Here is a 72,089-nt window from a genome sequence, read left to right on the forward strand (position 1 = left end):
ATTTTTGGTAATCTTGGTCACCTGCTCGGATTTACCCACCATATCACCCACAGGTCGAGGGCGTCCACGGGTGCCGTGGAGTCCAATTTGACACCACTCCGGAATACGGTATGGGTGCCACAGGCACAAAAGTGAATACTGGGTGAAAAGGTCCAAGTTTGGAGGGATGCAACCGCCATGCCCTTGGACTAAGGCTGTTTCATGTCTACCTTCCTTTGTACTTTGTCCGACTCTCTACCTGTGAGGCAAGTTTGGACCAAATCGGTCTCTTTCGGATTTTAGGCAAAATTCGTATAAATTCTCCTTTGAGATATTTTGGATTTTGTGTCATATTGGTCACCTTCTGAGATTTACCCGCCATTACACGCACAGGTCGAGGGTGTCCACGACTCCCGTGGACTTCAATTTGACACCACTCAGGGATACGGTATAGGTGCCACAGGCCCATAAGTGAATACTGGGTGAAGAGGCCGAAGTTTGGAGGGGTGCCAACGCCACGCCCTTGGGGTAAGGCTGTTCATGTCTACCTTGCTTTGTACTTTGTCCGACTCTCTACCTGTGAGGCCAGGTTGGACCAAATCGGTCACCTTCGGATTTTGGGCAAAATTCGTAAGGTTTCTCCTTTGATATTTTTTTGGATTTTGGGTCATATTGGTCACCTGCTCAGATTTACCAGCTATATCACCCAAAGATCGAGGGCGTCCACGGTTGCCGTGAAATCCAATTTGACACCACTCAGGTATACGGTATGGGTGCCATAGGCCCATAAGTGAATACTGGGTGAAAAGGCCCAAGTTTGGAGGGTTGCCACTGCCACGCCCTTGGGCTAAGGCTGTTAATGTTTACCTTCCTTTGTACTTTGTCTGACTCTCTACCTGTGAGGCAAGTTTGGACCAAATCGGTCACCTTCGGATTTTGGGCAAAATTCGTATGGTTTCTCCTTTGAGATTTTTTGGATTTTAGGTCATTTTGGTCACCTCCTCAGATTTACCCGCCATATCAGTCACAGGTCGTGGGCGTCCACGGCTGCCGTGGTGTCCAATTTGACACCACTCAGGGATACGGTATGGGTGCCACAGGTCCAAAAGTGAATACTGGTTCAAAAGGCCCAAGTTTGGAGGGGTGCCACCGCCACGCCCATGGGCTAAGGCTGTTAATGTCTACCTTGCTTTGTACTTTGTCCGACTCTCTACCTGTGAGGCAAGTTTGGACCAAATCTGTCATCTTCGGATTTTGGGGGAAATTCGTATGGTTTCTCCTTTGAGATTTTTATGGATTTTTGGTCATATTGGTCCCCTGCTCAGATTTACCCGCCATATCACCCACAGGTCGAGGGCGTCCACGGCTGCCGTGGAGTTCAATTTGACACCACTCATGGATATGGTATGGGTGCCACAGGCCCAAAAGTGAATAATGGGTGAAAAGGCCCAAGTTTGGAGGGGTGCGACCGCCACGCCCTTGGGCTAAGTCTGTTCATGTCTACCTTCCTTTGTAATTTGTCCGACTCTCTATCTGTGAGGCAAGTTTAGACCAAATCAGTCGCCTTCGGATTTTGGAGAAAATTCGTATAAATTCTCCTTTGAAATTTTTTGGATTTTGGGTCATATTGGTCACCTGTTTAGATTTATCCGCCATATCACCCATTGGTCGAGGGCGTCCACGGCTGCCGTGGAGTCCAATTTGACACCACTCAAGGATAAAGTATGTGTGCCACAGGCCCATAAGTGAATGCTGGGTGAAAAGGCCCAAGTTTGGAGGGGTGCCACCGCCACGCCCTTGGGGTAAGGCTGTTCATGTCTACCTTGCTTTGTACTTTGACCTTTGGAATTTGGGGGAAAATCCGAAGGTCAGCGATTTGGTCCAAACTTGCGCCACAAGTAGAGAGTGGGATAGGGTGCACATCAGCGTAGACAGCAGAATCCTGAGACCAAGGATGTGGCCGTGAGAGCCCTCCAAATTCGGCCTTTTGACGTTTATGCCTGTGGCAGGGATACCGTGTGTCTGACTGGTGTGCCATTGCACTGCAGGGCATCCCAGGCCGCCCCGGACCTGTGGGTGTCATAGCGGGTAAATCGGTGGTGACCAAAATGACCCAAAATCCAGAAAATCTCAAAGGGGGTACCCCATGGAATTTGGGGGGAAATCCGAAGGTCAGCAATTTGGTCCAAACTTGCGCCACAAGTAGAGAGTGGGATAGGGTGCACATCAGCGTAGACAGCAGAATCCTGAGACCAAGGATGTGGCGGTGAGAGCCCTCCAAATGTTCGGCCTTTTGACGTTTATGCCTGTGGCAGGGATACCGTGTGCCTGACTGGTGTGCCATTGCACTGCAGGGCATCCCAGGCCGCCCCGGACCTGTGGGTGTCATAGCGGGTAAATCGGTGGAGGTGACCAAAATGACCCAAAATCCAGAAAATCTCAAAGGGGGTACCCCATGGAATTTGGGGGGAAATCCGAAGGTCAGCGATTTGGTCCAAACTTAATAATGTTTGCATACTTATCATATTGCCAAGATACTGAGAGAAAAAAATACACATTATTAACCGAAGAAAGAAATTCCATATGTATAATAACAACCTATTATCCACTGCGGAAATGCATCTCCTTAGCTCAATCAACAAATATTCCTACACAAGTTTGTTTGTCTACTTATATTTTATCATTTGGCCAAGGCATTGAACCAGCTGGGGAGCTGAAATAATCTTTCAGTGTTTCTCTCGCGCCAAAAGCCTCCTTTGTAGCATTTCCCCCTCTTCCTCTCATTGGACGTACTGTGATTGATGGAGGCATGACAACAGTATCTGGTAATGCAACAGCATTTGGGTGTATCAGATTGTGAAGTATGCATGTTGTTGTAATGATTGCATTATCGTTAGAAGGCATAGCTTTAAGTTTCCTTAAATATATTCTGAAGGTTTGCACTAGAATACCAAATGTGCACTCAACTATCCTCCTGGCTCTAGATAATCTATGATTAAAAATCCTCTTCTCTACCGTATGTTCAGTCTGTGAACCTGGGTAGGGCCTCATCAAATTTCTCTTCAGCGGGAAAGCCTCATCTCCCACTATAACATATGGTGCAAGCACATCAGTGCCAGGAAGTGCAGCATCTTCTTGTACATTTCAAGCATCCTCAATTTTGGATAGTATTTTCTCAAATGTTCCTTTGTTCATTCTGAAATAGCTGTGGAATTTACTCTCATCATCAATAAGACAAGGATACAGAGTATGAAATTCTCCTTCAGTCTTCCTATCTTGCAACATAGGATGAACCCACAATCTCTTTCTTTTTCTATTTTGTTTTCCTTCTTCTTCATCAAGTGCAATAGCGATTATTGCCAACTCGGCGTCAGAAAAGTCACACATCCTTCGTAACTGATGGTAAGACTTCTGGTGTCGAGGGAGGGGGGATGACGGGAACGAGAGGGGATCGATAGTGTGAATACCTCAGAACCGAGAGCGGAGCGCGACCGGACCGATAGTGTGAATCAACCCTGAATACCTCAGAACCGAGAGCGGAGCGAGAGCGGAGCGAGAGTGGAGCGCGACCGGACCGATAGTGTGAATCAACCCTTAGTGTCTGTTGGCATAGAGTACCATTATAAGGTTTAGTATTTGTGCAAATTTCCAGATGCTTACTTAAATGCCCAGATAGAATGAAGATTCACATATAGAAGGCACATAATGGAAATAAGCATTGAGGAAAACAATGGAAATAAGCTTACATGCTTTTGTGTTATCCTCGGCAATTGTACATACTTTTGTGTGTTATCCTCGGCAATTGTAATTGTTATTTCGAACTATGTGTTCTTTCCATTATCCGCACTTCATGTATATTGATTCAGTGCCAAAATAAAAGATTATTATTATTATATTATCACCTGAGTGGGTACTCACATGGCAATTCAAATCTCCAAATCGAAAAAATGAAGATACACAAGTGTATTTGTGAGGCTTTTCACTAGTGTGACTTTTTCATATGAAGATTCAGATCACCATCTTGAGAAAATGAAGTCACATGAGATGCATTTATGAGACTTATAACCAATATGATCTCTTGTATGCATCTTCATATTCTTAGGGAAAACCAATGAAGATCATTTGTGCAAGTTCTCTTCAAAGTTGGGGGCCAAGTACTATAACTGGAGACTCAAGAACATAATAAAAACTTACCACCCATGTGAATTCTTGTATGACAATTCAATTCTTCAGATTGAAAAAATAAGATTCACATAAAGTACACTTATGAAACATATCATCAAAATGGTAGTGAAAGACAAAGAGAAGGCAACACAACCAGCAACCAAACTGGTCCTCAGTCTGGTAGATAAGCCATGAGGAATGACTTAAAGTACTGGGCCTACCAACTTTGAAAGATCAAAGAGAAAGAGATGACATGATTATAGTGTTCAGGTCATTAAAGGGGATAGATTGCACTGATATAAGAGATCTGATTAAAGATGAGAGGGCTTTAAGAGGTCATGGAAGTAAATTGATAAAGGATGTGAAGAGAGATGTATATATATGTGGAATAGCTTAGAAGGTGATATAGCCCAAGCTCAAACAGTACATGAATTCAAAGCTAAATATAATTGGAAATCAAAGATATAGATTAAGTTGGAACTGTACATGAATTTGAGTCTAGGGATGTTAGAAAATTAGAAAATAGGAGATGGGACTCAATGAGCGTTGCTCCTTTCCTGTATACTGCAATTAAATAAATACAAGACTCTCCCTTATGTTTCCCCCCCACACCTCCACAGAGGCTGGGGTAGACTCCAAAGAACAGACATGTTTGGGTTATGGGAAGAGGAGTGTCCAGATAAATGGTTTGCAATCTTAATGAATATCAACATCACTGGAATCACATGAAACATTATAGGACCAGGGATACCCCCAGGAAAACACATTAGACTTAAAAGCATTCACTGTGTGCCTATAGTTCTGCATTATGTCCTCACAGTGTAGCCCTGCACCCCAACCCCAAGAGTTGGGGGCCAAACAGCAGCAACTACCCCTGGCCATCAGCTCTACGCAGATGGCACCGATCCCCGAGGAGGAGCTACGCCTACCTGGGGGAGTACCACAATCCTTTTTTTCCAACACACAATGTTACGTTTTTTCTGCACTGAGGGGTCATTTTCCGGCGATCACCCCTCTTCTTCTACTTTTAGCCGGAGATGTAGAGAGCAATCCTGGGCCCACCACAAAATACACATGCCCAACATGCTCTAAACCCATTACTTCGAGCAGACAGACAAAGGGCTCAGTTCAGTGCAATATGTGCAAAAACTGGGCCCACCTCACTTGTACAACACTTGCTGACACAAACCAATACACAAACACTTGGACATGTTCTACCTGCCCTCCAGTAACCCCAATCCCACCTCCCCAACCACAGCCAACACCCTTACCCACTCCCAATTTCCCTTTGCCCTTACCCCCGATTAGTACTCCCCTTCCTTTGTCCCCGATCTCTCCTTTCCCCCCCTCTGACCCAGATCCTACACCTTCCCCACTACCACCCCAACCTCAACCCCAAACGGCAACATACAACACATACAAAACACACAACATCAACATATTACAACACAACATTGACGGAATTAACACTAAAAAACATGAACTTGAACACTTTCTCAAACAACACAACATACACATTGCAATTCTACAAGAAACAAAATTAAGACACTCACACAAAACACCATCATTTCATAATTACACCACCATCAGACAAGACCGGACTGACGGCAATGGCGGTGGACTCATCACCCTGATCCACCATTCCATCTGTTTTGTGGACACAAGTGCCACAACCAAAATTCTCCTCCCTACCACAGATAACACAACTGAAACCCAATCCATTCGTATCCGCACAGGCAACAATTCAACACTAACAATAGTTAACATGTACATTCCCCCCCAATCATCCCCCACAGTTCCAAACACCTTCAGACCTCAACTCAGCCAACTAACCTCAATCCCCAACCTGATCATGGGTGGTGACTTCAACGCCAAGTCGTCTGCCTGGTTTGTCGACAACCCTGACACAGACAGAGGGCTTGATATACAGACTCAATTCGACTCATTGACTATCATGAACAACACGCATAATCATACACATATCCCATACCAAGCCCTCTACACTCCCTCCTCTCCTGATATCACCTTTTGCTCCCCCTGCCTAACCCCAACAACATCATGGAGAGTGGTCGGAGCCCTTGGTTCTGACCACCTTCCAATCATCATCACCACCAAAACAAGATGCACCCCAGCTGGCCACAGACACACTTACACCAATTACAAGAGAGCTAACTGGGAAGCCTTTAATGAAGAGACAGAACAACATTTTGAAACACTTAACAGTACACCAATCACAAACATAAACAATGCTGTACACGCTTTTAATACAATCATACAAAACGCAGACAAGAGATACATCCCTAGAGGCAACAGAAAATCACACAACCCCAACTTCACACCAGAAATCCAAGGCCTCATCAGACAACGTGACACACTTAAACACGATACCCCCACACCTATCCCTCAAAACATAGCAGACCAAATACAAACACTAAACACTGTGATTGCCAATAAAATACATGAACAAAAAACACAAAATTGGCAAAACTTTATCAATACACTTGATCACAAAACAAACACCAGCAAATTGTACAAAACACTCAACAGCATCACACTATCCAACACTAACACTACACGCTCTCACGCAGCAATAATCACAACAACAGATAATCTACCCTCAAACAGACAACAAGCAAACGCACTCATACGTCATTTCGCACAGACGAGCCATCTTACATCTCACCCTGACGACCGACGCACCATTCGACGTAAGAAAGACTTTCCCACAGACTCAGACTATACACCCTTCATAGACAGTCAGACAAAACTCATAATGCATAGTCTCAAGCACTCATCTGCCTGTGGCCCTGATAACATAAGCAACATCCACCTAAAACACATTGGACCACAAGGTATACACGCACTCACAAACATTGCAAACTACAGCTATTCACACAACACTATACCCGACATCTGGAAGCATGGTAAAATAATCACCATTCCAAAACCGAACAAAGACCCAACAATCCCAACATCGCACCGCCCAATCACACTTCTCTGCACCCCCTCTAAAGTCATTGAACGCCTAATACTTAAACTTGTCACACCATATATTCCCCTTGCTGACTCACAACACGGTTTTAGGCCACTACACTCCACAAACACTCTTCTGACAAACCTCACACAAAGAATTTTAGATGGCATCAATTCAGATAGGCCCCACCACAGAACACTTCTTATAACATTGGACATTAGTAAAGCTTTTGATGCTATCCCACGCCACAACCTAACAAATAAAATATATAACACAGACATGCACAATAACACCAAAAGATGGCTGGCCAATTATCTGGCAGGCAGGAATGCTCATGTGTCATATAATGGCCAATCATCGCACATCAGAAACATTAAGAACGGAGTACCACAGGGCTCAGTTCTATCCCCCACATTATTTAATCTATACATGCATGACTTACCCATGCCAGACACCTCAGAAATACAAATCTCTTCCTACGCAGACGACATAACAATCACATGCACACATCGTAACACAGACAAAGCTGCAGAAATAATCCAGCCTTACCTTGACACACTCAACACATGGTTCATCACAAACAGACTCAAAATAGCTCCAACCAAATCTACAGCAACACTTCTCACCAACTGGACAAAAGAACACAAATACATACCTCATCTCTACATCAACAACACTCTAATACCACACACAAACACACCGAAAATTCTCGGTGTAACATACGATACATCCATGTCTTTCAAACAACACCTCACAAACATAAAAAACAAATGCACACCTAGACTTAACGCACTCAAGTCAATCACTGGAACAACATTTGGACAAAACAAAGAAACTAATATAACAATATACAAACAATGCATACGCTCAGTGATGAATTATGCGAGTCCTGCATGGGCTCCTAATCTCAGTGAGACACACCACAACACCCTTCAAATCATACAAAACAAAGCCCTAAAAACAATTACAGGCTGCACAAATACATCACCTACAGACCATTTACACCATGAAACAAAAGTCCTCAAAGTCAAGGACCACCTCGACATGAGAGGCACACAAACACTTGCTGCAGCCACCACAAACACATCACACCCGCTACACTACATAGCAGAACACCCACACACACCAAGAAACATTAAAACTACACCCATAGACCTTTATTACACACAGATACTCTCTTCTCTTCCTCCACAACCACCAAATACCAGCCTCCGGAAACATATTCATAATCATATCACTCACCGCTCCATTAACACACTGAAAGACAACACACTGCTACATGCCAGACCCCCTGATATCCACCCTTCTGAATCCTCTCTCCCACGTAAGGACAGAGTCCACTTGGCCAGACTGCGATGCGGTCACCACCCAGCACTTCTAAGCTACCAGAAGAGGCTGGACGACCGTGTTGTGAACAGCTGCCCAGGATGTAACACTTCACCCCATACCATACAACACATAATGGAAGACTGCATTATACACAATCATGCACGCAAACAACACAACATACACTCTATAAAGGATTTGTGGGAAAACCCAGTTTCGGCTGTGGCCTTCCTTGGGGAGACGGGACTGCTCGGACAGACAGTCTAGGGAACGACAACAACAACAACAACAACAACCCCCAGGGTTGGCAGGAAGAATGAATGAAATATCACCAGAATTGCATGAATGAAATCAAAATACTGATTCCTTTCATTTTTGGGTAAGAAATAAATTACCTTACTCAAACCCAACCTAACATATACCCAGGCTTTTTCCCCCTTACAAAGGAGGTAGCCAAAAAGGAAAAGGCATAAAATCATTCTCACCCATACCATCCCTGAATACACTCCACACCCCTCCACCCTCCCTCTCATCTTAGCACCTCCCGGATGACGGGTCATCCCTGCACCTTGTCCACTGCCCTGGGTCAGAAGCAGTGTCACAAGACACAGCACATCCACAGCAAGGCCGCTTCATTAAATCGGTGACCCCCCTCTCTGTCCCCCCATGCATAAAAGGAGAAGACGGGGAGAAATCCCTTCGGGCTGCATCAAATTTTGCTCACACATACTGCCTCACTGCTCACACATACTACCTCACCCCCCATCCCCCCGCCCATTCCACCTCATGCATCACAACATCATCCATATACAACCATTCTCCATTCACCCCTGTCTTCTGTCCTCTCCCGTCCTTCCTCAACAGACATTCCCCTCTTCCCCCCATCCATCCACCTTATCCTAGGACGTCCCCTAATGTTCACTCCCTCCACATCTGCCTTCCATACCTCTTTTACTAGTCTTTCTTCACTCATTCTTTCCATGTGTCCAAACCATCCTAATACTCTTTCATGAACCCTATCTCCCAACTCCCTTTCCACCCCTGTTCTCCTCCTCACCTCCTCATTTCTCATAATCTAGGTAAAAGATGAAAAATTTGCATGCATGTATTTTCACTTTTTAATTTTTGTTTTTTAAAGATATTTTTCAAATAAACTATTTCTTTTTGTTCAAAAGATATTGCCACATATAAATAATAAGAGCACTATTTCATAACAAAATTAATACACCACACTTACTTCAGCTACTCATCTTTCCACCATCATTAAGTGAAAAAAGGGAGCATACACACATTATGCAACAAAAAACATTTTGTCACAAAAACCATACATTTTTGGAAGATCTTCAATCAACTAAAGTTTGTGTAATTGATGAGGTAAATTCAATTAGAATAGAAAAAATGACAGAGCATATGGTAGACCTCTGCAGAAATATTATGGCATTTAGGACAATTTCTAATATTAGAACAGTACTAACACAGAATAGGCCTGGCCAGAAAATAAAACTGCCCTATGTGTAACCACCACACAAAAGACACAGAGCACTTCATCCCACATTGCCCCACTATGTAAAAAAGTTGCCCTGCTGGGGATGTGCTGAAATATTCCAGAAACACGTAAATGCAGCTATTTAACCTAACCTATTTTTAGAATAAAATGGCATCATTATTATATACAATTGGTAATATTATATTGAAAAGAAATCCCATAGAAAAAAAATAATCTTTCAAAAAAATAAATAAGACACTAATGAAAAAAACTTAGTGTGCTACTAGAATAGCACCAGTATCTTATTACAGTTTAATCAGTTATCAATTTGATCTTATTACTTCACTACACTTCTCATTTGGAAAATCAACCACAAGGTTGCCAATCTGTGAAATCCTTGTGTCAATAATGGGAATGTCTTTCAATACCTCTGTATTGTGATTCTCATCAGTACTCTTACTAGAAAGCTCAGTCAATTTAATATGGGGGCAAATTCAACTATTCATTGCCTCCTGCAGATCATCTACCATCTTAGATAGGTTACTTAACTTGCACAGAGTACAGATTCATAACATTTGCTGAATGCTGTATTTTCACAAATCAACCATCCTAATACATATTTCAAGTCCAAACTTGTAACCAAACCATTTATCAAATTCTCCACTAGTTAAATCTTAGAGCAAGTATCTTTCCTTCCTTCTGTCTTCTCCTTAGAACCTACCATTCCAATCTTCCCCATTACACTTACACTTAGATACACTTAGAAGATTTCTGTCGGTGATCGACGCAGCTAGACTGGAGTCCCACTGTGACCAGGTAGCTCCCTCACATCAATTGTCCAATCGGTCAGACGATTGGCGTTGGGGCTGATGTATCCTGGTGTTGGTGGTTGGTCTGGTATTTTGGCCAACCATATATCCAGATGTTTTTTGAAGGTGTCTGGAGACACCCCTGACATGTTTCTCAGTTGGGGCGGGATGCAGTTGAATAATCTTGGTCCACTGAACAAGAAGCTGTTATGAAGTCTGGATTTGATGTTTAGTGTTGAACCGGGAGTGGTCCTCACATAACATAGCCTCCCTCTTCTTTGGTGGACTGATACTTGTATGCCGGTGTTGGGCACCTTCTTTTCTAATACCTTCCAGACGTATCATTAGTAATTGTACTTTAAATTATTGCATCAAACACTAATTACTTAAAACCAATGTAGCTAAAATGCAACCTTGCTTGGTTTCCCATCTTAGGGTCATCCTTTTTGTTCATCTACCACTTGGACAAAATTTACATAAAGTTATAAACTTTCACTTTGTCTTGTTCTAAAAAAAACACTCAAACATAAAAATATTATAAAGATATCTCTATAACTAAACCTCCAACTCCTTTCCTAACTTTGTTGGTTGAGGTGACCTCTTCAGTACGGACCAAAATTTCACGGGCAGCATTACCTACTAGACCAAGATCAAAGAATATAATTTAGACCTTGTACTAGACGAGTAGACGTACGATGTGTCGTAATAATACTCGCATCATAAAATATAGTCACCGCTTATATCGATCATTCTCTCTTTCACCCGTGAATATTGATAACCATAGAAAATGTGATGAAGACAGTTTAGACTGAGAGTATGTCATTACGCAGGTGCAACTACAATAAATATAATCAAGACGCCGATATGCGGCACCGTATGGAAGGGGTTAAATTCTGCGACATTTTTTCAATATACACCGCGAGTGTGTACGCAGTAATCAATCGATCTAAGGCGCTATTATCTAGATGCGATGTTTGGCTACCATGACGCTGAGCGTGTATTGGGGACCTTCAGAAATCTCCTAGAATACGCTCTTATATACATGTATTTTAACCAAAATATGACTAATACGATGGAGGAATCGACTGGGACATTTTACAAAACCTTTTCTAAAAGGGAGTGGGTGGTTTAGAAAGATTATAATTATTTCGTCAATTGCATTCTAATCTTTTAAGTTTCATAAGAGCATAAGAATGAAGGAGACTGCAAGAGACCATAAGGCCTACACTTGGCAGCTACATGTCCACTACCACCTGTCATCCCCATCCATAAAGTTGTATATTCTTTTCTTAAAACAACCAATAGTTTCAGTGCTCACATGGTTACTAACACTATTCCATTTGTTGACCTTCACAAGGCAACACATAACCAGATGTACACATCCCACGGCAACCACATACTCTGTCATCTAACCCTTAAAGAGAAAGACAAACAAAAATACCACCAAGTATTCCCACTTCGATCGTAAGAGGCGAGAAAAACGGACGAGGATTGGGACTGGGCATCCTTCTCCCTGTAGCCCCACAGGGGACATTCCTTAAAAAAGTAAAGGCATAAGAGGGTCTAGGAGTTTTCCAACCAGCACCCTAAAGTTTGGGTCCTTTAATGTACGTGGATGTGGTACAGGTGAGAGTAAAAGGGAAGAGATAGGTAGTATGTTTGTGAGAAGAAAGATGGATGTGTTGGCTTTGAGTGAAACTAAGTTGAGAGGGAAGGCGAGTGTGAGTTTGAGAGTATAATTGACAGTAAGAGGAAGATAGGCAGAGTATTTTAGGGAGTTGCTAAATGTGAAAGAGGATAGGGAGGGAAAGGTAGTTGCAGTGGGAAGTGCTAAGAAAATGACCGTGATGAGTGAGGAAAATGGAGAAGAAATAAGGAAGGATGAAGTGAAGGCAGTTGTTAAGATGATGAGAGCAGGTAAGGCACCTGGTCTGGATGGATGCCATGCAGAATGTCTGAAAAAAGGAGGTACAGTGATGGTGGACTGGCTGGTGAGGTTATTTAATGTTTGTTTGAGAGAGGGTAGAGTGCTGGAGGACTGGAGGAGTGCCTGTATAGTTCCACTTTACAAGGGAAAAGGGGACAAGTGTGAATGTAGTAGTTTCAGAGGGATTAGCTTGTTAAGTGTAGTTGGGAAGGCTTATGGGAGGATCTTGATTGAGAGAATTAGGAGAGGAACAGGAGTAATTGGTGAGGAACAGTGTGAATTTAGGACAGGTAGAGATTGCGTAGATCAGATTTTTGTGGTAAGACAGATATATGAGAAAGCTATAGGAAAGGGGAAGGATGTTTTTTGGGCCTTTATGGACCTGGAAATGGCTTATGATAGAGTAGACGGGAAGGCCCTATGGGAGGTTCTGCAGATATACAGGATAAGAGAAAAGCTTCTAGGAGCTCGCAAGATTTTTTACGAGAGTAGTAGAGCATGTGTCAGGATTAGAAATGGAGAGAGTGAGTGGTTCGAGGTAAAGGTGGGGCTTCGTCAGGGATGTGTTATGTCGCCCTGGCTGTTCAATCTTTACATGGATGGGGTAGTGCGAGAGGTAAATGCGAGGGTAGTGGGTCAAGGATTGGAGATGGTTAAAGAAAATTGAGAAAAGTGGGAGGTGAGCCAGCTGTTGCTTGCGGACGACACTGCGCTTGTGGCAGGATCAGAGGAGGGATTGAGAAAATTAGTGACAGATTTTGGGAAAGTGGGTAAAAGAAGGAAGCTGAAGATAAATGTGGGTAAAAGTAAGGTGATGAGATGTACAAGGGGTGAAAGTGGCAGTAGACTGGAAGTGAGCATTAAGGGAGAGTGACTGGAGGAAGTGGATAGTTTTAGATACTTGGGTGGCGGGAAAGGGAGTGGAGATGGAGGTAGAATGTAGATTGAGAGAAGCGAGTAAATGCCTAGGTGGATTAAAAAGTGTAATGAGAAATACACATCTGGGAATGGATGCTAAGAGGAGATTGTATGAAGGAGTGATTGTGCCAACAGCACTGTATGGAACAGAAACATGGAACATAAGCAGAGGCGGCGCCAGGAATTTTTAGTTGGGAAGGCTAAGGGGGCTGAGCAAATTTTTTGGGGGGGCTAATAGTAATATGATAATACACATATATTATCCTCATTTCAGAAGGGGAGGGGGTTAATGGTTGGGCTAGCACTGATGGTTGACAAATCTTTAGCCCTGGCAATTAAAAATTCCACTTAATAAAATTATTTCAATGAGTGTTTTAAATTTTCAATTTGCTCATTTCAGTTGGGGGGGGCTAATGGGGGGCTGGCCACTTTTTGGGGGGCTAAAGCCCCCCCCCCTGGCGCCGCCACTGAACATAAGAGAGGAAGAGAGAAGGAGTTTGAATGTGTTTGAGATGAGGTGTCTGAGAAGTATTATAGGGGTTACTAGGCTAGATAGAGTGAGAAATGAGGAGGTAAGAAGGAGAACAGGGGTGGAAAGGGAGTTGGGAGATAGGGTTCATGAAAGAGTATTAGAATGGTTTGGACACATGGAAAGAATGAGTGAAGAAAGACTATTAAAAGAGGTATGGAAGGCAGATGTGAAGTAAGTGAACATGAGGGGGCGACCTAGGATGAGATGAATGGATGAGATAAAAGGGGCTTTGGGGAAGAGGGGTCGATTGTCTATTGAGGAAGGACGGGAGAGGACAGAAGACAGGGGTGAATGGAGATTGGTTGTATATGGATATGATACATGAGGTGGAATGGGTGGGGGATGAGGGTGAGGAAGTACGTGTGAGAAAAATTTGGCGCAGCCCGAAGGGATTTCTCCCCGTCTTCTCCTATTCAGTATAGGGGGACGGAGAGGTGGGGTCGCTGATTTAATGAAGCGGTCTTGCTGCGGATGTGCTGTGTCTTGCGACACTGCTTCTGACCCAGGGCAGTGGACAAGATGCAGGGATGACCCGCCATCCAGGAGGTGCCAAGATAAGAGGGAGGGAAAAGGGTGGAGGGGAGTGTAGTGTAAAAGGGATGGAATGGGTGGGAATGGTTTTAATGCCTTTGTTATTTGCCTACCTCTCTTGTAAGGAGGAAAAGCCCTTGGTATATGTATGTATACAGGCGTACTTTTCTATGGAATCATCTGCCTAATGAGATTGTTAAAATTACTACACTCGAAAAATAAACTCTTTATCCATACCGTACTACGATAATCTATTTTAGATTACCAATTGGATCATATTATTCATATCCTACTTATGGCACAATTTCAGACCAATCATTAATTCATCTATTATATAACAAATTGTTTTAGTTTGGTCCGTGTGTTTCGGCTGCGTGTGTAAACCGGAGGTTGGACCGTTGGAGATCCGAACTGGTGAGCACGGCAGTTCACCTTTTGTAATTTGTATTTTAGGTGTTCGGCTGTTGAAGTAGCATGAGTTATTCATATTATCACTCCCCGCCTACATCAGTTTACGTATGTATCTTGTAATCTACCATTAGAAATAGGTATAGAATCCCAATCACCTTTTTCAACCAGTTTCCAAATCTGCCTATTCTGTTGAAGCTGGTTGGAATTAAATTCATTTTCATCCAAATTTGTTTAAGATATCAGCAAATATAAATTTGTGACTTCACTAAAACAATTATATATTTGAATTAAGCTTATCTATGCCCTAATGCTGTAGTCATTGTAATTAGTGTTTGCTATTTCATAATCCACGAAACGTAATTTTCGTACAAATCTCTACGCATGACAGTCTCCGAATGGAACGAAATACGTTCAATTGGAAATGCGAAGAAAGATTGCAACCAGAAAAAACAAGTTATCGGATTGACAGAAGGTATGTTTTAATTAATTCTGCATTTCATCGGATTCAAGATTATAGGACTTTCAAGAATATAAAAGGGGTTTCATCATGTTTACACAGTAAGTCTGGATTTAGAATTTAGGCAGTGCTGAATCCTGGAAGTCCAAATAGTCTTTATCAGTTATAGATTTCGGTAAAATTGTTTGCCACCATGTTTCCCCGTCCGTAGGATTGAGAAGTTGTATTTGATATTGATTCCTAAGTGTGGTTAGGCACAAATGAAACTTCCCGGATTACATTAAGACTGTAGAAGTCCAAATTGAACCGTTGTCACGATTTTTTTTTTATGGTGAAACAAAGTCCCAGCAGCTATCGTGTGGAAGGCACATATAGAATGTTATGATCTTCTTCAAGGACTGCAGCAACTTAAAACTGGTACAGCAAGAATTACGTGGGTGTTAATTTGGTTTCTTTGATTGGTATATGTGAATTGGAGTAAAGGAGGCCACATTGAAGGGGTGACTAGTATAATTGCCATGCAGTAGCCAAAAATGCTTAAGAACATAAGAATGAAAGACTGCAAGAGACCATAAGGCCTACACTAGGCAGTTCCATGTCCATGTCCATTACCACCTGTCATCCCTATCCATAAAGTTGTCTAACCATTTCTTAAAACAATTGATAGTTCATAGTGTCAGTGCTCACTACATGGTTGCTAAGTCTGTTCCATTTGTTAACCACCCTAAACCAGTTCTTTCCTATTTCCTTCTCAAATCTAAATTTGTCCATAACTGTGAGTCATGCCCAGTTGTCTTAATGTGATGACCTTGTTTGTGTTACCCTTGTTAAAACCTTTGATCCACTTGAACACCTCTATTAGATCACCCCCACACTCTGCATCTTTCCAGAGTGTGTAAGTTAAAGTGCCTAAGCCTCATTTCGTAAGGTAAATTTCTGAGCCCATGTAAAATTTTGGTAATTTCTCCTCTGTACTGATTCTACTAAGTATTTCAGCGGCTTTGACCCATCGTTTTTCACTCATATTTCCGAAATAATCATTTACATCAGCATGGTATATTAGCACAGCCTAATTCACACCCTGCCCTAATTTTTGACGTTATAGTGCATTCACAAGTGTATTTAATTACGGCGTTTACTCTTGATATTAAGTGTGTCGTAGCCGACACCTGTGAAGTAAATCAAACAAGTGAAGTTGGGATACATGAGGTAGTTTGTGATGACGTCACAACTTCACCTGTTTGATTTACTTCACGGGTGTCGGCTACGACACACTTAATATCAAGAGTAAACGCCGTAATTAAATACACTTGTGAATGCGCTATAATGTCAAAAATTAGGGCAGGGTGTGAATTAGGCTGTGCTAATATATCATACTGATGTGAATTGTTATTTCGGAAATAAAAGTGAAAAACGATGGGTCAAAGCCGCTGAAATACTTAGTAGTGAATTGATACACATTCAATAACAGAGACCAAAACTGTACTGCATAGTCAAGGATAGATCTAACATATGCTAGAGTTAGATAATTACCTCTGCACTTCTATTTGTTACTGCCCTAGCAGTGAAACCTAATGCTCTGTTAGCTTTATTCCTGGTGGTAATGCATTGTCTCCTGGATATATGGTCAGGACTCACTAGAACTACCAAGTCTCTTGCACTTAGTTTTCTCTAAAAATGTGTTATCTAAGCTGTATCTATTTTTGGGGTTGTGTAGCCCTTCTCTTAACACACTGCAAATGGAAATGTTTAAGTCCATTTGCCATTTCACCAACCATGTGTACAAGATCATCCTGCAGAGTCTCGGCGTCGTCTCCTAACCTAATTAGGCATCCTGTTTAAGTGTTGTCCACAAACTAATATCACTATTAATCCCATTGTCCAAGTCGTTTATGTACATAATGAACAATAAGGGCCCGAAAACTGAGCCCTGGGAAACTCCACTAGAAACACTCCCCCATTTGGATTTTACACCATTTATGGTGACCCACTGCTTTATGTCACAGATCCAAGCTCTAATTCATTCTAACACTTTTCCTTCTATGCCATGGGCTTTGATTTTATTTAGTAGTCTCTGCTGGACCTTGTCAAACGCTATGCTAAAGTCAAGGTAAATAACATTGTAACTATCATTAGTGTAAAAAAGGTAGAAGATTAGTCACACATGGATAACCCTTGGAGAAACCAGGCTGTGAGTCATGAATCAAATTTATGCCCCACAATGTGATCTAGTCTATTAGCTATTATTGATTAAAGCATTTTTCTTATGACTGATGTCAGACCGATTGGTCTAGTTGCATGTAGATGATTTATCTCCCTTTTTGTAAACAGGAACAATATTTGCCTGCCCCTACACAATAGGCACAAAATCAATGTCTGCTGACTTATTAAACATTTCTGTTTACAGGTCACAGATTTCAAATTCACACTATTTAAGCACTTGGAAAAATTTCATCTGGACCCAGGGATTTTGTAGCTTTAAGTCTGTCAATCTGTGTGACGACTTCTACCTTACTAATGCTGATATTTGATAGTCTACTTTCTTCATCCCCATTGAAAATCAGATCACAGTCAGGTACTTTATCAAACCTCTTCTTGCAAACACAGAGAGAAAATACTTGTTAAATTCCTCACTCATTTTTTCCTCCAATTCCATTATGACATTTTTGTTGTTTTTAATTGGGCCTATCCTTTCCTTATTTTTTGTTCTATAGAGATGAAAGAAGCCCCTTGGTGTTGGATCTTGCTTGTGTGGCAACCTTAATATCATAGTTATGTTTTGCTGTGCATGTATTATTTTTTAACCAGTCTTGCCATATTTGGATCTAAGGTGTGTTTCCCCATTTTTTATTCTTACATAAAGTCCTCTTTTCATTTCATATTTCAGCCTGTCCATCATCCATTTGGTAGTGTTACTATTCTTCCGTACTGACATGAGAGAAATAAATTTATTTTGTGCATTTAGAATTAAAGCTGTTAGTTTACTCTACATTTTGTCCAAATCACTGACCAGTCTGATGACCTTGCGCTTGTAAGTAATCAAATCTCTTATATACTCTCTCATCTCGTCAAATTTGGAACTTCTGAAGTCCAGTACTAGAACATTATTCGTACTATTTAATTCTTCCCAATTAATATTTATCTTATTTCTTGATGATCACTAGAGCCAAGACTATCTCCTACTTTTATGTTACTTGTTAGGTGCTCATTATTGTTGGAAGTAAGTCCAGAGTTTTCTCACCCCTCTCAGGATTGGTAATCATTGTTTTAGGAAATTATCCTGCACAGCATCAAAAATTTCCCAGTCATTGTTTCTATAATTAAAATCTCTCATGATCACAACTTTTTTGTACTGGGACGCCCTGCAAATTTCATATATTAGGGGTCAGTATGCTCAATGCTGAGATTAGGTCTATGTAGGACACCAGTAATAAGTTTCTTATTCTTGCCTATAATCTCCGCCCAAGTAGATTCTGTACTGTCCTCTTCCTTAATCGAGTTGTTGGTGATACAGTATATTATATTTCTAATGAAAAGTGCTGATCTTCCCCCATTCCTGCCAACCCTGTCCTTGTGAAAAAACTTTCTTGATTTCCAGAAGGAAATGTCTATCAGCCATATTGAACCAGGGTTCAGTAATAGCTATAGAATTAAATTTCTTTACACATGCTTTACCTCACAGCAAATCAATTTTATTTATTACACTTCTGCTGTTTGTATAATAGACTTTTAGTTTACCCTCCCTCCACTTGATTAGGTGATTTTTTTTTCACAGTACCTCTCTGAGCTGTTTCTATTGCCCAAGCTATATTCCGATACTTCCCCCATGACTGCCACATAATCTAACCCCCCAAAAAAACCCTGCAGGATGCCTACTTCTCACTCAAGGGATTCAGAGTAACCCTATCGATACTAGTATACCCTTTTCCTTTTATTTATGCTGCTGCCAGGCTGTGTTATTCATTATGGAACCCCATTGGAAGGAAAGAGAGTTTATTTTGACCCTTCCATAGCAGATGACACTACTTTTATTCTGATTGCTGCCATGTAATTTGGTTGTTACCTTCAAGTTGTGGATCTCCTGTGAAAGAGACCTTTGGTAATGGATTGATTGATGACCAAACAAAATTTTTAGGTCATTTTGACATATTAAGGATAGTTCCTGTCAAACACATTTGTAGGTATTATTTCACTAGAAAATAATTTTTACTGATTGTAAATTAAAACAGACTTCACTATTATCTGAATTTTTACCTACCAGTAGTCACATTGGGATGGAACTGTGCTTGTAGGGATCTTTATGCCTTCAGTGATTAAACTTATCATCTTATATTGATATATAGCAAGGTACCACACAATTGACTACTATAAAGATTTGAGCTTATTGGAGGAAGTAGATGTAAACTAGATTGAGTGGATATCTTGAAGGACTGATACATAAGCAGACTAGTAGGCTAAATGATAAGATATTAGGATGGAGGGCAGTGACTAACACTTCCCTAGGGTTGTCAATGGCACCCATAACGTACCTCATCTATGTAAATGAAATGATGAAAAATATGGTATGTTATGCTAACATGCAAATAATGCAAATGTAAATAGTAGTTTTTTTTTTTTATATAGCAATAACCATCATTTGTCAAACAAAAGAAAAGTCATAAGGGTGGTAAAGGAGAGGTTGAGGAAGGTAGTAGAAAGAAATGATTATGAAATTTAAAGGTGATCAGCATTCTCTTTTGAGTGGTGATTCATGTCCAGTTGTAAAGGAATGTGTGAATTGACCGCAGGGATGTCACAAAGCCCCTTAAAATAGTGATTGCATAAATCTTTTGCAATCCCCAGGTATTGTTCCATCGTGAGCTCAATCACCGTCTTAGCTATTCCAATAATTTATGCATCTATATGGAAAACTGTATTTCTTCATGACCTCTTAAGCAGTGGCGAATCCAGGATAAAATTTTAGGGGTTAGGCTAACCTGAAATTTGTAAATGTAGATAATGCTTTGGGATGGTGGAGGGGGCTAACCTGAATTTTTTAAATATAGATGATGCATTTAAAGAGACGTACACTATAGCACAAATATGATGATTTTAAATATAGGTTGAAGTATATGTTCTCACTGTAGTTTCTTTCAAAATACTGGGCAGAAGTAATACTTAATCTTACATTTTTAAAGATTTACCCTCAATAATGTGTTGAATATACTTCCAATTATTCTCACTGAAGTATTTTATTAAATGCTGGGGGGAAAATTCTGCCACTGTATTACTGCCTGCTCCCATGTACCAGTGGACACAAGGCAGATTTGTCAACCTCTGCAATGAGATGATGAAAGAAATTGGGGGGGTCATGGGTGTATATATTTACCTAGTATTATACAGGAAGGGAGCTATGCTCGTGATAACCCATCTTTTCATCTTTCAGCATCAAGTTTTTTCTTAAAATCTTGAATAGTGTTTGGACACACTGTTTCTTTATCTAGGTTATTCCAGATATCCAGCACTGTGTGGGAAGTTTTTCTCCTCCTCCTCCTCCTCCTCCAGATCTCTTCTGTGGATAACCTTTTTGAGTTTCTTTTCATGACCTCATTTTTCCATTGTCATTTTTTAGTAAATCAATCCTACCAAGGATTTCCATTCCTTTCATGATTCTATAGATAGTCAGTAGATCACTTCTTTCTCTTCTCGGCCCCAGTGTTGGTAGTTCCAATTTGGATAATCTTTGTTTCTATGTTAATTTGGAAAGAGCTGGTGCCAACTTTGTTGTTGCTCTCTGTATTCTTTCTAATTTCCTGATATTCTTTTTACCACTGGGTGTCCATAGTGTCACTGCATATTCCAGTTTTGGTCTTATTAATGTAACTAATATTTTTTTTAATCATTTATTCATCCAAATAGTCAAATGTGTGTGTATGTACCTAGTTGTATTTTACGGGAAGAGGAGCTATGCTCGTGGTGTCCCGTCTTCATATCTCGTTTTATCTTGACCGTTTTTAAATTCGTGTATCGTTTTTCCACACACCATATTCTCATCTAACTTGTTCCAAACATCTATTACCCTGTGGGGAAAGCTGTTCTTTTTCAGGTCTCTTCTATCTGTCTTTCTTGATTTTCTTTCCATGTCCTCTTGTATCTCTATTATCCCATTTTATTAGATCCTCTGTATCAATATTTTCTATGCCTTTCATGATTCTATAGTTATCAAGTCTCCTCTCTTCTTTGCTCTAATGTCTGTAACTCAAGTTTTGCTAGTCCCTCCTCATATGATAGTTCTGAGAATGTTGGTGCCAATTTTGTAATTGCTCTTTGTATTCTTTCAAGTTTTGTTATACATTTTTTTTTGTACTTGGTGACCACGTCGTCGCTGCATACACCAATCTTGGTCTTATCAAAGTGACTAGTATTTTCTTCACCATTTCTTCATCCAGGTATATATATGCCAATTTGATTGTTCTTATTAAATTATAAAATTTATAAGTTTCTCCAAAAATCTTTATATGTTTCTCAGGGGTCATATTATTCATAATAATTACTCCCAGGTCCTTCTCATTTTCTACTTTTTTAATTTCTTCCTCTCCCAATTTATATGATCCCACAATTCTTCTTTTTTTTTTTTTTTTTTTTTTTTTTTTTTTTTTTTTTTTTTTTTTTTTTTTTTTTTTTTTTTTTTTTTTTTTGTCTTCCATATTCCAATATTGAATTCCATCTCCCACTTTCTACTCCATTCCCATACTTTATTGAGATTACTTTGCAGTGACTTGTAATCTTCTACATTTCCCCCCCCCCCAACAATTTTGCATCGTCCGCAAAGAAACTCATATAACTTTCAATTCTGTTATCCATATATATATATATATAATATATATATATATATATATATATATACACAGTCGTACCTCGGTACTCGACCGCCTCTATACTCGACCAAATCGGTGCTCGACCAAAAAATTCGAGTAGAAAATGCATCGGACCTCGAACAGATTTTCGGTACTCGACTAGCTCGAACAGCGGGTAAGCGTCAGTTCGACTCAGACCGCCAGCGGAGTAAGACGTACGCAGTTTGTTCGAGTATTTCTTCCCAGATTTAAACTTTTTCGTGTTGCTCTAGCCCTTAATAATGGGTCCAAAGAAAGACAGTGATAAGGGGAAAATTGGTTTCGGTGTTCGAACAAATCGGTGCTCGACCACCACCTCAGAACGGATTATGGTCGAGTACCGAGGTACGACTGTATATATATATATATATATATATATATATATGCAGAAGAAACCACTGGGAAATAAGAGGCTTAGTCCGAACATTTTCATCTATTTAAGACATTATCAAGGAATTCCTTGATAATATCTTAGATAGACGAAAATGTTCGGACTAAGCTTCTTATTTCCCAGTGTTTTTTCTGCATATTATTTTCATGTGTGCCTTGTGTATTACTGCAAAATATATATGTATATACTGTATATATATATATATATATATATATATATATATATATATATATATAGCAAACATTATTAGGGCCAGAAATGTTCTTTATGGAACTCCACTAATCACTTCATCCCAATTAGTGTGCGTCTCTTACCACCACTCTCATTTTTCTTTCATGCAAGAAGTCTTCCATCCACTTCAGCAGTTTGCCCTGTATTCCTCCTGCAGTTTCTAATTTCTTTAGCAATTTGTCATGTGGCACCTTATCAAAAGCTTTTTTCAGGTCTAGAAATGCACAATCGTCCTATCCATCTCGTTCTTGTAATACATCTATTAGCCTTGAATAGAAACACATTAAGTTTGTGACGCATGATCGTACTTGTCTAAATCCAAATTGCCTTGGATTTAGTACATTGTTTTTTCCAAATGCCTTACCCATCTAATTTTGATAATTGTTTCACAAATATTAGGTATCGTACTTTAAGAGAGACTGGTCTATAGTTAGTAGGGTCTTCCTTGTTTCCCCCTTTATATATTGGTACTATATTTGCTCTTTTCCAATCCTCTGGAACTTTCCCTTCTTTCTATGAACTGCTTATTAGACTATGTATTTTGTCTGTTAGTTCATTCCTGCATTCTCTCAAAATCCAGTTTGCCATTTCATCTGGTCCATGCGATTTTCTGACGTCGAGTTTACTCAAGTGATTCATTATTTCATTCCTTGATACTTCTATCTCTTTCATAGGGGGACTTTCTCCTCCCACTCGACTTCTCTATGTTGTATGTTCTCCCCCGTAAACACCAATTCAAAATGCTTGTTCATAATTTCTGCCATTTCTATTTCCTCTGTGTATTCAACTCTTTGTTGTAGTTTCTCTAATTCTTGTTTGTTTTTCAGTTGTTTACAAATCTGTAAAATGGTTTTGGTTGATCTTTACATTTTTCTATGACATCTTTTTCATATTTTCTCTTTTCTTCTCTGCACAATTGTACATATTGATTTCTATAGCTAGTATATATTTTCCATTTTTCAGGTCTTGTCTTTTTTCCATTTTATCCAAGCTTTATCCCTTTTGTCTTTTAACTCCCTACATCTTTTGTTGTACCAACAATTTACATATACTTTTTCTTGTTTTTGTCTTGGAACGTACCTTTCCACTCCTTTACAGTTTTTTGTCAAAATATTCCATTTCTCTTTACTGTTGTTTCTCTTATTTTATCAAAATTTGTTTTTCCATACATCAGTCTTCCCTTTCTATATTATTTGTTTGTTTTTTTCCATGTATTTTTCCTCATTTTGTTCCAGTTCAACCACTATGTGGTCACTTTTAATTATTGGTGTCTTATATTCAATCTTGTCTACTATTTTGGGTTCTGATGTGATTATTAGGTCCAATCTCGATGGTTCTTCCTCATTTCTATACCTAGTATTTTCTTGTATCCATTGCATCATTGTATGTTCTATAATATCAAGTAGTACATTTCCCCATAGGTTGTCTCCACCCTGCACTGTCATCTCTTCCCAGCAGATTTCTTTACAATTAAAGTCACCCTCCATCTTCCATTATCTTATTTAGTGTTATCCTTGTGTCTTCTTTTTTTGTGTTCTCTCTTCCCATGAAGCCGTTTTAGGAGGCACATAATTTACTACAAACTTCCTGCTCTTCCCATCCCTGTCCTCCACTTCCATCATAATCATCTCTACTCTATTCTTTCCATATGTGACATTCCTCACATTTATATCCTTAGTCAGGAACATGACTCCACCCCCTTGTTTTACCTCTCTGTTTCTAATCCAATAAGTATATGCACCATGTCCAGCACAGTTGGGTGATAGTGGGCATTTCAATTTTGTGTCTGCAATTCCCATTATGTCCCATTGTTTTTTCTGTTTCCCTTCCGTTTTTCTCTGCTATGAACCATTTCCTCACTTTCATGTTCACTACTCTTTATTCTCTATATTATTCTTTAATTCCTCATTCCCATCTTTTACGTCTTTTAATGTTTTAAGGTTTTGGTTCTCCTTTAGTTCTTCCATTTTATCACCTCTGCATAATCCATGTAATTTGGCTGAACCTAACCTCCTCCCAATGTTCGGTCATTTTCTCTAGTTTTTCCTCCAGACTTGCTAATCGGGGGAGGTTGGCCTCCCCCCCCCCCTCATTAAATCCATGGAAATTATTATTTCCACTTTCTACTGTGTTGTTCTTATCTGTATTTCTAAATTAAATGCTGTTACTGATATTTTTTACTTCACTTGCATCGTCTGCAGCCCTCTTGTTGACATTTCTTCTGACGTCCCGGTGAGCCCATTCGTCTCTTTCCTCATTTCCTTCCATTTCACTCAGTAATCCCTCCCTTTCTCTTTTTTCTTCACCTTCCCACTACACCACGAGCTTTCCCCTTCCCTACTAATACAACAAATGTACACCCTCATCGTTGAGCTCCACGAAAAATGCACTTCTTTTCTGGAGTTACAATCTTTGCCGTAAATCTGACATACATGTATTTACCTAGTTGTATTTTACGTGAAAGGGAGCTATGCTCGTGGTGTCCCGTCTTCATATCTCATTTTATCTAAATGTTTTTAAATTCATGTATTGTTTTTGCACACACCACTTTCTCATCTAACTTGTTCCAACTGTCTATTACTCTGTGAGGAAAGCTGTTCTTTTTCAGATCTCTTCTATAGCTGTCTTGATTTTCTTTCTGTGTCCTCTTGTATTTCTATCATCCCATTTTATCAGATTCTCTCTATCATTAATTTCTATGCCTTTCATGATTCTGTAAATAGCTATCAAATCTCCTCTCTTCTTTGCTCTAGTGTCTGTAGTTCAAGTTTTGCTAGTCTCTTCATATGATAGTTTTAAGAGTGTTGGTGCCAATTTTGTAATTGCTCTTTGTGTTCTTTCAAGTTTTTTTATACATTTTTTTGTACTTGGTGACCACATCGTTGCTGCATAGTCCAATCTTGGTCTTATCAGAGTGATTAAAAAGAATTTTCTTCACCATTTCTTCATCCAGGTATGTAAATGCCACTTTGATTGCTCTTATTAAGTTATAAGTTTCTCCAAAAATCTTATATGTTTCTGAGGTGACATATTATTCATAACAATGACTCCCAGGTCCTTCTCATTTTCTACTTTTTTTTTATTCCTTCTCCCAATTTATATGATCCTGTTATTCTGATTTTGCTTTTTCCAAATTCCATAATACTACACTTTTTAGTGTTGAACTCCATCTCCCACTTCCTACTCCATTCCTGTACTTTATTGAGATCACTCTGTGGTGACTCACAATCTTCTTCCGTGTTCACTTTTTTTATAATAGTTTTGCATCATCAGCAAAGAAGCTCATATAACTTTCAATTTCTTCATTCATATCATTTATATATATATAGCAAACATTATTGTGGCCAGAACTGTTCCTTGTGGAACACCGCTTATTACTTCATCCCATTTTGAGTGTTTGTCTCTTATCACTACTCTCCTTTTTCTTTCTTGCAAAAAGTCTTCCATCCATTTAAGCAGTTTGCCCTGTATTCCTCCTTCAGTTTCTAATTTCTTAAGCAACTTCTTATGTGGTACTTTGTCAAAAGCTTTTTTTAGGTCTAGAAATGCACAATCAGCCCATCCATCTCTTTCTTGTATTATATCTATTAGCCTTGAATAGAAACAAATTGGTGACGCATGATTGTCCTTGTCTGAATCCAAATTGCCTTGGATTTAGCATGCTGTTTTTTTTTTTTTTTTTCTAAATATTTTAACCATCTACTTTTGATAATTCTTTCACAAATTTTGCTATTGTACTTGTTAGAGAGACCGGTCTATAGTTGGTAGGGTCTTTATTTCCCCCTTTATATATAGGTACTATATTTGCTTTTTTCCAATCTTCTGGAACTTTTCCTTCTTTCAAGGAACTATTTATTATGCTATGTATTTTGTCTGCCAGTTCATTTCTGCATTCTTTCAAAATCCAGTTTGCTATTTCATCTGGTCCATGCGATTTTCTAACATCAAGATTACTCAAGTGTTTCATTATTTCATTCTTTGTTACTTCTATTTCTTTCATAGGGGGGACTTTCTCTTTCCATTTGATCTCTTCCGGTTGTATGTTCTCCCTAGTAAACACTGATTTAAAATGCTTGTTCATAATTTCTGCCATTTCTATTTCCTCTGTGTATTCAACTCCTTGTCTTAATTTCTCCAAATCTTGTTTGTTTTTCAGTTTGTTGTTTACAAATCTGTAGAATAGTTTTGGTTGATCTTTACATTTTTCTATGACATCTTCTTCATATTTTCTCTTTTCCTCTCTGCACACTTGTACATATTCATTTCTATAACAAGTATATATTTTCCATTTTTCAGGTCTTTTGTCTTTCTTCTATTTGGTCCAAGCTTGTCTCTTTTGTCTTTTAACGCCCTACAACTTTTGTTGTACCAGCACTTTACATTATCTTTTTCTTGTTTTTGTCTTGGGACATACTTTACCACTCCTTTTCTATAAATATTTGTCAAAATATTCCATTTATCTTCTTTGTGTATTCTTTCCCAGTTTTCATTTTGAAAGAATTCTCTTATTTTATAAAAAAAAAAAAAAAAATCATACATCAATCTTCCTTTTCTATATTGTTCATTTCTTTTCATGTATTTTTTCTCATGTAGTTCTAGTTCTATCAATATGTGGTCACTTTTACTTATTGGTGCCTGGTATTCTATCTTTTCCACTATTTCAGGTTCTGATGTGATTATTAGGTCTAGTCTCGATGGTTCTTCATTTCTATACCTAGTGTTCTCTTGAATCCATTGTGTCATTGTGTGGTCAATAATCATCTCAAGTAGAACATTTTCCCATGAGTCTTCTCCACCCTTTACGATCATCTCTTCCCAGCAGATTTCTTTGCAGTTAAAGTCGCGCTCATAACTATTCTTCCTCCATCTTCCATTATCTTGATTAATGTTATTCTTGTGTCTTCTAACATACTTTTATGTTCACTCTCTTCCCACGAGGCTGTTTTTGGGGGCACGTAGTTTATTACAAACTTTCTGTTCTTCTTATCTCTGTCTTCTACTTCTATCATAATCATCTCTACTGTGTTCTTTCCATATGTGACACACTTCACGTTTATATCCTTCTTAGTCAGGAACATAACTCCACCCCCTTGTTTTATCTCTCTGTTTCTAATCCAATAATTATATGCATTGTGTCCTATGCTGTTGGGTGGTAGTGGACCTTTTAATTTTGTCTCTACAATTCCCATTATGTCTGGTTCTTTTTCCTTCAGATACTTGTTCAGTTCATTCAGTCCTGTTATTAATCCATCTATATTTGTGTAGGACACTTTTAACTTTCTGTTATTTCCATTGTATTCACTGTTTCTTTTTTGTTTCTCTCTGTTATGGTCCATTTCCTCACTTTCATATTCACTACTCTCCAGTAGAATTCTTCTTTTTCTGACTCTGTTCTGGTCTCGTTTTTTTCTTTAGCTTCTTGCCTTTTCATTTTTTCTTCCTCTCTTTCCTCTTTATTCATTTCTCTTTTTATCCATACCTTTTTATATTGTTCACTTGCTGCTAGCTTCCCTGTTTTTGCTAAGATATTCTCTGCTGTTGTTTGTGACCTGAATTTAATTGGTCTGGTCTTATCTGTACTATATTTTCTGAGCCTAAAAATCTCTTCAATTTGTTTCATTATTTCTGGTTCATCTTTCTGAACTAATTCTAGTAAACTGTTTACTTTTTCTTTCTCTTTAATTCTTGTGGTTCTATTTTGGTTAAATTTCTATTCCGTTCCTAATATAATATACATTTCTTTTTGTCTGCTAAGTCTCTTACAATATTTTCCTTCTGTCTCATCACTTTACTAACTGAAGTCTTCAGTTTGTTCTTTCATTTGTTGTTTAATTATATCAGTAAATGCAACTTTACTGTTTTCTTGGATTTTTTTTCCATCCCTGTGCTTCCTTTGCTATGGCCTCTTTATTGTCTTTATTATTCCTCTTTAATACCTCATCCTCTTCTTTGACTTCTTTTAACTGTCTTTTTAATTCTTCTATTTCTAGAGTTAAGTTTTTGTTCGCCTTCTCTAGTTCTTCCAATCTTTCAACTCTTTGTGCAATTTTGGCTACCTTACCGAACTTGTTTTCCCAATGCTCGGTCATCTTATCAAATTTCTCCTCTAGTCTTGCCAATCGGGGAGGTTGGTATCCCCCGCACCCTCTTTGAATCCCTGGAAACTATTATCATCACTTTCCACTGTGCTGCTCTTATCTGTACTTCTAATCTTTACATTTTTGTTGATCCCGTCCTCTCCAAAGTCATTGTCTTCAGTTTGCCTTTTGTTTACAAATCTCCTGGCCTCCTGGACCATGTCTCCCTCTTCCTCATTTCCCTCCATTTCCCTCAATATCCCTTCCCTTCTCCTTCTCTATCACTCCCCCATTACTCCACAAGCACTCCCCTTCCCTATAAATACAATAAGGCACTTCCTGGACGTTGAGATCCACGTAGATTTTCCTTTTTCCTCGGAACACTAATTCTTGCCGTCCATTCGACGAAAGGGTGTGTATTTACCTAGTTGTATTTTACGGGAAGAGGAGCTATGCTCGTGGTGTCCCGTCTTCATATCTCATTTTATCTAAACTATTTTTAAAATTATGTATTGTTTTTGCACACACCACTTTCTTGTCTAACTTGTTCCAACTGTCTATTACTCTGTGAGGAAAGCTGTTCTTTTTGAGATCTCTTCTATAGCTGTCCTTGATTTTCTTTCTGTGTCCTCTTGTATTTCTATCATCCCATTTTATCAGATTCTCTCTATCAATAATTTCTATGCCTTTCATGATTCTGTAAATAGCTATCAAATCTCCTCTCTTCTTTGCTCTAGTGTCTGTAGTTCAAGTTTTGCTAGTCTCTCTTCATATGATAGTTTTAAGAGTGTTGGTGCCAATTTTGTAATTGCTCTTTGTATTCTTTCAAGTTTTTTTATACATTTTTTTGTACTTGGTGACCATATCGTTGCTGCATATTCCAATCTTGGTCTTATCAGAGTGATTAGAATTTTCTTCACCACTTTGATTGTTCTTATTAAGTTATAAGTTTCTCCAAAAATCTTATTTATATGTTTCTCAGGTGACATATTATTCATAACAATGACTCCCAGGTCCTTCTCTTTTTCTACTTTTTTTATTCCTTCTCCCAATTTATATGATCCTGTTTTCTGTTTTTGCTTTTTCCAAATTCCATTATACTACACTTTTTAGTGTTGAACTCCATCTCCCACTTCCTACTCCATTCCTGTACTTTATTTAGATCACTCTGTGGTGACTCACAATCTTCTTTCGTGTTCACTTTTTTTAACAGTTTGCATCATCTGCAAAGAAGCTCATATAACTTTCAATTCCGTCATCCATATCATTAATATATATAGCAAACATTATTGGGGCCAGAACTGTTCCTTGTGGAACACCGCTTATTACTTCATCCCATTTTGAGTGTTTGTCTCTTATCACTACTCTCCTTTTTCTTTCTTGCAAAAAGTCTTCCATCCATTTAAGCAGTTTGCCCTGTATTCCTCCTTCAGTTTCTAATTTCTTAAGCAACTTCCTATGTGGTACTTTGTCAAAAGCTTTTTTTTAGGTCTAGAAAGGCACAATCAGCCCATCCATCTCTTTCTTGTATTATATCTATTAGCCTTGAATAGAAACATATTAAATTGGTGATGCATGATTATCCTTGTCTGAATCCAAATTGCCTTGGATTTAGCACTTTTTTTTTCTCTAAATATTTTACCCATCTACTTTTGACAATTCTTTCACTTATTTTTGCTAATGTACTTATTACAGAGACTGGTCTGTAGTTGGTAGGGTCTTCTTTATTTCCCCCTTTATATATAGGTACTATATTTGCTTTTTTTTTCCAATCTTCTGGAACTTTTCCTTCTTTCAAGGAACTATTTATTATGCTATGTATTTTGTCTGCCAGTTCATTCCTGCATTCTTTCAAAATCCAGTTTGCTATTTCATCTGGTCCATGCGATTTTCTGACATCAAGATTACTCAAGTGTTTTCAATATTTCATTCTTTGTTACTTCTATTTCTTTCATAGGGGGGACTTTCTCTTTCCATTTGATCTCTTCCGGTTGTATGTTCTCCCTAGTAAACACTGATTTAAAATGCTTGTTCATAATTTCTGCCATTTCAATTTCCTCTGTGTATTCAACTCCTTGTCTTAATTTCTCCAAATCTTGTTTGTTTTTCAGTTTGTTGTTTACAAATCTGTAGAATAGTTTTGGTTGATCTTTACATTTTTCTATGACATCTTTTTCATATTTTCTCTTTTCCTCTCTGCACACTTGTACATATTCATTTCTATAACAAGTATATAGTCAGGAACATAACTCCACCCCCTTGCTTTGTCTCTCTGTTTCTAATCCAATAATTATATGCGTCATGTCCTACACTGTTGGGTGGTAGTGGACCTTTTAATTTCGTTTCTACAATTCCCATTATGTCCGGTTCTTCTTCCTTCAGATAATCATTCAGCTCATTCAATCCTGTAATTAATCCATCTATATTTGTGTAAGACACTCTTAGTTTTCTGCCACTTCCATTGTATTCTCTGTTTTCCTTTTGTTTTTCTCAAGTATTTCGAATTTCCTTACTTTCATATTCACTACTCCAATAGAATTTCTCTTTTTCTGACTGTTCTGTTCTCGTTTTTTTCCTTAGCATGTTGTCTTTTCTTTTTTCCTCCTCTCTTTCCTCTTTATTCATTTCCCTTTTTATCCATACCTTTTTATATTGTTCACTTGCTGCTAGTTTCCCTGTTTTTGATAAGATATTCTCTGCCGTCGTTTGTGACCTGAATTTAATCTTAATTGGTCTGGTCTTATCTGTACTATACTTTCCGAGTTTAAACTTCTCTTCAATTTGTTTAATGATTTCAGGTTCATCTTCCTGAACTAATTTTAGTAATCTGCTTACTTTTTCATTTTCCTCATTGATTCTTTTGGTTCTATCTGGGTTGTGTTTCTCTTCCATTCCTAATATAATTATACATTTCTTTTTATCTGCCAAGTCTCTTACTATATTCTCCTTTTGTCTCATCACTTTAATAACTGAGTCTTCCAATTGTTCTTTCATTTGCTTTTTAATTATATCAGTAAATGCAATTTTACTGTTTTCTTGGATTGTCTTCCAACCCTTAGCTTCTTTAGCTATGGCCTCTTTGTTTTCTTTATTATTCCTCTTTAATTCTTCATTCTCCTCTTTTACTTCTTTTAACTGTCTTTTTAGTTCTTCTATTTCCTTAGTTATGTTTTTGTTCGCCTTCTCTAGTTCTTCCAATCTTTCAACCCTTTGCGCAATTTCAGACATTTTACCGAACCTACTCTCCCAATGTTCGGTCTTTGTTCAAGTTTTTGTTCTAGTCTTGCCAGTTGGGGGAGGTTGGTATCTGCCCCCCCCCCTCATTAAATCCATGGAAATTATTATCCTCATCTTCTATTGTGCTGCTCATATCTATGTTTCTAATCTTTACATTTTTGTTAGACCCTTCATCGTCACTAAATTGATCCTGCCCGCGTTTGTTGACATGGTGTCTGCCTGCCTGGACCAAGTCCTCTCCTTCCTCATTTCCTTTCATTTCCCTCAGTAATCCCTCCCCTTCTCCTTTTTCCTCACTTTCCCACCACACCACGAGCAATCCCCTTCCTTGCAAATACAATAGGTACTTCCTTTGCGTTGGGATCCACGAAAATTTAACTTTTTCTTCAGGACGTCAATCCTTGTTGTCTGTCCGACATAAGTGTGTGTGTGTGTATATATATATATATATATATATATATATATATATATATATATATATATATATAAAATCACAGAATGGAGGGACATTAAAGTGTTGTGAGGGTGAGAATTGTACTTGAGCCAGAGACCACTGGCCTCATGGGGCTGCACTTCCAGGTTGAAGGAGGGGTTGTGAAGCACACTGCTGGTTGAATGTCAGTTCTACTTCTGGAGATTTCTGTATTATGCATTCTGTTATTGATTAGTTTTGAATATAGATGCAGTAACTATTTCATGAGAAATCAAAGCACTGCAAGTTAATAGTGGTGAAATGCTAAATTCTAGAAAAACTTTTGTATTTGGGGTTTGTAGGGCAGTGATGAAGAGGATGTGGCAGGAGGGAAGTTACGATCAGAGATAAGAATATAGGAAAAATGTAAAGAAGATAAGAAAGATGAAAGGTTGAAAGGTGGTGATGTATGAAAAGTTGGGTTTGTCACAAAGGATGTCAGGTATAGTACCGAATAAACAGGTTCAGGTTGTTCATGATGGGAAATTCAAAGACTATTTCACCAGCAAGATCAGTATAAGAAGCTGAAAGGCAGTTAGTTTTAAACAATGAAATTAAGGAACTTTGAGAAAGGAATGGGATAGAATGTGCTATACATAGAAAATTGACTAGTGGAGTAGTTCTATATAGTCATTATGATAGGTAAAGAATATTTTACTGTCAAAAACTTTTAAAATTTTCAAAGCCTAAGTATTTTAAATGATGTAAATATTGTTGTATTTTCATGATAACACATTTTATTTCATGCAGGTTTTTACATTCAGAATTATTTTCCTTGTTTTGTATTTATGATTGATATTGGTTTAAAATGTTCAATATCTGAATTTGAAGTTATAAAGTTATATAAGCATTTTTCTTTTTATAAAGATTAGACATTCCTTTTAGTACTCCATAACCAAATCACAGGTATCAATTGGTGTTTTGTTATCCAGGATTTGGTGCAGTGTCATTGTTATTTGATGGGTTAGGTGATTATATAGACAGTTATTGCAGGATGTTTTGTAAATCAGACACTTCAGTGCTATCCGGGGGTAAATGAAATTTTGTATTGACAGGTGGGAGGGTCATGTACTGTTATGAAGTGGTCATTGGTTTTTGCTAATGTGGGGACAGCCATGGTTTTATGTTGGGCTTGGTTGGTCTTAGTTGGTTTGATGGATGCTGTTCCCAGTGTCGTAGACAGTTTATCATTGCTGATCAGAGTTCTGTGAGTAAGTAATGGTTAATGGTTTGTTACTTGTTGGAGAATGGAGACATTAAAAGGGGTGAATGGATGCTGCAATCGAGCCATCATATCAGCATGTACATTGTCAGGAGATTTGGATTATCTTTAAACAGATTTTGTGGTGGATGGAAATTGTTTGTGGGTATAACTGGTTGTGGTGTTTGGATCTGGTGATGACGTAGAAATTGGTGATTCTCCCCCTCCCACTTTTTTCCAAAGTGCTTATATAGATTTGGAGAAGGCATATGGCAGGATTTCCAGAGAGGCGGTATAAAATATATTATGGATGTATGAGATAGGGGTCTGATGAGAAAGCAACAAATAGGTGTGATGAAGTGGTGAATGAGTGAGGAACACGGTGTGTGTGTGTGATTAAGGCGTGACCTTACGTCGATGAGTAGGGGTGAACTCAAAAAATTAGGAGTGTGAGTGAGGCAGGGTGGGAGACCTGTAATTCATCGGAGGTGCTCAATGGTTTGGTTGAATAATCGATTGGGGAGAGAAGGAAATGGGTCGGAGTGAGGATAAAGGCGGGACGACAATATTTCAGACATCAGGTAACGTTAAGTGGGCTGTAAAAACGAGAAGAAAATTAAAAGAAGAAGAAATCTGTTTTCATTACGCAAGACGTTATTTAGCTGAGAAATGTCTCTATACTCTACTCGGAGTCAAGAAATCTCACCGAGAGGGATGGGGGAGGGGGTGAGTGTAAAGAGAGAGGGTGCGTCTGTCTCGTTTCGTCGAAGCGGTTTGCTGCGAGAGGCTCGGGTTCGAACCCCGGTAGGCACTGTGCTGGCTGATTTCGCGGGGGTAGCCAACGGAGAGGAAGGACCGTCAAGATCGATAACGGTTTGAACGTTGCCAGCATAGCCAGAACACGGATCGTCACTGCAATATTTATAGATTGAACTTTTAACTGAACTATTGAAATTTATATTAGTTTTGTGATTGTCAAAGTAGTAGTGATTGGTGTTTTGGTGGGTAGCGTAGATATAATACTGGACCTCGTTAAAGCGAGCTAAACTTCACCTGCCGTGACCAGGATTCGAACCTGGGTTATTGCGGCCACAACGCAATGTACTAACCACTATACGATCACGGCCACTGGGAAGGGTGGGAGAAGGGTTGCTAAAGGTCGTTATACAAGTCGTTATCTGAGTCGTTTTCAGTATGAAGATAAGAACAGGGCGGCCATTCCTGGGTGACCAAGGCTGGCAACTGTTTCGAAAAGGCAGATTTATATACTTTTAAGGGTGATCCTCACGCGTAGACGAATTTCACAATTGATAATTGTACTAATGTAGGGGACGATGATACTATCAAAGTGTTTGTATAACCAGCTGCACTCCTTCGTCATTGGTTACCGAAGGGAATCGTATAGATGAATGAAATTGTCAGGCGACATCAGAAGCAAAATTACTAGGTCATCGTCGCTAAAGGGGTGGATTAAGCATGAACCTCCCCTCAGTGATGGGGGTTATCCTGGTTTCACTAATTATTTCGATTGTCTTGGTAGAGAGAAATCAAACGTTATAGTTACATTCCTGTCGTTATCTTTCATTGTATTTGTTTTATGTGTTGTGATATATGTGCGTGCGAATGTTCTTGTAGGGGGAAGGGGGGGATGTGCAGGAAAGGAAGTATTGTACGGTAGGCCGCGAGCAGCTGAACATGGCGACCGTGTGGCCTAATGGATAAGGCGTCGGACTTCGGATCCGAAGATTGCAGGTTCGAGTCCTGTCACGGTCGAGCGGTGTTGTTTTGTTCATCTGTTTTGTCATGCATTATTACTATCACGTCCACACACTCTGCCATCTTTTTAATGTACACCCCCATCTCACCAATCTTTCTCACGCTTAAACACTTTCGTCATTAAAAGAATATTTGAAACAAAAAATATTGACAAGTTCTCCCTGGTGAGGCACACAATGGCCCCCTCCTCACCCTCCCACTCCTCAGCCCCAGCGGTCAAGGACCAGTCCCGCAATTTTAGAAAAAAAAAAAAAAAAAAAAAATGAGTTACACAGACCTGTTAATTATCGCATTCATAACTTATCATTCCGGGGATGGCATAACCAAATGAAATCGTCTGTTGTTAGCCAGCCGAGCTGAGGTGGATTCATAACAGTGATCTGGAAGAGATGAAGGTTAGAAGAACAGAGGAAGAGCAGAGGTTAACAGTTAGTATATATGTATATATGTGTGTGTGTGTATATATATATATATATATATGTGTGCGTGTGTGTGTGTATATATATATATATATATATTGTGTGTGTATATATATATATATATGCATATATGTGTATATGTGTGTGTATGTATATATATATGTATATGTATATATGTGTATATATATATGTATATATCTGTGTGTGTGTGTATATATATATATATATATATTTCACAAACTAATGCGTGACTTGTCCGTATGGATGGCATTAAGAAAAACTCTCATCCCAGAAAGAAAATAGGTACAATTGTTCAGGACAGCTGAAATAAAATAGGGACAGCACTTCCTCCCAGTTGCACAGGCCAGCACCCATTCCCCCCCCCCTCTAGTTCACGGGTATTTCCTCCCTTCTCTTCCCCAAAATGTGTGTGTGTATAATATATATATATATATATATATATATATATATATATTTCACAAACTAATGCGTGACTGGTCCGTATGGATGACATTAAGAAAAACTCTCATCCCAGAAAGAAAATAGGTACAGTTGTTCAGGACAGCTGAAAGAAAATAGGGACAGCACTTCCTCCCAGTTGCACAGGCCAGCCCCCCCCCCCCTCTAGTTCACGGGTACTTCCGCCCTTCTCTTCCCCAAAATAAGACACACACACCCCCAATCCCAGAGGGAGGAAAGCGTCTCTCCTCATTAGTTTCTTGTAGGCAGATGATGCCCTTCGCCGAACACAAGCATCCTTTGTTGGGGCAGTAGATACACCTGTATACATCCTCGACCTTCTCCTGTAACTTCTTGTCCTTTTAGCCTTCTTTCGATCCAACTTACCCGACCCCAATACTCCCTTCTCGCTTCATCCGCACTTCTTCAGATTTCTCCTTTTCCTCCTCTTCTCTCCTCAGTCGTTCATTGAACTCCAGATGTTCTCATCCTTAATCCCGTTCTTCTTTCAGTTTCTCATCCTTTGTTACTCCATGTTCGATTAACACCTCCCTCTCCATATCCTCTCCCTTCCCCATCCCTGCCTTCACTCTCTACATTTCCCTACCCTTTCCTCCCCCATCGCTCGTTCGTCGTTTTATCTTGATATTCTTCATTTCCTCTCGTCATTTTCTTGCATCTCGTTTTGTACCCTCTCCTCATCAACATCTGAAACCATACTCCATTAGGGCCTTCCCTGTGCGAAATGAAATCGACAGACGTTATTCAGAACGAAATATGTTTAGTTAAAACAAAGTGAAATCGTCTAGTGGTAGCAAGAACAAAAACTCAAGGGTTATCGTCTAGTGGTAGCAAGAACAAAAACTCAAGGGTTTCATTGTAGCAAAGAGGTTGGAAGAAGTCGAGGGAGGCATTATCAAGCCTGTGCAAAGGAAACTTGATGGATGGTGGAGGGAAAGGTGTGTTGAGATTCGTTGTCCTTCATGGCATTAAACGAATAAAAGTCCCGACGTGGCTCCTCTGATGGGAGATGAGCCAGCAACCTGCCTCATCAAATCTATCAATTCTGCTACGTGAGAGAGACATACGTCGATTCAGGTCCGGGATAAGCCTCCGGCGAGATCTCCCTGTGGGCACCTTGAACATTCTTCCCCACTCCAAGGACCATCGACTACCCAATTTTTATCGGCTGAGTTCAGAAGGCTTAGAAAGGGTATAGTAGCAAAAGATAGAATAGTAGTTGTAGGCGTTCGAAGCCTAAATGGACAAGGAGATTCAGGTCTTGGAAAGCTTCATATACTCTGGTAATACATGGCATTGTCGATATTTATGCAGTTGTGTGGCTGTAAAACATGAACACTGAATGCCGAGTTGAAGAGGCTTCCCTAGGTCTTCCAAGAATCTTCGAAGAGTTGTGGGGTATCGTGCCAGACTAGCAGTTGGTCCATGAGGCATAATCACGGTTGTTTGGTGTAATAACATTAAGTCAGATTTCCTTGCACGTCATACATGTAATAATCACTCGGCTCACAGAATCCGATTCTTCTGTGTGTAACAACTGTAAAGGTCACAAACTGTTTCCTGATGTCCCTCTGTTCCACCTGCTCTACAACCATCTCTTACAACACCTTTTCGTCCTCGTATTTTTCCAGTAAGTGTTATTAGTAATATCACTATTGGTCCTATACACATTTGCCCTCATTTTGAAGACCTTTACGTCCAGAGGAGGAAGAGGATGATTAGGGAGGGTATGGGTCATTGATTCACGACATGTATGTTCTTTATGAAGTAATCAACATTTTCGTATCAGAAAAAGTTCGAGTTCCAGAAGACGCTGACCGCAGCAGTACTTACTGCAGTAAGTGATGCTAGTGGTACGGCTAGAACCAACAAGAGGTCATAGTAGAAAAAGAAAAAAATTACTAAAAGTTTTTAGGAAGTACGTCTTTCTACATAAATCCTTTGTGGAGTAAGTTGGGCGAAGATATAATCCAGGCCAACAACTTACTGAATTTAAGGCATAGTTTAATGGAGACTTAAAGATAGGGTCCCATGAGCACAGCTCCAACCCCGCATACGAACAACTAAACTCCATTCCAATAAGAAATTACACTCTATTTCTGCTGTGCAGCTCGGTACAGTTGGTAGTCCTGTAGACTACGGAGCTGCCTAGTGTAGGCCTTATGGTCTCTTGCAGTCTCCTTTATTCTTATGTTCCACACAGGCACCAGTGACACGCAGATTCCTCACCTCCTTCAGAAAATATTATATTTTCCCACTTTTCATAAAATAGGAAATTTTTGTTTCAATCATTAGAAAGAGCAGTCATAAATTTTTGTTCCAATCATTAGAAAGAGCAGTCATAAATTTTTATTCCAATCATTAGAAAGAGCAGTCATAAATTTTTGTTTCAATCATTAGAAAGAGCAGTCATTCTACAGCTATAACATTATTTCCAAAACTCGATAAGGTATGAAACTAAGTAATTATGTGGAGTTGAATTTAAGGAAAAGAAATTGTCGGTTTATACACACCTTTACTTATAATCGATGTTTACAGCAGCTATGATAGCAAGTGTAGAATAAAACACATGTTTTACATAACTGAACACGATAGTGCATTTAGGTTTCACGCAGAAAGCCATAAAAGTAAAATGGTTTATTTATTTTATTATATATATTTTTTATTTATTATATATAATATATATATATATTTTTTTTTTTTTGGGGGGGGGGAGGGGTCATAACTCGTGGCGCGAGGGAGGGTAGGATGGTAGTAGCTGACTACTACTCTTCCTCCTTCCAATTTACCGTTTAATTCAGTATAAGAAAGTATTAGTTTTCCATCATTCTTTGCCGAGACTATTGTTATGTAATGTGAACTTATCAATAATCTGTGGAGATGGTAGGCAGGTTATTTGCGCGTACTCAAAAAGATAAGAAAATAACGATACATGTTACATAGAATACTATATTATGATTGTAGATTATATAATTTACACACACATGGAGTAAAGTAGCTACATATCAGCTGGTATAGGATATAAAAATTGGTGGAAATCTACAGTACTACCAACTGTACCGAGCTGTACGGCAGGAAATAGTTTAATTTCTTATTGGAAAGGAGTTTAGGTAAATACATAATACGCGTGCGTGCGATCACACCATTCATCGTGTGGGTGCGCACGTAACTTTTTTCAAAGCAAGTTTGGCATTTTAGAAGGTCTTGGGAGTCATGGTGCCCTTTAAAGTGGGGGGGTCGCGCCTACGTAGGTGAATGGCATCGACGAAGGTAAAATCGACCACATTCCATTGGATGATATCGAGTGGGGAGTGCCTGATATGTTTCAGACGCAGACGCTCGCGCGCGCGCGCACACACACAAACAAACAGACAAACAAACAAACACAATTACTCTGTTTCTCTCATAATCTTCTCGGTGTACATCCTCCCACATGCCTTTCAAACTTCATTCTTAACGCATACTATGGAGAGTCGAGACGGCGAAAATCCTGACCGAAGAAGAAAACGACTTAAGACTTCACAAAGCACGAATGACTACTTTCCGGACAAGGGCAATACTAGAAAAAAAAAGGTTCCCTCAGAAGAAAGGAAAACTATTGGAGAAGTTTTTTCGTCGATGTAAATGATAACAGTTGAAGGTTTTGTTAGACGAAAACCGCAAACGCGCGCGTCCCTACCCCTCCTCCCCCTCTTCTCTCCTCTTCCTGAGCAGCTTCGTGTCGCTTGTCGCCACAAAACATACAAGTTCATCATCCACCCTTCTTCCTCCTCTCTCCTTCCTGCATCTCTCCCCTTCATCCTATTACTCCTTTTTCCTCCCTCCTCCACCTTTGTACCCCCTCCTCCTTCCTCGTCCTCCTCATCCTCTTTCTCCTCCTGTCAGGTTGTTTGTCAGCACTTCGAGAATGACGGGTCAGCAACGAGTTGCATGATTACTGTTAAGGTTGATTGCGAGAGAGAGAGATAAGCCGAATATTGCCTGACGTCATCTCCGCCTCTCTCTCTCTCTCTCTCTCTCTCTCTCTCTCTCTCTCTCTCTCTCTCTCTCTCTCTCTCTCTCTCTCTCTGTCTCTCTCTCCAAGTAATACCCCTTTCAGGCGTCGCCAGTTGTTTTATCGACATTTTTGCTAGTTTTTGTTCACTCGTCTTTTTCAGCAGGACTAAGATGTTAATCTGGTCATTATTTTGTCTAAGCACCCCCCCCCCCCGAGCAGACTAAAATAGTTTGGGATTAGCCAGAATAGAATCTGTAAACTATGTCGCCATGGTGAAGATGTGTATGACTAGATTCTTCAGGTCGCCCTTAAGGGACTTCATCCACGGTACGATCCGGTCTTGAGACCGCTTGACAGATCTGATCGGATCCGATCAGATTGAATCGTATATGTACTGTACTAGGTTTGTCAGGCCGACATACAGGATCCGACCGGGTTGGATTATGCATGTACTGATTTTGGTTTGTCCGACCCACATACACGATCCGATCTGGTCGGATCCGATTTTGTTCATTTCAGCGCGGGGGCTCGTACTTAGGCCTCACTTATTTCTACTTTGTTTTGGCTGCCCCCAGGCGATTTTATTATAGCTGAGGGAACCTGACATAACATGATTACAGCTCTCCCTCCCCACCATCTTAGAGCGAGATGAAAATCTTGTGACGCGAGAGAAAGACAAATAGAAATGGCGTGTCACTAGCATATCGGATTCCTTCCCTAAAACTACTGGCTGCAAATTTGCTCCAACAGTCGGAGGAAAAAAATTGTCCATTGTGACAACGCCTTAACGGGGATTTCTGAATTTCGAAAATTTCCCAAATTCGGAAGTACAGCTTATAAAATGGATATCAAGAATACTTTCTAACACTGGTATGTTTTTTGAAAGGCGTTTTAGTACCGAACGCTTGCCAGTAAAGAGAACTGTAAGTTTTGATAAACTTCGTTGGAGGGCAGTCAAAAGCAGAAATCGTATTAGTACTGATGCAGCAGTTCAGGGCTATGACCAGACCGTATCGGGCCATGCATCTCATGCGTGCAAGATAAGTCGTGAATCATTCCTTGGTGAAGAGGTTAAAAGGTTGACCTTCCGTCGGTGGAACGCTGCGAGGCCACACTCCTGGCAACAACAGGTTGTGGGTGGGGAGAAAACTTGACAATAAACTGTACTCAAATATACATGCATGAGTATGATATAAAGTCTACAAGTTTTCTTTAAGAATATTACTATTTATAACATTAAATAACAACAAATGATCTCTAAAGCAAGAATGAATTGTAATAATAATACTTTGATATTGGATTTCTTACCCTTGAAACTGGTAAGTAGGCTTGAGGCTTCGTTTGTATGTCTGAAAGTTCGTAAGTAGCGCCTGCAACTAGAATCGTGAGCTCAGTATGACAAAGTCAAAGTCTGGCATATAATCGTACTCTGAATTCAAACTTCACCATTTAGAACATTTAACATCAGAGCGGAAATAGTCCGCATCCCACCTTATAAGACGCCACACAAAAGGAAACTACGGAAAGAACAGAAAAACGATAAAAGATGATAAGAATATATCGAGTTAAGAAAACCATAAACGATACCAAGATCAGTATCCCAACAATAAGTGACCCTCGGTCAACCGCAACTTTTAGCCTAACTTTAGGTTGCTTAATGTAGGAAGTAGACACTATCCACATCCACGCCGCGGATCCGCTATGGACACGCCAGGCAAGGATGTCTCCTCCGTGCATTACTCAGAGACTCCAGACGTAACTATAAACTGTCAAAACCAAAACGTGAAATGTACGACGGCGGCACCAAGTTGACCGCACTCATAGAAGCGCTGGTAAACAAATGATAAAAATCTTTTCTTCCTCGCCTCGTTGGTTCCTTTCTTCCCTGCTTGCTTCCATCCTTCTATCCTCCCACCCTTCATTCCTCCTTTCATTGCTTTCCCCCCTCCTCCCATCATCCCTTTGTCTCTTTCTTCCCACCTCCCTTGTGGGACTACATGTCAAGAGGCTTAATGGGGCTAATCAAAGTCCGATGCACAAAACTAGGTTCTATATACTACAAGAACTGTGAGGTCTTCAAGGCGTAGCTTGGCTTACGCACGCGCCCCAATCCCACGAAGCGTTTCGGTGGTGACATGACATCAATAGGCCCATAGATTTCTTCAATCTACCTTTACCAAGAATACGATCGGGTGATGCCCAGAAGGACCGTGGGAATCTTTCGACATTGAAATTTCTTCTTAGTGTGTAAGGTTTGAATGATGCAAACATTGTTTCACCAGTTAAAGGAATATGTGTATGGACACATTTCATCCCCTCGTTAAATTTTCCCTCCTTTCCTACCTTCTTCCCTTCCTACATACCTCCCTCTTTCTTCAGTCCCTCTCTTTTTTTCTGCCTACTTTTTTCTCTTCTTTTCTTACTTGTTTACCTCCTCTCCTCTCCCTCCTTCCCTCGTCTCGTTTTAACCCCACCTTTATTTACATCACAAACACACACAGCATGTACCTTTAACAATCAGCCACTAAATCATTGCATTCTGATTGTCATACAATTAGATAAAGTCCGCGGACCCCTCAAGAAGTCAAGGTTAACCCATTCAACTCCGATGACAAGATGTCTTGTCATTTGGTCAAATAAAACAAAAAATCATAAAACACCAAAATGTTTGATCAAACACCAGAAAAATATGACGTCAATCCTCGCTTCGCTGCGAGCGAAGCGAGGACTGACGTCATATTTTTCTGGTGTTTGATCAAACATTTTGGTGTTTTATGATTTTTTGTTTTATTTGACCAAATGACAAGACATCTTGTCATCGGAGTTGAATGGGTTAAAAGGACAAGGGTGCTTACATAATGATACTCGACTTGAGCGATAAGGACCTGTAAATAGCGACTGAAGATGGAGAAGTTGACTAACAATGTAACCATTGTCAGTAGATAGAAAATCTGGGTGTATGCATGCGTGCGTGCGTTCGCGCCCGTTTACATATTTGTATACAGGATGAGAGCGATTCTTGTATACGAGGTCCCGTATCATCTTGTCCATTCGTTAATTCTGATTATAAATTGTCTCATGTTGGTTGACTTTACTATTACTTTATTCAAACAATTCCATGAATCCATAATCCTGTACGGATTTTTATTATTATTATTATACTAACGTTCTTGTGACATCTATTATTTTTATTTCATGTCATGGTCTCCAGTTTTCCTTTGTTCTCATGTTAAGAAGAACTCTGTTATGTATGTCCGCGGCTTTCGTGGTTCTAAAGACTGTTAGATCACCTCTCTCACTTCTTTTATTTTGGCAGACACAGAATATTAAATCTCTCGTCACTTGATTTATAATCAAGATGTGGAACCATTTCAACCGCTGCTCTCTGCATTTTCTCTGCCATGTTTATTTTGTTTCTAACACTTTGCTCCAGACATAATGTGTCGAGATTTTCTCTCTCTCTCTCTCTCTCTCTCTCTCTCTCTCTCTCTCTCTGTCTCTCTCTCTCTCTCACTCTCTCTCTCTCTCTCTCTCTCTCTCTCTCTCTCTCTCTCTCTCTCTCTCTCTCTCTCTCTCTCTTTCTCTCTCTCTCTCTCTCTCTCCAAAACCCACAAGCCTCCTCGTCTCAGATTCTTCTTATGATCTGTGACTTGCAAAACATGTCAACATGACTTGTTATACCTTCCATGGCTTTAGCGTCTGTTTGTGTTTGTGTCTCGTGTTCCACTTACAACTTTTCTAACTGTTGGTAGTTATGTGCGCGTAGTAGTAGTAAAAGTAGTTGTAGTAGTAGTAGTAAGGGAGCAGTCACCCGTCACAAGCTCTGAAGTAACTACAGTTCAGATTGAAGAAATTGAAAATTGATGATAATCTTTGGTACAGTCCAATGACTGAGTGACAGCCCTTTGGAGTTGCATCTGTAGAAGGAGGTAAGGAATTGATGGGATTTGAAGACGTGTGGTAGGGAGAGGATTCCCTCTGACGTCCGTCTCGTAGGGCACCGAATGGCAGGTACCCGTTGTTGATCCCTCGGCTGGTCAAGTAGGTCTGATGACAAAGGTCATTTGTGCCATGGACTTACATAAAAATTTGTGACTCACAAGATAAGCACCCCCACCCACCCAGGATTCATTACGTTGTCACCCAGGTGTCGTGGAGACCCTGTAGTTACCGTGGGTTCGTGGTTTACCACTTCCTGGAAGAGGAAATCTGTCCTTGCAGGTTCTTCAGGAACTTTGCAACGGTGGAGTCAGTGAGTTAGGCGCACAGGAATTAGACACCAGGCGATTTCATTCGGCAGAAGGGCGGATCCCCAACCATTCTCAGTCTTTTGAGACTTCATTACGGGTCCACCCTCAATTGGATAGAGTTGTCTGATTTTAAGTAACACAGGTGCTCAAAGCAAGATTTTTTTTCATTTGTTTCCTTTTCTATTTCTTTATCTGGGCCCTCGGGGAGAGCTGCGACATCTTCATTTATTTTATTTTATTATTATTATTATTATTATTATTATTATTATTTTTTTTTTTTTTTTTTTTTTTTTTTTTTTTTTACAGCCACAGGGGTGGGATGAGTGTGATCTAGGGAACTCTACCCCCCCCCCCCACACACACCTTTCATTAACCAGAGATAATGTAATCGTTAACTTGAAGACCATCAAAGGATTATCAAGGAAAAGCATGCCGACAGAAGACCTTTTGGTCCATAACCAAGTTCATCCTTCTCGCTACACAGAAGGTTGTTTCTCATGTCTGAATAGAATCGCCTGGCGGCAGCCAAAACAAATGTACTTGCAAGTCGACAGGAGCACCGAGATGGTTGAACCCATCGTGGACCCTCCCCTGATAGAACGTTGAAGGTCGGTCTGATTGATTAGATAAATGTTTACGAAGTGCCCATCGCCCACTCAGAAGATGTAAATAAATAAAGTTTACCGGGTATAGTTACATAAGTGAATGAATATATGGATGACATAGTAGCAAGCGTGGGAAGGGGGTCGACTGACCAAGACACTGTTCAGAGAGGAGGTTCGCCAATTCATTGACGAAGTGATATTATCAGACGTGGATCACATTCATCTGTACAATGCGCCGCGACATCGAAAGGGCTCAGAGGATCAACCTCTCTCTCTCTCTCTCTCTCTCTCTCTCTCTCTCTCTCTCTCTCTCTCTCTCTCTCTCTCTCTCTCTCTCTCTCTCTCTCTCTCTCTCTCATTCTCACTCATTCTCTCTCTCCTCTCTCATTCTCTCTCTCCTCTCTCATTCTCTCTCTCCTCTCTCATTCTCTCTCTCTCTCTCTCTCTCTCTCTCTCTCTCTCTCTCTCTCTCTCAGCACATACCGAGTGGCACTTGAACTTCCTGTCACCAGTGGCACTGTACCCTTGGCGCCAGGCTATTGAATCGCCACAACTCTTGATAGCTTGCGAGGGGGTTAATTTAATCAATGCTAACTAGATGACCGGGTGAACCGGATTCCTTAACTTTGTGATATGGAGTTTGTAGAAAAGGTAGTGAGGGTCAGCACTGCACACACCGATATGAGGTCAATATGTTCTTGACGTCGAAGTAAAGGTCAGGGAAGACCTTGTTAGGTAAGGTCAATGAAGGCTATTGACCTTGCCCATGGAAGTCAGCGCATATGTACTGGAATTCCTCGTATGACCTCGACCTCTCGACACGCCGACACACTTTCGAGAGTTTGTTTTGGCTGACGCCAGACGACGATTTTATTCAGTTGAGATGGCGAGCAGGTCAGGGGCATACTTCTTTTCACCTTGTAACGGAATACGCCTTTTTTCCCTCTTCATCTCTTTTTCATCACCATCTTCCTCTTCTTCTTCCTCACCTTCTTCCTCTCCGTCTTCTCTTCTTTTTCCTCTCTTGTTCTTCTTCCTCACCGCCATCATCATCCCCTTCCTCTTCTTCTTCCTCATCTTGTCTCGCCCTCCTTCCGCACAGCTCGTACGGCGTTCTCTGCCCCCGTTGATCTCTCCAGGAAGAAACGATAGACTTGTACGTGTTCTGCTCAGTTTCCATTGGATGGCAGAGTGGCTGCCCTTTTACCTTTACAAAAGCGATCTACATATCGTGAATTAGTTATTTTATTATTTGAAAATATTTATTTATTCACTTATCTAGTTATTTGTTCATTTGTATTTTTAGTCTAACGTGGGAATAGCAAGCACTCACATACGGGGCATATGTGAGCTTTGAGCTCTCATCCGGGAGGGATTGCTGTCGATCACAAGTCTAACACGTTATCCAAGACCATGGTGAATCACACACACACACACACACACACACACACACACACACACACACGTACACACGCAGTTACACTTACACACACACACACACTCATCCGGGAGGGTAATACTCGTAGTTGTCTATCACGAGTCCAATACGTGGTCCAAGACCATGGTCACACACACACACACACACACACACACACACACACACACACACACACACACACACACACACACACACACACACGCGCGCGCGCGCGCACACTTACACGCACAGTTACACTTACACTTACACGCACAGTTACACTTACACTTACACGCACAGTTACAATTACACACACACACACACACACACACACACACACACACACACACACACACACACATACACACATCTGGGGGAGTAAGAGTTGTCAATCACGAGTCCAATACGTGGTCCAAGACCATGCTCTCTCTCTCTCTCTCTCTCTCTCTCTCTCTCTCTCTCTCTCTCTCTCTCTCTCTCTCTCTCTCTCTCTCTCTCTCTCTCTATAACATGTAATAGATTCTTTGGTTATTGATCTGGGCCTCTCTCTCTCTCTCTCTCTCTCTCTCTCTCTCTCTCTCTCTCTCTCTCTCTCTCTCTCTCTCTCTCTCTCTCTCTCTCTCTCTCTCTCTCTCTCTCTCTCTAGAACATGGAATAGATTCTTTGGTTATTGATCTGGGCCTCTCTCTCTCTCTCTCTCTCTCTCTCTCTCTCTCTCTCTCTCTCTCTCTCTCTCTCTCTCTCTCTCTCTCTCTCTCTCTCTCTCTCTCTCTCTCTCTCTCTCTCTCTCTCTCTCTCTCTCTCTCTCTCTCTCTCTCTCTCTCTCTCTCTCTCTCTCTCTCTCTCTCTCTCTCTCTCTCTCTCTCTCTCTCTCTCTCTCTCTATAGAACATGGAATAGATTCTTTGGTTATTGATCTGGGCGGGAAATGAAGTTTCAATTGTTTAATATAATGAGATAGAATGTGAGGCCTGATGGTCTAGGGGTATGATTCTCGCTTTGGGTGCGAGAGGTCCCGGGTTCAAATCCCGGTCAGGCCCGACTTATGATGTTTTTCCGAGAAGGTGGAGAAGACCTTGAGTGTGTGCGTGTGTATGTGTGTAGCATGGTGCCCAAGGCGTAGGCGGGGTCCCTGGCTCTCGAAGAGGAAATGCACGAGGGCAAGAGAAGAAGATAGTAGAGTGAGGCTACAAGAAGAAGCGCTTGCGGCTTTTTGGTTAATGGGAGAGAACTGACTCTCTCTCTCTCTCTCTCTCTCTCTCTCGGCGATTTAATTCAGCCAACGGTCGGACTATAATTCCGAGATGACCAGGGACACGCACGTGCGCTTGCGTACGCTTATATATACCGCATGTATGCTCATACATTGAGGGATGCATTCATGTATATATTTTTACAATTGTGCATGCTCACTAAAGACAAACGCGAGAGAGGGCGTCCATGTCCGCCAGCAAGCAGTTAATGTCTCCCTTGAGCAAGGGAATGATAGCACATTGGTATAAGAGATCTCGGCTCTTATTTGGAAGAATAAGAATTGTCGATCACACCCAGCACGTGATCCAAAACCACAGGAAAACACACACACACACACACACACACACACACACACACACACACACACACACACACACAAAACAAAACACAAGCTGCCACAACAATGCGCGCTTATGCACGTACCCACGACCACCAAAAAAACACGCACACAAAAACAAAAGAACGAAAAAGCATACATAAAAACACGTTCTTTACACACGCACTTACTCGGTCGCAGGACATGTTCTTTGGCCTTTTGGCCGGCCACTTTTTTGACATTACCGACGCTGATATATAATGAAGGCACTGTGCCTGTAATAAGAGCCAGAGGAGGAGGAGGAGGCCGTTCCCCAACTCCCCTCCCCTCCCTTCCCTCCCTCCCTCTTCGCATCCTCATGAGGGGCTCTGTAAGTTAGGACAAAGAGTAGGCCATTGGCTTCCACACCCTCCCAAAAAATGTGAGAACAGCATTATGAGAACATTGATATGTCCCAACGTACTTTAATATACCAGGAAGTAGTTGACGTATGTAAAATCTATAAATAGACACGCCCAGTATTATCGAGACAATTTGCTTACCAAAAATATTAAAGTTACCAATGTGGTTAAGATACATAGCACACGCACACATTATATATGTATATATATATATATATATATATATATATATATATATATAAATATACAGGTACGTGCATACATATACAGCATATTGAGATATTGTGACAAATTAAAGAAGGTAGAGAAGACACGGGTCCAGGTCAGTTGCTCCCCCAAGCTTCCTCTGAGGAAGCTAAACCGGTCAGGAATAAACTCGATTTTTAAGCTTAAAATCTTACCCTAATTGAAGATAATCCGGGATTTTATCATACAGAAGATTCGTAAACCTGGGGTATTTAAGCGGCGGTACCGGCATAATGGAGGACCTCGACGAATCCTCGTCCTTCATGAACGTCTACAAGGCGTTCATGACAAACGAATTCGTTTCTCACTATTGTTGAAGAAACCAACCGGTATGTAGAGTTGATACAACATGTGTTTTCTTATACTCAAACAGAAAAGGTGAGCACGGTATTTAGATGAGCTCTTTCCTTGATCTTATTTGTTTATAGGTTTGCCGAGCCATCTCCCACAAGACATGGTCACAAGTGCGGAGATGCACGTTTATCTCGCCTTGCGCCTGGTGATGGGTCTCAACCCAAAGCCCAGGCAGCAAGATGGTCGCTGGACCTATGTTCTACATACCGGTGTTCGGCAACACAATGTTCCGGTCGATATTTGAACAAATCGCTAACATTCATTTTACTAACAACGAAGACCCAAACGAGCAGGCTGTATAAGCTAAGGCCGGTCATATACCTCGGCCACAGGTTTTCATTGGTGTATGTGCCTACCCAGCACATTTACATCGATGAAAAAACCTGTAGAAGCTCAGGGGCTGCCTCAACTTCCGAACATATAATCCAAGTAAATGTGCTCGTTTTGGGATCAAGGTATATACAATAAATTGTAAATGCATACTTTCAGCCTATGGCTGCACTGTTTGAATGAACCATGGTGTGTGTTTGCTTTTTTCAGTCAGGTAATTGTGATACAGTGACTTTAGAAATTATATAAAAGTTTGTGCTCATGAACAGTGTAATCTAAGTGTGCGCCTTTTTAAGGTCCCATGTGGTGTCCAGCTTGGTGTCCCGCCCGGACTTTGTTATATTCATCTGTATTAATAGAACGTTCGCCTATTAATGCTGCGTGTCGGCTTTAATCTGATGCCAGGATGCGGAAGGATTATTGAACCAGCCTAGTTTGTGTGAAGAATTGCCTGCGTGGTTGGCCTTCAATACGCTGCCTCCTGAAAAGACTTTGTTCCAAGTGGGGGTTATCAATTTTGTTTTTATATATAGTGCCTTGCTATTTATGCATGCATGGAAACTGTTATTCTGATTCAAGTTATTGTATTTTTATATATATTATCTGGACAGGCTCCCATATTACATACGTCATAGGTATCCGTGTTCCTCGTCACTGTTCGGCCATACTTTCGCTTAGTTATTGAATGGTTACCCCTTGCTGTGCCGTTTTCTTTTCTCTGTAGAGAATTGGTGTTATTGTTTACTTTTTTTCTATGTTTTTTACGATCGCCAGCCCATAAGGTTTCATATTTTCCTTCAGTGGGGCATGTGTTTTTGTAAATGGTCGCAATAATAAATGTATGTATTAAGATTTTTTCACGTGGAAGTGGTACAAATTTACCTTGCTCTCCTTTAAGAATGTGTACTAAGTCCAGGTTGCCTTCGTTTATTAGTACCCAAACTCTATCTCGGACGATGGCTAATACATTTACACTTTCACATTAGGACCCTCCTATAGTTAAATTATCAGTTCAGGGTCCCCATTATACAGCATCCGCCTTTATTCAATAATGCGAAGACAGCATAAACACTAACGTCTTTAGTGGGTCTGAGAAAATCTCATTCGTAAGATATCGGCTTGTTCCTAACTCATTGGCAGCTGAAATGATGGCAGCCTCATGTCTTAACCCAGAAAAATAAACTATGTGATAATTTTAGAGCTAATATCCTTAAAATCTTTCCTATACCCCAGTAGGTGATAATTTTCAATGGTGTTGCCAATTAGCTGATGTGCTCACGTCCCATTTAGGGACACTTAACTATATGCGTGCTCAGGCCAAGGCCAGCAAGATAGCTTTTGAAGCCTTAGAGTCATTGTTTCAGATTGTCTAGAACTCTAGCTAGAGATACTGTTACTTTGTATAGGTTCCACCTTATTTTGGGATTTCTTTCTTATATACTATTACTGGTGCCTTTTGAGAGAAGAACAGCATCTCTCAGTTGTCTTTTGCAACACTGATTTCAAGTAAACTAAAGGAAGTGCATTATGATTCTTTGTGTATTAGCAGTGCACAACAACATACCGATGTTCATAGGTCTCTTCCACCCCCTCAGTCATTAGTATGTACTTAAAGCACTCCATCTACATTAACACCTTCTTTACACGTACCTGTTGCAACAAGTCAGGTCACTCAAGTGCTTTTTGCTTTCGCCGTAAGCGTCACGAGCACAAGTCAAACCAGATTCCTGTACGTAGAAACTTCTCTGATACTTCTAACATGACACATGACCTCTAGATTAACACTTCATGATAAACTTAGCTACTATCATATCCATGGCCAATGTAAACATTCGACTGAACATTGTTAAAAAATTCTGAAACTTAAGGCAGAAACCTCTTATCAACTTAGGCAAACTCGGCTCCATTTTCACCAGTGCCCATGTCACAAACCAAGGGATTGACCAGTATCCCGTCTCAGATCATCCTTTTGGTGGTTGCTGAGTCTTCTCAATTTTTTAACTTTACAAAAATTTTTTTTTAGAGAAAACACCTATCTCCGTCACAGTAGATACTGATGCAGAATGAGTCTTATAGGTAAAAGGGCACATGCTCTAAGGGATTTGTACAATCTCCCATTATCTCCTTTTTTTTTTTTAAGGATTGCATTCTGTACAAGGTTCTCCCTTGCCTGTTCTTGGATCTGTTCGCATTCCCTTAAGATTTTCCTCCCATGCTACTGTTTTACATGTTACTTTAGTTGTTATTTCTGGAATTGCTCTCATGTGTGATTGCCTCTTGGGCATTGACGCTCTGGCATAGATATATCTCCTAGGCGCCATGTAGTGACTTTTCACAAATATCTTATTCCTGCAACGGATAGGCTAGTTTCCATATGTAGCTCACCTGTGCATGATCAGACCTTACAGTTGTCTTCAAAGAGTTCTAATCATTTAGACTCTCCTGTTCTTGTGCTGTTTTTGTTGTAGGCGAGCATTATATTGGACCTTCAAATTCAGTTTGAGTCCCATTGTGCATGTGCTCCAATTGGTTCTGATGTCTTATTCAGCCTGGCTCTTTTCGTGTTTGTCGTCTAGCATTGGAAGGAACTCTCCACTATTAGTGAGAATCATGTTATCACAGCTATAACAACTAATGTTACAGTACTACCATCACAAACTCTTCTGGTAGTCATTTAGATTCATGAAGTAGTTAACGTTGACACTGTCCAGTATTTGCCTCCTATCATAACAGTTTCGGTGCTACTGTCTCCACAAGCAAGTGGTAGCTCACTTGCCTCTGTGCAATGTTTGTAGGTGAGATTGACTTTCCAGAGGTGTGCCTCGTCTCATTGACCTGTTAGTGACCCACCGTCAACCTTTGGCTTTACCTGGTGATCCATTAGGCGTTACAGATCGTGTTTTTCATAGCATTGATCTTAAGCCAGGTGTTCGACCTGTTTACGTACCCTCTTACAGGTTGCCTCACTCTCGTCGCCTTGTAGCACAGTCCTTGGTTGGTGACTTGTTAAGTGAAGGCGTTGTACAAGAGTCTCACTCAGAGTGGAGCTCACCGCTCCTCCTGGTGCCCAAGAATGATGGATCTTTCCGTCCTGTTATTGATTATAGACAAGTCAACGAGGTCACAATTCTAGACCATTACCCTTTGCCTGTATTGTGATCTCCAGTCCATTGGAACAGGTAATATGGTGTTCACCACCTTAGATTCAAATGGAGGATTTTGGCAGCTTCCCTTGGACTCCAACAGGTCATTATGAATGGCTTCATTGTCCCATGGAGTTATGGAATGCTCCTTTGACATGCCAGCACTTGATTAACTCAATTTTTCATGGCCTAGTAGGAAATGGACTTTTTGTTTTCATGGCCTAGTAGGAAATGGACTTTTTGTTTACCTGGACGACTTAATCTTAGTCTCCAAGGATGGGGAAAGCCACTTCCATAAGTTGACCATGGTCATGCAACGGTTTGCTGAAGCTGGATTGAAACCCAATTTGTCCTAGTGCTCTTTTTTTTAAGTCTAGTAACCGATTCCTAGGTCATGTTGACAAACATGGTATTCACAGCAGAGATAAAGTCAAAGCAATTAGGAACTTCCCTACACCTAGGTCAATTGACCATGTACATTCCTTCCTTGGACTGGCTGGATACCATCATGCACTTATTAAGATTTTTGCTTCAATTGCATCTCCCCTTACACGTCTCAAGAAGGATAATTTCTTCCAGTGGTGTGATGTTCATCAGGAAAGTTTTGATTCATTGAAGCATGCACTTACTGAAGTGTCTATGTTGGCATTCCCAGATTATAGTCTTCCTTTTACTATTTGTACAGATGCTTCTGGTGATATTGGAGTTGTACTTATGCAGCAAGTAGGTAGATGTAGGTCACATGTTGCATATGCTAGTCGCATTCTTAACAAGGAGTCTCGTTACTTTGTCACACATTTAGAGGCACTGGTAGTGGTGTGGGCTTTAAAGCATTTTCGAGATATCTTTTTTGGATATCCTGTTACAGTCTACATGGACCACACTGCTGTCACACAACTTTCAATGTCAAAAATCTTCCAGGCTGCCTAGCCAGATGGTTCCTTACAATTGAAGAATTTAACCCGATCCTTAAGTATATTCCGGGATGTGCAAACAATGTTGCTGATGCACTTTCACGTTATGTATCTGTAGCTGCAGTTACGGTGATTGACAACTTTTCCCTGGAGGATCTGGTCAAAGCTCAGCATGAGGACCCTGTTTGGTCTGCTGTCATTCATGTTTTGGAATCTGGTGATGATACCACCTTACCAGATTTATCTGTACCCCTATCCCAGTTTTCTCTACAGGACAATGTTCTCATTCGTTATGTGGTAGTGTTTGAGCAGGATGTAGCACAGTTAGTGATCCCCGAGTCTTTAGTCCCTGTTCTGTCTCTTGCTCATGATACCCCTCAAGCTGGTCACCCAGGTTGTGACAGAACTGTGGCTATGGCTTGCAAGAAATAGTATTGGCTTAGAATGCGACTGGAGATTACCACTCATGTAGCCCAGTGTAGTTATTTTGCCCAGAACAAAGGCTCTACACACACCACTCCTATCCTGGAGTACCCTCCTCCTCGTCCTTTTCAGACTTTGGCCATAGATCTTTTATAATTGCCTCATAGTACTCAAGGTTCTGTGTATGTATTTCTGTCTGTGGACCACTTTAGTTGCTTTGTAATATTGGCTCCCTTACGTAGCAAGTCTGCTCCAGTAGTTCCCCATACACTCCTTCAGTGCTCCTTAGTGACAGTGGGACTGAACTTAGGAATGAGATTTTAGCAAACATTTGTGAAAATTACGGCATCACTCGAACTTTTGTGATTGCTTATCATCCTGCATCTGATGGTCTAGTAGAACGGATGAATAGGAAGATTTGGACATTCTCAGGCACTTTGCTAGTAGCCTCCATGAATCTTGGGAGGATTGGCTACCACATGTCAGTGCTTGCATTAATAGCACAATTAATGCAAGCATTATGTCATCTCTGGAGTTGAAGAAATGCTCCCATATGTGTTAGACAGTCCTATTCGTTCCCTTTAACTCCATTGTTACACATTACATAAGATATATGATTCTTAGAAAAAATTGATGACTCCAAGTCCAGAATGTTGAAACACCAGTTAACATAAGTATTGGTGATCATGTTTATAAAAACATGCCTGGCAGCCAATCTAAATTGTAGATTTACAGGTCCAAATTTGGTGACTGAAAAGTTGCATGGAAAGTTAACTGAAATAGTTCACGGTCTTTGAACCTTCCCAGGGAATGAGTGAAGTATTGCACGTAGACAGGCACAAGGTATCAAGAGTATCCCTGCATTCATCCGGTCTCCCCCAAGGCCCACTGCATCTTATAATCTCCGTTCAAGGGGTCCAATGCCTTAATGTCTGTAGGTGTGCATTGCTTATGATGTTATCCATGATAATCTTGATCTGTATTTTGTAATATTTTAAGATATTAAGTGTATTGTCTTGATTTGTATTTTGTGATATTTAAGCTTTTGAGTTTATTGTCTTGATCTGTATTTTGTAATATTTAAGCTTTTGAGTTTATTGTCTTGATCTGTATTTTGTAATATTTAAGCTATTAAGTGTATTGTCTTGATCTGTATTTTGTAAAGTCCGGCATTATCTCTAGTCTAAAACTGGCGCCAGTTCGTATGTTTATATGTATGTATTTATGCGTTTTTTCTATTATATATATATATATATATATATATGTGTGTATGTATATGTATATATATATATGTATATATATATGTATATATATATATATATATTATATATATATATATATATTTATAATATATTCGTGTAATGTATGTTTTCTTGTACAGGATGTGTTCATGTACAAAAAAAAATTCCCACACTTTTATATGTATAATGTGTGTGTGGAGTAGATTATCCTTTAAGTTTTTATTTGCTTCGGTCACCGAATGGTGGTGGCCGAGCGATGTGATGGTGTGGTACATTTGTAGCATCGTTTCATTGTGTTAGTGCATTATGTGTATTATACGTCTTGCTCAATTGGGAGTTGTATATTTTCCCCATTTTATTATTATAGGTCATATTGTTGGACATTAATTTAATTATTGATTTTATTGTCGATTATTGTAATGTATGTAACTTTACCCAAAACTTGATCTCAAATGGTTTGTAGCTTGCCAGGTAAGAACACGCCTCTTTTGTCTCGTGTAAATTTATCTAATTGTGAATTAATACATATCAAAGTAGGTGCTTTTATTGCCACCCTACTACAAGTTGGATGGAGTCGCGATCGATCGAGATCGTCTTCAGGATGGGGATCGCCTGTCGCTGGCCAGTTTAGAATCCCGTATGTACAACGTGGGCGCGAATGAAGTACGCACATCGCTATTGTTAATCCCGATCTGTCCCTTCAAGGATGATACTAGTAGATAAGATCGTATGGTATTTGCTTGGCCGTCCGTCGGTGATCAGCGACGACAGTGCTACGGTGAAGTGTGATGAGATTATTGAGCCTGGATGGTGATGGTGTGTTAATTGACTATATGACTAAAATAGAAACAGTTGCTGGATGGTTCTATTCGTCCGAGGGTGGGATTGGGGGAGTGGATTTAATTGTGATTTGAACCCGACGAAAGAGGTTCTCTAAATACAAATTAAATACTTTGGCGTTATCAAGAATAATGACGTCATTCTTAAGAAAATACAAGTGTCATCAGCGATCAAGGAGGGGGAGAGTTCCTGCATTTGAATTAAATCGTCTGACGACTGCTGAAAATTATACGGAAGATCACTCAACTATTTTGATGAAATATTCTGTTGCACTAGTCTATTTCTGCCATCAGTTGATTTTGTTCAGTTTACCTTATCTCCATTAAATGCCGCCACCCGATTTTATTTATTAGCACTCGATGAAAACTAACCCACCTTGCCGTGACCAGGATTCGAACCTGGGTTATTGCGGCCACAACGCAATGTACTAACCACTATACGATCACGGCCACTGGGAAGGGTGTATGGATTCATGCAAGGGTGTAGACTGATTCCCACGGGAGTGAGAGATTAGCATGTCAATCCCACACAACCACGTGGAGGATAAAGATTTAATCATGATAAGGGCACAGAAGGGGGTTGCGGTGACTTGAGTAAATTTTATTATTGTTTTTTATTGATTTATTACGAATGATTGAGCATGAATACTCTCCATCCATCTGAGGGACTTAAGTGTTAGTATCTCAAGCATAGCAGACTATTTTGTTCGGGCTTAAACGTGGTCTGGGTTCTCCCAATATGGTCTTAAGTCAGCCGGTGAGGAATGCCCGGTCTGAGAGGCAGGCGTTGGATGCTGTTGAAGGAGGATGGGGAGATGGAAGGGAATCTTTAGGCCTGACCTCGGAATCAGTTTGTCAAGAGTGACCGTGTGGCCTAATGGATAAGGCGTCGGACTTCGGATCCGAAGATTGCAGGTTCGAGTCCTGTCACGGTCGAGGTTGAATTGTTTTATTCTTTTATTTTGTTGGTGTTGTTTTCTCTTTCGTAACCGTTTCTTCTGTCCGCCACGTTTTATTCTTCCTTTCTCCCCTACTTGAGAAATACAACAGTGATTCGATTTCTTGACTGGAGATGGGCTTGATGCACATGATGGAGAAGGTAGCGATGGTGGTGGTGGTGGAGAAAGTGTTGGCGAGGGGAGCTTCTGTAGTATATCTTCTTTAAGGCAGGTTCTCATCCTCCACTGCACCTCCCTCTCCCTCTTATTTACCTGACCTCTTGCAACCCTCCTCCTCCTCCTCCTTCTCCTCCTCCTCCTCCTCCTCCTCCTCCTCCTCCTCCTTCCCCTTGTTCGCATCTTCCTCCTCCCCTTCCGCAACCACAAATTCTCTACCCCTCTCCCTCCTCTCCCTTCGTCGCATCCTCCCCGTTCGTATCCCCCGTTCACCGCCTATCTCATATCATCTTCCCCTTCCTCCCCTCATCCTCATCTTTCCTTCCACCCCTTTCCTCCTCTCCATCCCCCTCTTCTTCCATACCTTCTCCCCTACCCCACATATTTCCCCCCTCACCTTTCTTCCTTCCCCTCCCCCCTCTTCAGTCCTCTCCCCTCCCAGCGGCTCCCTTCCGCCGTTTATTCCACTCCCTCCTCCTTCGCCTCCACCCGTCCCCTCTGGATTTGGGTCCTTGCCACTGTGGCCGACTGCAGTAACCAGCTCGAGAAAATGTTCGGATGATAAGGAGGACATGCAGTGTAATTAAGCTGAAGCAGAAGCTACGCGTGTAGTACCCCCCGAGATGGCAGTAATGACCCGAAGTAATGACACTGTTCTTGGGCGGTCGTACTCTTAGAACGATACTCCCTTCCTCCTCCTCCTCCTCCTCCTCCTCCTCCTCCTCCTCATTATTATCGTAATCCTCATCCTCACCATGATCACCACCATCAACATGATCACCTTTTACCTTCACCTTTCCCTCCTCAACCCCCTTTCCTTGTCCAATCCTTCCTCTATTTCTGTCGTCATTTTGTCTTCCCCTTCCCCGAGTTCCCTTTTCCTCCTTCCCCTTCCTTCTCATGCAGACATTTCCGGAAGTCGCCTGCCGTCCTAGTTGTCCACATTACTTCCTTCCTGCAATAGTTTTCTGGTTCGGCGAACCTTCTCGCAGACTTCGCCCTCCGTCTTCGCCCTTATGCCTCGCTCCTCTTTCCTCCTCCTCCTCTTCCTCTTCCTCCCCACTCCTACCCTCGACACTATCACTTGTCCTATCCATCTTGTCCATCTCACAGGATAGCAGATCATAGAACCGTGAATTAATGATAATCTTCCGTGTCTGTTGGAACACCCTCTCCTTCATCCATTTACTTTCCCATAAGGGTTACGCATAGGTAATTAAAATCGCCTGACGACAGCCAAAATAAAATGTATAGTCATACTGCTTCGGAGGACCATTTGACCTGGGTCTACAGACTTTGTAAGTGACCTTGTTTCTCACAACTAGGTCCTCAGTCACCCAAAGGTCCAGAGAGGTTACCAAGTGGGACCACAAGACGAGACCGAATAACAGTTATCGGGCGCCAAACGATTTTATTCATCGTTCATTGTCGTTTCTTTGGGAGTTGAGAAACAGAGTTACATAAACATCACTTCCACAAGGAAATCTGTTGAACAGCTAATGATGTCGAGGTCGACGTTGGATGTCATTTTGAATCCGTTTTAATTTGTAATATCGTTCAACGGTTTTGCCCTAAAACAGGGGTGGGCAACCTTTTCAAGCGCCCGTGTCAAAATCGGCCAATCTTCGATCCAATAAATTTTTCCACCTCGCCCCTCGAGGGGCATTTCGTCCCGTCGCGATTCGGAAGTCGTGACATTGAACTAATCCTGCATTCCCTTGTCCGATAATGGCCACAGGAAACAAAATATGAAGAGAAGGAGTTCCCTCACCTAATCATACTAGAATGGAATCATCTTGCGCCAGCGAGGAGAGCTCTTATAAAGAGGACGCCAACCAAAATGATTAATCGATGTTAGCAAATGGAGAACATAAAGAGACGTCGGAGAAGGTAGAGGTGAGCAGAAGGGGTGTAGAGGTACAGAAAAGGGAATAAGAGGTGTAGAGGGGGGAGGGGAAAGGGGGGGGGGGCGCCTATAAATACACCAAGGGGAGAAGATGGGGAGTGAGACGGAACCGACGAGGACGGGAGGGAGGGAGAGTGTGATCGGGCTTTATGTAATTCTTATCTTAGGATATTAAAATTTTGTTATAATTATCATTGTTATTATTATTATTATCGTTATTAGTAATATCCTAGTGTTATTATTTCAACTATTGATATTTTTATTAATGTTCTTTATTGTCTTATATTTTTAGGCAAATTTAATGCATATGAATTGAAATGATTTCTGCGTGATCTGTACCCACGTTTTTAGTACACCAGAGTTGCGTCACTGCTATGCCCCGACCTGTGTAGGTCATGCACTCGACCTGCTGTTGTTTTATTTTGCAGTCATGGCCAGCCTTGGCCCAACCTGTAGTTTTCATAGAGCAGACATAGTGTCTTTTTTTTCTTCCCTCAAGAAACCGCATTTTACCCTTAAGGTGAATCTTGTGTAGGGAAGAAATGTATCCATCAGTAATTAAAGAATCCTCTTTCGAGATTCGACTACGAATGTAGATCTGTCTTGCACGAGTAACTTCCATATCGGTGCTAAAATCACAAGGAAGGGTCCTGTTGCAGAATCAAGACTTTTCATTAATTAATTCTTCGTGGACGAAAGAGAACACTAATTCATTCACCGTGAGACTCACGGATTCTCTCTTTCTCTCTCCCTCTCCCCCTCCCCTCTCTCTCTCTCTCTCTCTGTCTGTCTCCCTCTCCCCCCCTCTCTTTCTCTCTCCACTCTCTCTACTCTCTCCTCCCTCGCTCTCCCCTCTCTCTCCTCCCTCGCTGTCTCTCTTCCCTCTCTCTCCCTTCTCTCTCTCCCCTTTCTCTCGCTCCTCCCTCCCCCCTCTCACTCCCCTTTCTCTCTCGCTCCTCCCTCCCCCCCTCTCTCTCTCGCTCCTCCCTCCCCATCTCTCTCTCTCTCTCCTCCCTTCCTCCCTCCCTCCCTCCCTCCCTCTCTCTCCTCTCTCTCTCTCTCTCTCTCTCTCTCTCTCTCTCTCTCTCTCTCTCTCTCTCTCTCTCACACTCTATTATCTCTACCCCCCTCTCTCTCTATATATATATATGTATATAATCCTCCCTCTCTCTCCTCTCTCTCACTTTCTATCCCCTTTCTCTATGTTACTCTATCTCTGTCTGTTTTTTTTTTTTTTTTTTCTTGGGATACTTCGGTTTCCTTCTTTGCCTCGTCCGTACTTGTGGTGCCGTGTTTTCTGTTCCGAAGTTGAAGAAAGGAAGGACGCGGGAGAAACCGAGTGAAGACTTTGTTCCCATAAGGGGCACAACTAGTTAAGACTCCATTTTGCCCGGATAATTACAATTCCCCCCCTACCCCACTTTCTTTTATGCCACAGGTTTCCGGGCACCTGTGGGGTCTTATCCACAGCTGAATGAACTCGCCTGTTTATCAACCAACCAAAACAAAGACTGCCAATCGTCCCGGAAGCATTGTGGCGGGCCTGCCTGCATTCACACATTTCGTCATGGCTCAACGCCAGTGGGTGTTCTTCTCACTAATGGCCAAGTGGACCCCAACTTGGACAACTAATCACCTCTGCGAATCAAGACATTATACCAAGGGGATTAACCCATCTCGGTTGATTAACCCTGTCGTTATAGTCTGGCTAAAGGGAGGCGATTTGAATCTATACGATGGAATCTTTAGGGTGTCAATGACGTCATCCCAGGTCGTATGATGTCAGAGGAGATTCTAAAAGGTTCACCAGCACCATCAACCTCGAAGCTGGAGTCGCTGTGGTCCAGTGGTTAACGTGCTTGCTTCGCATCTTCAGCTGGCAGGAAGCTAAGGTGGTGGCACACCAGTCTTTTCTCGCTAGCATGCCACTAGGTTTTGCTTCTTGCTTTGCTAGCAAATTCTTCCGTATCCGTCACACAGGGAAGGTTTCTCTGTGGTGACTTTTGGCTAACAGCTAGCGGGAAAAAAAAAGGCTTCCCACAAAGTATTCTCACGCTTCCTTGTAGAAGTTTACCATGAATATAAGTATACCCTGAAGGAATTTGTAAAAGTATTTCAGTTGCTAATACAGATACGGAAGCTACAGAAACTGAAGTAGAGGAAAACGTTGTGGACTGTTTACAAAAAAAAAAAAAAAAAATGAACGCCACTCATATTGTTTTTAATGCATAAGTATATAATGACAAAGAATAAAATACGTATAAATATTAATATGCAGACTTTATTCTATTTATATTTTATATATCAACCGCAGGAATGGTAGCTCATTTGAGCATCCAAGTGAGCAGCAAAACTTGCTGCTGGTTTTTCCCAGCAAGTTATCCACTTTAACCCAGCAGCAAGAGTCAGTAGTACGTTACTTAGGATCGTAAAAATCAAAGCTAGTAGCAAAAGCATGTAACATACTACCGGGAAATACCTTGTGTGCTGCCACCTCCTAAGGATTAAGACAGTTGCCAACGCTGTAGTTGCCAGTGACCGCAAGACTGTTAACGGTATGCGGTCAAAAACCTCAAAAATCGGAACACCAGAATGTCTCCAAGAAATCTTAGCTGAGTTGTCGACCAAAAATGCGTGAAGGGTATACAGCGGCGTTGAGAACGAAATTCACCACAAGTGAAAACGGTCTTGAACCCGCAGGAAAACGATCCTGAGACTCTGGACGACTTCGGAGGCTCCATGTGGTGTTTGCCCTCGAACTAAAGAGCGACATCGCTCATCTGCATGTAACATCTTAGGTGCGGTGACCCTCTTATGACATTAGCTGCAGCGAGATGAATCCATGCCAACCCCTCCCCCCCCCACACACACGTAGGAAGGCACACCTACCCCCCTCCCCCTGGTTGAATTGATGTGAACACCGGCCGTGTCTCCAGGTTCACCAGAGGAAAGATCACGTGTGGCATACGTGACACTAACAACCGAAACTTGAAACATAGGTCATTGTGGAGATGTCATCCGCGGGCTACTGGGCAAAGGGAAAGCGTGAATAAAAAGTGAAGGTAGTAAACAAGCGAAAATGAAAAAAGGACTGTGAAGGTCGGTGGGGGGGGGGGAAGCAAGCCAGGAATTGAATATGTGATTACTAGAGAGAAGTGTTTGTGAAACCAACAGATTTGAACTGCGGTGGCCCCATCCTAACTTCCTACTTGTCTATCAGTATATAATATCTATTGTGTGTCTGTATGTATGTATATATATATACATATATATATATATATATATATATATATATATATATATATATACCATTATGATCAATAAGTAATGAGAAAATGTCAGGAGAGACACTATTTTCATAAGCTTACAAAACTTTGTCTCCTTCAAAGTAATTGCCTCTCGCATCTACACACTTCTGCATGCGTCTCTCCCAATCCTGGAAGACCTCCTCAAAGTCCTTTTTCGGTAGTCCCTTCAGGTAACTTTACGATGCCTCTTTCAGCTCCTCTGTTGACTGGAATCTGGTTACCCTGAGGCTGTCTTTCATGCTTGGGAACAGGAAGAAGTCGCAAGGGGTTTAGGTCAGGACTGTAGGGTAGGTGTTGTACCACTTTCATTCCCCTGGTGGCCATCCAGATGGTCACCAGCGTTGACTTGTGGCATGGGGCATCGTCCTGGTGGAACCACCACTGACCACTCCACTGCTGAGGCCTCTTCTTCCTCATCTTCTCCCTGAATCTTTTCAGAACAGTAAGGTAATATTCCTTATTGACGGTATAACCCTGAGGAACCCATTTAACGTGAATGAGCCTCTTGGAGTCAAAGAAAGGAATGACCATGACCTCTTGTGACCTCATCTTTGCCTTTTTGGGTCTGGGGGAGATCGCGTGCTTCCACTGAGCACTTTGACGTTTGCTTTCAGGGTCGTAGGTGAACACCCAACTCTCGTCGCAAGTCACTACCTTATTCAGGAAACCATCAGCCTCCATCATTTCGAGAATGTCAGTGCAACATTCCACACGAAACTGCCTCTGGTCGTCGGAGAGGATCTTTGGCACGAACTTGTCACAGACTTTGTGGAGCGTCAGATCTTTGGTCAGAACTGTCTCTACTGTGCCAATACTAATACCAACAGCTTCAGATATCATCCTGACAGATATTCGACGGTCTTGCATCACTAACCTCAATGTTTTCCTCCTTGCGTGCACTTTTCGGTGCTCCAGATCTGGGTTCATCCTCAACCTGTTCATTTCCTTCAGAAAATCTGTTAAACCACCGATAGAAACTTGCTTGGCTCATCTGTTCATCTCCATAGGCCTCATTAACATTCCATAAGCTTCTTGTTTGGTTTTCTTAAGTTTAACACTAAATTTGATGGCGTAACGTTGCTCCATGTTTCCCTGCATCCTGACAAGTGTTCACAGGTCGGCAAACCGAATCAGACTGGTTCCACCACATTCACCGCTGCACTCAGACCAACACATATAGAAAGTTGCCAGTTAGTCATTTTATAGAATATACGCATGTGTACTTCACCATGAAGTAGTATTTTCATCAAATCATCGCCTGACATTTTCTCATTACTTATTGAACATACCTCGTGTGTATATATATATATATATATATTCACATGTATGTATCATATATGCATATATCTGTATATTCACACATATATGTTGGACAACTTCTCGAACTTCTAGAGCAACGCACCTATCTACCTTTCATCTACCGGCTCTCACCACAGGACGTGTGCACATATGCACATGCATACGCCTGCACCACATCAGAGTAAGGTGTCACTCCATACCTCACGGGACCACAAGGGTAAAGCGCCGCGGTCAACTCTTGTTCACTATCGAGGTCATGACCTCGGGACGCACGCATGTGTCACCAACGGCCAACCAAGATATTGCCATTCAACAGTAAACATTCCTCAAGGTTATTATTCACCAGTCCAAATTCGGACACATATGTATAAATGTTACACAGCAATGTATCATACTCCTTGTTCTGTATATCAATTTAAACCCATTTCAATGTCTAGTCTTGATGGAAACAACAACTATGTAAATAATTCCCTTGTCGGCAACCTTGCCACGATTGATGTATATAGGGCAAATGCTCTCTTCGGAGAGCGGGATATAATAAACACAGAAAACGCACGGCCGTTTACCTCGCCTCCGAAAGCCGCTCCAAGAAGCCACTCTAGCTACCGCATTTCCATAAGTTGTTATAGCAAACCTAACAACATATATAATGTAATGTATATATGTGTGTGTGTGTGTGTGTATTTCTGTGCATATATATGTACATATATAATGTGTATATAATATATGTATATATAATGTGTACATATATGTGTGTATATATAATATATGTATATAATATATGTATATATAATGTGTACATATATGTGTGTATATATATATGTATATTTATATATATGTATATTTATATATGTACATATATATGTATATATTTATATATGTATATATATTATATATATATAATTGTGTGTGTGTTTGTGTAACACAAGAAACCCACAGTTGGAGAAAATAATCTTCGAATAAAAAAAGATTCCATATTTCGGCTACCAACTGTAGCCCTCTTCAGGAAAGTACACGAGACAGTGGACAATTGGGATTTAGCAGCTAAAGATACCGTGGTTTGACTTCTGTTTTATGACGATCCAACTTCAAACTCAAAAGGATGATGGTGATACTAATTAATGACGATGATGATAATGGTAATGTTGGTGATACTAATAAGAGAACTCCGAAACATGTATGCATGTTTATATGTACATACGTGTATGTTTAAATAATTGTGTGCATCTTTGCATAAACCTCACGTTCAGCACGAGCTAAATTTTGTTATTGTTTCCTGTATATAGATATGTATAGGTTTAATTTGTGTATATGTATGTATATAGGGGCATTCTCTATGAGATCGACAAAAAATTCAAATTAACACCTTTCTCTCTCCGATCCTGCTGAAATGTGGTTTGTAAGTAGTTTTAGGGCCCTTAACACATTTCTGAAATCTCAAGGTCAATCCGAACAACCGTTCAGGAGATATGGCTTCAGATATTTTGAGGTGATGTAAGAGGTCACAAACATCTAGCGATAAATAACTAGGGTGACAAAAGTCATAGTTATATAAATGTATAATATTTAGAATCAGAAAAGGACGAGAAATCCAAATATTAGAAATTTAGAACTAGGTTGAAAAAAAAATCACTACCAAAAATTTGATGTCAGGTTTGACCCTTGGGGTTTTTTTTTTTTTTTTTTTTTTTTTTTAAGAAACAATGAAAAATGAAGGCATAAGCTTTGGCTACTAGAATAAGTAAAAAAGATTGTTTATGGTAGTATTTTTCATATGATTAACACGAAAGTGAGCGCCATATTTATACATTGTCCGTCATCTGTACGAGTACAAAATTTTCACATAGATTATATGAAAAATACCATAAACCAACTTTGCTCTCCTCTGCTCTTATATATATGTGTGTGTATATATATATATATACACACGTGTTTGTGTGTGTGTGTCAACAGTAGTGACAACAACAAGCACATCAACTATAACAAAGGACAACAAAATAAGCACAAAAAAAGACAGAAAAATTAGCAAACAACAGGCGCAACAACAACAAACGAAACAACAACAACCGCTACTATGACCACCAGTAGTACAACTTCTACTTACTACTATTACTCCTACTACGACAACGACGACGACGTCAAGCACCACTACACCCACCAGCGCCACACGACAGCGACCATCTCGGCTGCCGATTTCCCCAGGATCCGTGCGAGCTAGGCTGGACCAGACCACCAGGAGGTTTGGGCAGAGGCATTTTCGACTTCGCGAAGGGCGCGTCTTTCCTCCGGCGAACCGACGCCGTAGAGCAAGGAGTCCTGTGAAGACTCCGTCGTCGCTGAAGACGACACAGGAGAAGAAGAAGTCGGAAGCGTCCTTCGATGGGCGGGGGCGCTTCCAGCCGAGGCCGCGGTTCGGGACTGGGCATCCCCCCGCCTAAGTCCTCGAGGACTTCTCTCTTACTCCTCCGACGGACGCCAGACATGCCTCCGTCTTCGACGTAAACGGAGGGATCACTCCAGGATTCGGCCGCTAAGAAATGGGATTCAAAAAAGTGCTAATTCGGGCTCAGACACTGATGAATGGACTTATCTTCTACGATACGGGCTTCGAAAATGGGCTAATTCGGGCTCAAATACGGAAACTGGCTTGTACTCCACGAAATGGGCTAAATCGGGCTAAAATTTTGGGCCGCTAAGAAATGGAATTAAAAAAAGGGCTATTTCAGGCTCAGACACTGATGATTGGGCATATCTTTTACGATACGGGCCTCGAAAATGGTCTAATTCGGGCTCAAATTCGGGTACTCTGGCTTGTACTCCACGAAATGGGCTAAGTAATTGCTAAATCGGGCTAAAATTTTGGGCCTCTAAGAAATGGAATTCTAAAAAGGGCTAATTCAGGCTCAGACATTGATGATTGGGCTTATCTACGATACGGGCTTCAAAACTGGTCTAATTCGGGCGCAAATACGGATACTCAGGCTTGTACTCAACGAAATGGGCTAAGTAATTGGGCTCATTCAAGCTCGAAAACGGATACTTGGGCTTTTACTCCGTGAAAAGGGCTTTTTCTTCAGAAGATGGGCTTTTGTTCCGCAAAATGATCTCTGGACTGAGGGCTATCCAGAGAGCCCATGGAGCTGGTCGATGCCAAGGCATCCCCTCAGCTGAATAAAATCGTCTGGCGCGAGCCAACTGTGACGAGGGCCGAGCGAGTCAGCGGCCTTCATGTGCTGAATCAAATCGCCGTCAGCCAGAGAAGTCGTCCTAGGCAAAGGTGACGGCTTCGGCCGCAGTTACTCAGCGCCTACTGGCGTAGAGTCCTCACCTTCACGCATTGTCGATAGCTTACAATACTGGACGATGCTCACATAAGTGAGCGCCATATTTATATGTTGTCCGTCAACTGTACATATTTTTCACACTTATGCGTTAATTATATAAAATATAATAGTATAATTTTTTTTTATTTATTCTAATAGCCAAAGCTTATGCCTTAATTTTTTTCAATTATATATATACATATATATATATATATATATTTGTATATATATATATATATTTTCCAATTTTGATAACCCAAAGCTCAAATTTTGACCTAATACTTTTTGGTAAAGTGGGATATTTTTCAACCTAGTTCTAAAAATCTGATATTTGGATTCCTTGTCCTTTTCTGATTCTAAATATATATAAATTTATATAACTATAAATATGTATAGTATACTGTATGTGTGTATATATATAACTGAAGGCGGATGAATACGAGGAGTAATGTAAGAATTTTACTGCCTTAACGTTTCGACCCTTAGGGTCTTGATCACAAAGCTTAACAATAAAGTACAACATGGACATCTTATACACAGGCATGTCATCTCACAGGATGCCTAGAAAAGGTCGTCGTGCTCGGAACATTTGTCCGTTTGTTTTCATCAACTACCAATAAACTTGTAGGTCTTGCCAAGCATATAAAACCATCTCTATGGTTGATGTTATTATAAGCATTAATATAGGCTGCTTCTATTGTTTTTCTTAACTTCTTCGTTGAACCTTTATTTATTATAATTGTATTGCCCCAGTCCGGAAGGTGGTGATGTGTATCTATGTGTCTTACTACCCATGGCTAAGCCAGAATGTTGTCTATATTCAACATCATGGGAAGTAAAAGCACCAAAGCCTTCACAAAGAGAAATTAAATTATGGATGTAGATGATAGGTGGTACTGGACATGGAAGTTCCTAGTGTAGGTCTTATGGTCTCTTGGAGTCTTTCATTCTTATGTTCTTATATATATATATATTTATTTATTGTTCTGGCTAATCACAGGCAATACTTATTCAAATGAGAATCTGGTCTCCGATTAAAACAAGGTCTTGAATGATCGAGACCCAATTCTGTGCCAAGAGCCCCCTCCTTCTCACCAGAAGAAAGTCGCCCCGCGTTAGCCAGATTTATAAATGAATAAGTAAACAAATAAATAAAAGAAAAAAAATCCACTGACAAGTTGTAATTACTGTACCTAAAGTCCAGGACTCCGCCTTTCAGATGAATGGAATGACCCGGAGGATGAGGGTTGGGGTGGTGAGGAAGAGAAGGCAATAAAAACATAAGAATGGAGGAGACTGCAAGAAACCATAAGGCCTCCACTACACAGTTCCATGTCCATTATCGTCTATTATCCCCATCCATATTGTTGTCTAACTTTCTCTTAAAACAACCACGAGTTTCAACGCTCACGACATGGTTACTAAGTCTATTCCATTCGTTAACCACTCTGTCGGTAAATCAGAGTGTGTGGAGGGGGGGGTTGTCATGACACCGACAACAAGAGCGTGTGTATGGATGTTGGGCGAACCACACGTGACCCAGGGAGCGACGACCCCCATCTCTTCTTCTTCCGGAGGGCACCTCGTGTCCGCGTTGGTCACGCACGCGCTCATCTCCACCATTGTCAGAGGTTTTTAATTCAACTTGGCATAAGTCATCCTCACTACTGTCGTTTGCTGTTTATGTACAAGTCTTAGATTTTATTTTATTTTGTTTTATCTATTTTGTTAATCGATTTATTTTGTTAATTGATTTATTTATTGCCTGAATATTTGCATTTCACTAAGGTTGTACCTCCAACGGCTGAAATATTTTGTCGACTCCTTCACGCTCAGATAAACCAGTATCCTCTTGGGAGTTTGAAGGTCGTATGTTCGAATCCTCCCCAAGTTAGCCTCTTTCGTTCAGGGCGACACTTTTGATTTCATCTTAGTTGCCGTCAGACGATTTTTTTCCCGCGGCATCTCTTTCGTAACGAAGGGCTTTCGGAAATGTTTGTCATCACTCCTGAAAGAACAAACTGTCAACTCTTCTCAAGTAAATAGAAATCGTCAACTTTTTCCAATACACGCATATCTGCGTGAGCTTAAGGTAGATGAGTTCGTTGACCCTGGGCCAATTCAAGGTCAATAGACGAATTGACCGTGGGGCAGTTCCTACTACAGTTCGCTCAGCTGTCTCGTCAAGGTTGATTGGCCACAACCTCGCGGTAGCCGGCTACCGTCCTTCGTCTTTTCCGTAAATCTCCCTGGGAAGAGGTTTTTGGTTGCAATGTGAGTTTGGGGTTCTTTATGGAAAAGGGTGTTAACCCATTCAACTCCGATGACAAGATGTCTTGTCATTTGGTCAAATAAAACAAAAAATCATAAAACACCAAAATGTTTGATCAAACACCAGAAAAATATGACGTCAATCCTCGCTTCGCTCGCAGCGAAGCGAGGACTGACGTCATATTTTTCTGGTGTTTGATCAAACATTTTGGTGTTTTATGATTTTTTGTTTTATTTGACCAAATGACAAGACATCTTGTCATCGGAGTTGAATGGGTTAATGGTAGATCATGCCCACAGGAGGCATTTCGGTCCACAACGAACTCGGGTACAGAAACAAACACACAAACACGTTGATTAAATATAGCAACATCTTGCTGTGTAACACTGAATCTTAAAACTCCTAACTGGACTACATGTAACTACCTCTGCGGGAAATCTGTTCCACTCAACGACAACGCAGTTGGCAAGATTGTTTCTTTCGAGTTTTAGATTAAGTGCAAGTCCTAGCAGCAGATTGCACTCTCTTCATGTTTAGTCGTTATTTAGTGTGAAAATGTTCATGGGTCCGATTTTTTTTTTTTTCTATTTCTCGTTAAATACCTCTCCGATTTATTTATTCATTTATCATCATCATCACCATCATGAGCATCATCTTTATCATTTATTATTAAGATGTATGTATTCAGCGAAGATGTGGAATCTAAGAGTTACTAAACGTGTTTGAGATGGAGTGTCAAAGAAGTAAATTAGAGGCTACGCGGAGATGGTTCGGACATATGGAAAGAATGAGTGGGGAAAGACTAGCAGAAATGGGTGGGATGAAATTAAGGGAAGACCAAGAATGAGATGGACGGACTGGGTGAACGGGGTATTGAATGCAAGGGGAATGTTCGTCGAGCAAGGAAGCGAGTGAGGTTGCAAAAGATGGAGTGAATTGAGACCTGCTGTAATTGGATAACGCAGCCCCAGGGATGTTGTTCTTTTGGCGTAAATCAGCTGCAAGTGTCTGATACTGCTGTGGAAGCGCTGTGTCACGCTGCATTGCCTTCAGTTCGAGTAATGTGGCGGGGACAGGGATGACCTTCGTCCACAAGGTGCTAAGGTGGTAGGGACAACGATAGGGTGAAGGATGGGTGAATGCTTTGACTCAGCTATCCCCTTCTAAAGAGGAAAAGGAATTTTGCCCTATATATATATTATATATATATATACGGGTACAATAATTTAGACTATTTTCATGTGGTTTGTATTTGTTAGTAGCCCGTCATTTATCCTATTCCATTCTACTTTCTAATTGAATTTGGGAGAACATTCGGAAGCAGCGAGTTCCAAATGTGGGCTAATTATATATATACATATACATATCGGTAGGTAGTTGCATTCCATGCTTCATTGGTAATACCAGAGCTACTATGCTAGAGAACATTATCTTGCCGAAGGGTAAGGAAGATATTTAAGAAGAAGAGTAGAGGGAAGGGATAGTGGATGTTGAACGTTATCAAACTTCTTTAAATGGAAATTAGTCTCCATTTATAAAAGAATTATACGTGACTCTGGTCCATAGGGCTGTCATTAGAGATTAGTTGAGACTCCATATCGGTGGTGGTGGCAAGATCCTTCTTGCTCCCCACTTTGAAAAAAAAAAAAAAAAAAGTGTTATTTTTGCCATTATTGATAAAATTCAAAGCCACATTTCATATCGTTGTGTCGCTTTATTTCTTTATTTGTATATTTTGAATATCTACTATTTGAGTAATCTAAGCTACGCAGCCTAAGATCATCATCAACTTTGGAGAAGAGTAGATTTCAGTCCACGATCTGTCGTTGGTTAACACGAACAAAAGGGGCCCAAGTACTAAGCGATGAGAAATTACTTATAACATCTCCAGTTGTGGTTTTTGCCATTTAGAACAATGTTGTAGGTCACCTCTTATTCCTTGCGAAGTGAATTTAGTATTCATGTGTGAATTAGTATCCAAAACTTTTTCGAAGTCCAGGTATACTGAGTCGACATTGTTTCTTCTGTCGTAGTTTGAGACGACTATGTCGTAAAATTCGGGTATATTAGTTCCTCAATAACTTGTACGTTTTTTTTTTTCTTATGGTTGACAGTAGTTATGTTTGTTTCTCACTTTATGGTAATTTTCAGCTACTTGGTATAACCCCAGTCCTTTTTTTTTTTTTTTTTTTTTAGGAAATGATTTCTAATGAAATACCAATATCGATTTTCTTTTACAAGTTCTTGGCTCCAACTTGTCACCCTCTAAGTCGTGGTGTTTTATTAACTTTTTTGCCTCATGTATACAATCTTCTAGTGTTTTCACAGGTCTTATTTGCGTGTGTCCATATAGTAACATGTCGGGACATCTGGCAAGAGAATAAAAGTCACTGTTGTATTGTGACGTCATGTTCAGTTGCTCACGTGCCACGGTCGGATGTACTCGTAGACCAGGGATTTTCAA

General features: G+C 40.6%; 5 non-coding genes across 5 annotated transcripts; 3 read left to right on the forward strand and 2 right to left on the reverse strand.

Annotated features, from left to right (window-relative positions):
• Positions 1 to 35,052: 35,052 nt before the first annotated feature.
• Positions 35,053 to 35,124, reverse strand: TRNAH-GUG (transfer RNA histidin (anticodon GUG)). The gene has a single exon. It is a non-coding gene; the product is annotated as a tRNA-His (tRNA).
• A 574-nt stretch (positions 35,125 to 35,698) lies between these two features.
• On the forward strand, positions 35,699 to 35,771 carry TRNAR-UCG (transfer RNA arginine (anticodon UCG)). Its single transcript has one exon. It is a non-coding gene; the product is annotated as a tRNA-Arg (tRNA).
• A 12,138-nt stretch (positions 35,772 to 47,909) lies between these two features.
• On the forward strand, positions 47,910 to 47,981 carry TRNAP-UGG (transfer RNA proline (anticodon UGG)). The gene has a single exon. It is a non-coding gene; the product is annotated as a tRNA-Pro (tRNA).
• Positions 47,982 to 56,780: 8,799 nt separating this feature from the next.
• Positions 56,781 to 56,852, reverse strand: TRNAH-GUG (transfer RNA histidin (anticodon GUG)). The gene has a single exon. It is a non-coding gene; the product is annotated as a tRNA-His (tRNA).
• A 413-nt stretch (positions 56,853 to 57,265) lies between these two features.
• Positions 57,266 to 57,338, forward strand: TRNAR-UCG (transfer RNA arginine (anticodon UCG)). The gene has a single exon. It is a non-coding gene; the product is annotated as a tRNA-Arg (tRNA).
• The last annotated feature ends 14,751 nt before the right edge of the window (positions 57,339 to 72,089 follow it).

This window comes from Oratosquilla oratoria, chromosome 2 (assembly GCF_046742065.1).
Source record: "Oratosquilla oratoria isolate Oo_2021 chromosome 2, ASM4674206v1, whole genome shotgun sequence".
NCBI lineage: Eukaryota > Metazoa > Arthropoda > Malacostraca > Stomatopoda > Squillidae > Oratosquilla > Oratosquilla oratoria.